Below are 72,089 nucleotides of genomic sequence, written 5' to 3'. Positions count from 1 at the left end.
AGAAATGATGCATTTCATAAATAAAAAATATATATATTTTAGATTTTTTGCATTGTGACATTCTCTTCATGCTATTAAGCACATTTTATTACTATTTCTACTGTATTATAGTTTTAATTGTAGCTTTTAATTTGATATTTTTCATTTTAATTTTAGTAAATTTTTTATATTTTATAATATAGGTTTTTTTTTTTACTTTTTATTAGTGCTGTCAATCAATTCAAAAAATTAACTAATTAATTGCACATTTTTTTCTGAAATTAATGGTGATTATTCCCACATAACACCTAACGCCGTTTTTAAATATAGTTTTATATTGCAATAATTTTACATTTAATCTTCAAATTAATGAAGAAACAAAGACATTATATTTTTAATATTTGTTTAATGGTATCTTTTTTTATGACTGAAGGCGAGTATCACTGATACCAATACTACTGATGTCTCTAGGAAATTGATCTTTTTTCCCTTATATGTAACCACAAACTACATAGAAGCAATTGAAGAGCAAATGCTATGAGCACAGTATAACGGCTGACAGGACAGGAAGATTTGTTTTTCCTGACATATGGCCTGACAACATCTCATCGGATTGCAGTTCACTGTTGATCTACTGAAGCTCCTCGTCACCTGTACCTTTATTTTCCTCGTTTATTTGGCACTTCGCCTGGCGCTGAGGCGAAGTGGAGTGCGCGTCTGAAAAGTCTCCCAGTTGATGTGGTCGTAAAGAAGTTCTGCTTCTGAAAAACTGCAATTCTTGTCAAGAAAAAAGAGACAAGCAGCAGTTGTGAGTGGGGTGGCCAACCCTATCTCCGCTGCTGCATTAACTGCATTGAATATTTTCAACACCGTTAAACGGGACAAATTAATTGTCTGCTTTAACATGCTAATTTAGAAAGCACTAATTTTTATAAATCTATTTAATATGTATTAATGTATGAATATATTTTTAAAATAATGATAATAATTTCTTGATCCAAACTTACATAAAAAGTAGATTTACTGATCAGACTTAATTTTGTTTATGCAAAATATTGCAATTGTTTTCTTTGTATTTTTTGGGAGATTTAGACTACTATCTATTTCCACTGTCTGATTTATTTATTTTTCTTGGTTGTTTATACTCTTTATTTTTATTGGTGGCATATTCCTTTAAAATTTCTAGACTAGAAATAGAAAAACACTGTGAAACGTTTGATGATTCAGAAAGGGCACCATATGGGTTTGTCTAGTTTATTTTGCCGCTGTAGGTGCTCTTGTGGATGTTATGCATTGTATGCTAATTTCTTCTCATTTGTTATCAGTCAGGTCTTCCCTCAAAGCTGTTTGGAGTTGTCTTTTGTAGAGCAGAGCGGCACAGAGAGAAGCTGCTGTCATAATCATGTGCTTACGTGGGAGCCCTCGGCACTGGCTCTGACCCACGACCGCAGCGCATCAGCCAATTGATTGGCTGGATTCACTGTCGTTATCAGATGTTTTTGAAGCCTGTTCAGTGTCTCCTCAGGGCCCTCCAATGATGCCCTTGTGCGTTGTGCCGAGAATGCAATCTGTGGCAAACAGCCCTACGCTCCCAGGGAGGATTAGCAAAGCCTATTTTCTCACGCAGCTTTCTGTTTTAACCGCAGTCTTCAGAGTGGGGAAGATGAAAGATGTATATTTCCTTTATTGCATGAGATATTGCGTGTATTAGGTGGTCTGTGTTTGTTTACCTACATATGGATCCATCTAAAAAGATGTATGACCTTGGGTTGTTGAAGTAATATGATTGGGACCCCAAATCTGAATCTCAGTGCAATTTCCTCCATAAATCTATTTAACCTCCATTTCTGGCAGCACAGATCTCTTCTAGCACTGTGATCTGAGAGGCTTTCTTTTACCCTTCAGCCTCCAGTGGGGTAACACCAGAGTCTTTTCTAGCACACAAACACTTGCTGTGGGGTCCAAGGACACACGGTCAATCTTTACAGTGGCAATGACAGCTTTATAGCCAGAGTTATTGCCTCCTTTATACCACCCACCCCTTTCTAGTGTTCTTTGCATTAACACTGTAATTAACACACCTACCCACATGGCGCCACGTTCACGTTAGCACCTTTGATTTAAAGAGCGAGGTTTCGGAGGTCATGCATCTCGCTCATACTCAGAATCAACCTCCAAGGACCGTTTGCAGCATAGAGGTGAAGCTTTAGGTCGGAAATCTTATTTGAAGCCTCGCCAAGCACGCAAATCTTCAAATACCCGAGGCTGATTTCTCCCCAAGGGACCCGCATATACCTGTGAGATATGATTTATTCAGCATTGCCAATTTCCCCACCTGCCCCGCAGTTATTACAGTTTGCAAAAGCAGATCTCTGACCTATTTCCTTAAACAGGATTTGATCCATTTTATCATAACAGTGCTTTAAGAGCTTTAAAATCCTATCAGGAAGGCCTAACTGTAGCATCTTGGTCAGCATGACACAGAGATCGTCCCATCCGTGCAAGCGTGAACAGACTCTACCTCCACCTCGGCGCCTCTGTGGAGTTCGGAAATAGAAACTCACTCTTCCAGCTGGTTCTCCGCATGGTGATTTAGATTTTAAAGTCTGCTGGAGTTTGGTGGAGAACGCGGGCAGTGTGAAAACGCTCTGGGATTCCACTTCTTCATTTTCATGCTATTTTGAGCCATTATTTGGTAGTAGCCTTTCACTCTAAGGCCATGTACTTTTCTTTGCTCATTTGAGTAGCCTCTCAACTCTGTAAGTGGGGGAATATATCTCTACTCGAGTGGAGGAGGTGTGCCGGTATTGATTTCTCCTATGCACGTCTATAGGGATACTGGCAGATATGATATTGCATATAGATTTCAAAACAGTGACAATCTAAAGGTGAAGTGTTTTATTTCTATGACAGTATCAGGACAAAACAGAAGAGTAACAGTATTGATGGCTGTCAAACAGGTTTTAGACATTGGCTCCACTCCATACTCAACTCACTGGTTGAGCCATTGTTGAAATGGCTTTGTTTTAATGTTTCTGAATGTGACTCGTGTAGGCTTGCTTTGGAGGGTTAGTCTGATGCTAAATGAAGGTTGGCAGTTTTACAAGTATGGGTCAGTGGAAGGTCAAATGCTTTTACAAATGCACTGGAGCACATGGTCCTGACTAGTCCAGTGGTTGCTGCTTTCTCTGGACTGGACTAGGCCTGGGGGAAATCATTTCTGCAAGTTTCATACAACAGTTGCCACAAAGCATTGCAGAAGGAGATTACAAGGTCAGTCCCCATGGAGAAGTGAGCTAAAGGGTAAATCAGCAGCAGTTGATAGATTGCCCAAACCTTATGGGGTTTAAACATGCAACACTTCAGTTACTAGTGAAGATTGTACATGCATTGCTGTTCAAGGGTTTGGAGTAAAAAAATATTTTTTAAAACAAACTTTTTTTTGAAATTTAATTTAAGTATTATTGGCAACTTTAAATAATGCTTATTGTTGACTATTTATTGTAGCATATTGACTATTTTTTTGATGAAAGGCCATATTCTAGATCCCTTAACCTTACCAAGCACCTAAACTAATCTGAATTAACTCATCAAGCACACCATGAGGCGTAAAGGATATTCTAGATCCCTTAACCTTACCAAGCAACTAAACTAATCTTTTGTGATGTATGTTAACTGCTAGTTATTTGTTTGTACATGCACTAACTAAGGATGTTTATTTAGTACTTAAAGGATGTAACATGATTATGGCAGTTTCAGAAGGTCTATCAATTTATGTGTTTACAGGATTTTTTGATATTGTTTTTTTTTTTGTGAAAGAGTGTAGAGTTATCATGGTCATGGGGTGTGATGATGATTGTTTTCTTTTTTTTTTCATTAATAGTGTTTTTTTTTTTTTTTGTTTTTAAAGTGGAGAGCGGCCCGGTTTGTTTTTGGTTTTTACTTTGTTTTCTTATTTTTGTCACTGGATCACCAACTCCATTAAGTCAGCTTGCAGCTGTTGCTACCTGGGGATGGGTAATTGCTCTGCAGGAGTCCACCCTGCCTTTATGCCACATTAGGCAACTTTGCAAGCATTTCGCTACCCCCTCGCCCCTCACCCAAATGAGCGAAGAAGCTCTGCTTCACTCTCCTCCTCCCGGCAGCAGAATACAAACCAGTCTGCCCCATCCCGAGATCAACCTTACATCAAATATTCACACACACACATACGCGTCCAAGCGTGGCTCTCTTCTTTACTCTGACAGCGCTAGATTCATCAGAGAACAATGACCCACATGACGATAATTCAGGTTGGCAGGACACAAGGCTTTGCCCATACGTGTTACCTGCACCGGGATTTACACATGCTTTACATTATTCATTCAGTGCAATTTGCTTTGTATGGGAGATGAATGAATTGAAATGTTCAAGGGTTTGATCGGTTTAGACGCTGTGCATTTTGTTCATCCTCGGGATTGTTTATCCTTGGACTCCTTTGAAACCTGGTTTAGCTCAGTTATCATCTGTTGAGAGACATAATGGTGCTAGGACTGGACCATTTAGATAAGAAAATGTTATGTTTTTATTATTAAAAATACTGTCTTTTAATAATAATTATAATAATAATAATAATTGTGCATAGTAATAGTTATTTATTTACATTTGTCCTATGTAGGGTCTAAACTGCAACCAACAGTTAAATTTCAGTCTAGATCCAAGATGTCCAGTGATGTTACCAATCTCACAAGGTTTTATTTTCCAATCTAGGACCAGGAAGATGTAAAATCGTCTGTCTTCCGAGAGTGATTTCCCCGAATGGATAGAAGAGGCCCTTTGATTTGTGAGACAACTGTGAAATTATTTTCTGAGAAATGAAACTGTCTCCTGGCAGAAAGACTCAGTATCTGACAAAAAGAAAAAAAAAATGGTAAAATCGCTCAGCAATCAGTGATCAAAACCAGACAGAATCAAATTACTACAGATCTCTCCCGCAGTTTCATCCGCCTTCATGGCAGGACAGTGAAGAGGAAAGTATTGGGGGGAAAAAAAAGAAGCCAATGCCACCGAATAAAACCCTCCCTTAGGGGTTGATTATGGAGCATAAAATTGCATAATGTGGTAATTTCTAATACAAACGTGGAGGACAGGCATTCAGGCGCCTGACTTAGAGGCATGAGCTGAAAGTGACCTGTAAGCAAGTGTAATGATACTCCTTAGACTTTAATGCATTCAATACATTTCGCTTGTGGCACAGTTTAAGATAAATGTGTGTGGAAATGAAATTAAGAAATTGCTGGTTCCTTCCCACTCACATGTATTGCAAATTCCTTTTTTTTTTTTTTTTTTTTTTTTTTTTTTTTTTTGGTGATCTGACTTAGGGTATTACACACAAATGTGTTTGTTTCTTTCTTTCTTTGTAGTCTGGACCAAAAAAAAAAAAAAAAAAGTTTATTAACTGGCTCCAAATGAATTTTGTAGGTGTTTGGAAATCCGTAGTTGTTCCTGTGAGTTCAGCGTGTGAAGCATTGTGAGATGATGGACATTACTTTATGAAAAACAATATTAGAGGTAAAATTTCAATTTTTCCATCCTCTCTTTCCTTAATGACATCACAAATGGCTTTGTGATGTTGCTGATGTTATTAAGTTGGCAACCATGTAGATTTACTGCATATGGCCTACAATCAATGCTGCTGGATGTTTTCGAGTGGAAGGGGTGAAGATATTTAGGTAGTGACATCCCTCTATGGCAGATACTGAACTTCATGAATATTAATTAGCTTGCACTGGCATTGATTTGTAATCATTGATGTTGCCTAATTAATATTCATGAGCAATAGAAGTGTTACTGTGCCTTGGAATTGGACACTTTTAATCTTCATTAAGAGCTACAGTAAAATGTCAACAATAGTATACAGATGAGATTCTAAATAACATTTTAATGGTTTAAATCATTAAGTGAAATATACTTAGTCCTAAAGATCCTTTGAAGAAAACAAAGCAATGACATACTGTAACCTCTAACCTGCATTCACCTGAATGTTTATGCATGTTTGAGATTGCATGTGTTCAGCTCAGTATTCAGACAGATCTGACCTCCCGTTACTCAGAGGAAGTGCTTTATTTTGAGGACGGCTATAGACCCCCCTCTGCTCTGACGGCTGAGTCCTGTCACCTTTGATCTGAATGGCTCTCCATTATGCCAGAATCTTCACACAAGTCTGGAGCTTCCCACAGCTGAGCTTCATCGGCCCCTGTGACCTGCTCTAGAGTATCTGTGTCATCTCTCTCTCACTGCCTCATAAGAAGCTTTCATGCAGATCAGTTTTGGCTTACAGATAAAATCTAGGCGTTGATAAAGGAACATATATGGTTACATAAAAAATAAAAGAATAAAAATCTATAAGGGTGAATTTAAAAAGTCAAGAATTTTCGAAGCTTTCAAGAGTCAAGGATTATTTAAAACAGTCAAGAATTGTATAAAATGTATACATTTCCCCCCAAATTAATTTTGTGTAATAAAAACACTAATTTTAGGGTTTAGCTTTTTGCATTGTGACATTATTTTACAACAATCTATCCATCAATTATAATAATAATAATAGAGAGAGAGAGATTTCACTTTTGCTTTTAAATTTTGCAGATTTGTGCAGTATTTCAGTTTTTTTATTATGCCATATTCTAGTTTCTTGCATAAATTAAATATGATTGTACATATAGATTCTTTCATTACAGGAATGAAAATGATCAATTACTGTATATCATTATAAGACACATTTAAGTAGAATTCTAAGTATACACCATGACATTCATACTGATTTTTGCTTGTGCAAATGTATGTGAATTTTATATTAAAAAAGAATTCATTTACTGTACTACAGTAATAATTTTTACTTAATTCAAAGTATTTTTTCTTATTTCAGTTGTAAAAATTTGTCATGAAAATGTCAATTGATAATATAAAAATGTTTATTTTTTTTATTATTTCACATTGAACGATGACCCTGTCATTTCTTTGTAAGAATCACTCTAGATAAACACATGCTAATGTAAATAAGAGCGTAAGAGAGGGACCATGTGTACAGTCATGCCATGATAGCAATATGGAGAAATGTTCTTCTGTCATTCTGTATCACCCGTAATTGACTGGGAGATCTGCTTATAACCCTGACAGAGCTCAGCAGTGGCTGCTGGCAGCATATAATAATGCAGATTTGGCTCTTTCTTCCTCAGTGTCTTTTCTGTCTCACATTAGTTTTGCTAAGAGGCTGCACTGCTCGACAGGGTTTGGCTTTACATTGAACACTGCTGAATTTTAACAGCCGCATATTTTATCGCCACATGAATGCATTATTGACAACCGAAGGCTACATATCGAGCATAATGTGGCAGTGTTTCAGAGAATTTGGATCAATAGCAATTTCCTTGTTGGTTTAATTTCTCTGTTCACAATTGTGTGAGTGGTGTTGTGTGTTTCAGACAGGCAAGGATGTCTGAAGCATCTGTGATTTGCACAGATAATGGTTTGTATGTTTGAATGACAGTTTGTCAGATCTGCGCAATAACGTCAATGTATTTACCAGATGCATCAGTGGGTTAACAGCACCGTGAATTTGAATATTAATAAATGCACTCTGTCCAGCTTCTATACTGATTAAATGTTGACTTCTGACACCCGCTGGAATTGAAATTTCTACACGAGTCTGTGCATGTTTAAATAAAAGGGCCTGATACAAGCCGAATTGGCTTGATTTTTAGCTTGACTCAATGAATAATACCAATGTGCGCTGACCATGTGTTGTGGCATACAGATGAATGGAGATGAAAAACGAAATGCGTTACGCTCTGATGTGGAAGGCAGATCGTCTTGCAACACCTGAGGGCCAAATCAGACCTGGATGATGTGCTTGTACTTCGACCGAGAGCAGCGTTACTCAGACATTGATGTCAGATTGATTCTGAGATATGAAACCGTGTGGCAGCCATTTTGCTTTAGGGTTTTGACTGGCTGTAGAACACATGGATCTTTTGCCTCGGTATAATGTGCATTGAATATGATGAGTTTCTGTGAAAAGAAATAAATGGTTTTTGATAGGTTTTGCCTTTGATCAGCTTCTTTAGCCTTCGTATTACCATATAGTCTCACATGATGAAAAGAGAGAAGTAATGAAAGTTATATCTGGCTAGCGCTTACGGGAGGTAAACCCTCTCAGTTTGACATAACTATGTTTTTGATATCTCCGAAGGCCAAACTTCACCATTCGTATCGTCTGTAAGTGACGATAAAGGATAACAAGATGATTATAAGAGAGAGGACCGTTAGAGACTCAAGGTCTTGGTTGTTGACGCACTTCGTCGCGTTGCCAGGGTGAGAAGACAGATGAAAGGTTTGTCCCTACGTGACGGCGAGTGCCTGGGGAAGATAAGCGCGAGACAACGAGACATTCTCAGCCTGAAGGAACATGAAGGGCATGGAGAGACTTGGGACAGAGGAACATGCAGGTGTACCCCATTCATTAGCACCGCATGGAGCAACATGCACTCTTTTAAAGCCTCGTGGGAGCAAGGGATTGAAAAGAAAGCAGGAAGATCAATATGGTTCGCTTTGTTGAGGCAACTTGTTTGTACAGAAGCAAAGCAAAGATTATGAAAAAACACGAGTGAGTTGCACACCCTACGCAGGGCACCCCCAAAAAATAATATTTGCATTCATAAATAAGAGATTTTTCTTGCCTCCAAAACTTTTACGCTCAGAGAGCAAAAGAAAAAGAATTTCAGATGGGTTTCTTCCAACTTTCAAAGGATGGGTTCCATTGCATTTCTCTTTGAATTATTAGGTCATGCAGAGATATGTTTGTGTTTTTATCAAACTGTTTTATTTGTGCTTACCTGCTGTTTTCTGTCACAAGTGCGCCCAAACAATATCCTGACCCACACCCACTGTTTCTTCAACACCTCTCTGTTGAATAATACTGGGATCTTGGCCAAGATGAGGAGCGACAAAGACGCAAATCTTTAATTTATGAATCGCAAATAATTCATGCATGCAAGCTGTCAAGAGTCCACCTTGAATTATTGTGTTTTGTGTTTGCAGGGGTGTAAATAAACCGCTACACCCATGACTGACGTGCTCCCTTTTTGTCTTTCAAGTAGATGATGTGTTTACCATTGCCTTCATGTGTGCCGTTTGTTCATCGTTGTTCCCCGCAGTTTTTCTTTGTAATCGGTGTACAGCTTTTTGACAGCAGATCTCTTAGGACGGCATAAACAAGCTGGAGCTCAGATGTTTCTTTTGTGTCACTCCTGGGCTCCTTCCAGGTGTGTTATTGTGCTATTGATCCTTGTAGAGTTTCACCACACTCATGCTGTATCCCAAACCACAATGATTTGTAGGACTGCTCACATATAAATGGGTGGAGCCTTATTGGATTTGTTGGTGGTGGAATCACAAGTCTTGACTGAACTGAAAATGGAGGGGGTGTTTAAAGTTTTGAGCTAGTGTTTTGCGGTGTCGGTCAAAAGATCAATATTATATTCATGAAAGAAGATGGTTGTGTTGAGACATAGGTTTAATTTGCTGCTTTCCCTGAGTTTCCCATTCTTTTCGATCCAACCCTTGTCTCAATGTTTGGTAAACTACAGTGATTAGCCTTGTTCTGACATTTTCATAAAGAGACATTCGTCTAATTTGTTTTCTGCCTATGGTCCACTTTGAGATCTACCAAAACGAGCCATCTGCTTCAATCACTGCTTCCACTTCAGTTTTAATTAGGACCTCTTCTTTTGTTATCTTCTGAAACCATGGGGTTACACTTTGTGAAAGCATTTGTTTGATTGTACTCAAGGAGAACGATAGTTACCTTCAAATGTCTGTGCCATTAAACCAGATGTGTAGCTAGCTATAAACGTGTTTTTGAGATCTAACTTGCTCAGCAGATTATCTTCAAACATTTGCTTAGCTTTTCAACAGATACTGAACAGAAAACAGCCTATAGAAAATATTTTACGATGTACCTGTGTTGCATCACAAATTGGGCTCTGACATTTTGGAAACATGAAAATGTGTGAAATGAATATAGTGTAGCTAGAAGAATCTGTGTTGAAGTTTGTGTAGATTACGCTTTCGGTCTTGCCCAAACATGCCATCACCAGCATGTCTTCACAGTGTCTTAGAAATCTCACACTGGTTTTTCACACATTTTGACCATGTTTTCCAACAAAGTGGGATAACTGTGCAAGAATTGTAAGATAAAACTCATGAGCAATTCAAGAGCAATTTCCAGCTGTTAAAATATATTTTGTAGCTGAGTATTAAAGAAAAAATCACTGTAAAACATTCAATGACTTTTCAATATTCAACTAATTTCCTTGACGTTTTTATGCTATAAATCATCATTTTGAGTTTCTAATATTTACAGTGTCCATGACCTTGGAAATCCTGCTTATAAAATATTTCTGTACCAATATGAAAAATCAGCTCCAGAAAGCTATTGTAAATATTAATATTCATCAGTTTTCTCTTTTGATTTCACAGATGAACTTTTCCCAAACTTTGAAAAGCAGAGGAATAACTGATGTCATCTGTTTCCTGGAGACCATCAACTGAAGGTTCAACATTTGCATAGTGGAGGATAAATTTATAATTCTGTTAAACATGCCAATATAGAGCATTGGGCAGGGACTGTAAGCTTAATTGATGTAGTAAAAATGTGCATAAAAGTCTTTATTGCACCTTTAAATCTGTTCCCAACAAAACTCTATGGTGCAGATTGTTCAGTTAGCGGCTCACAGCTTCATTTGGTCTCCTAAAGGGCCCCAGCGCTTCGGAGATGGCCTGACATTCTTGTGTAGCCCACGCCAGAATCAATACAACAAAGGTCATTTGCTATTCCAGTCATAGCCAGCTCCATTCCCACTGAACTGTATTTGATGCATACCAAAGATGCGCACAATGACCGCGCTCCTCTGTCATTATGCAAGCAAAATGGAGCATCTATTCAGCAGAGAATAATGTCATTTAGTCATCTGTCCACTTGAACTCCAGTTTAGGAAAGAAGGGAATAAAGAGGTTGTTTATGTGTGTATAAGTGAATGTCGTCGCTATTTCCAGCACGTAGTCAATAAGTGAATTTTACAATGAACATTCTGTTTCTTTTAGAGGACATGCTGTGTGACATGTTGCAAGCTGGTAAGATATGCCGTGTTTTTGCATGTTTTGTTAGCTAAGAAGTTCGCTACATCACTGTTCCCGCCTAAACTTAGCTCTCTCTCCGTGGGGAGCAGGTGTGTACAAGCGTTGTTTCTCTAAGCTACTCTGACGACTTCTTCCACATGAACAGCCGATTCACTTAGACATGATACTGATGTCAGGCATCGAATGAAAAAGTAAAGCCGACTGGGAAGCAGTGGGAAGGCGAGGCTCTCACCATCTGTGCGAGTGACCTGCCAAACACAGGCTCATCATCATCATCACTCAAAGAGCCTACCGAAGGCACCTGACTACTCATTTGTCCATCTGCCAGTGCTGGACTGCCCTGGTTCTGGCACCATTCGATTGGCCCTCTGAGATGCCCATCATTGCAGCCAATCAACAGTGAAATGGAGAATTGTCACTTGACTTGTTTAGGGTGTGATACTCTGCTGGTAGAGGTCAGGATTCATCTAAGCTGATGGCAGATATGGATATTTAGCATTAGCATAGCTTTTTAAACAGTATCTTCCAATGTTTTCATGGTTATTGCAAAAATACAGCTATTCTCTTCAAGATGCATGCTCTAGGATCTAGATATTGAGTTATTTTTGCACTGAATTAAGTAATGGATCGCTAAATTACTTACATGGTCCATGCCGGGATGTATCATTATCTAGCATGGCTATTGATTACAGGGCTAATTTAGCATGACATATTGCATGAAATATAGCTCAATTCAATTCTGAATACCCTCACTACCTTGTTCAGTTCTGTTTAGGTACAAAGCAGCAACAGCAGCGTCGGGTTGTTTTGCTAACAGCTAGCCTCGATGAATAATTCCCTTAGGCAAGAAAAATAATGTAGTGCTGTTTCAAAATAAGATTTTGATTGATTAGTGGCCATTGCTGCAGGACAGGGTTGATATTCTTTAAAAATCCTCATATTTGGTGCACTGTGAGGAGTATCACAGCCTCATGAAGGGTCTAAGCTCACAGGGTGCAGAGAGGAAAGTCTGCATCCTCATCATCCTTACTTGTTTAATCTGTCACTCTCTTGAATCGCTCCTAAAGAGCACGTTTGACCCCACAGACCAGAGTTTGGAAAATCATAAAAAATGGATACAAAGGCATGGGTGGAGTTGCTGGTATGCAGTTTGATGTGGTGATTTCTGACTGCTTTATCATGATACAAATAAAAGGTATGTTTATCCACGAGAGGGAACTGAGAAGGAATAAGGTTGTATGCCTACACACATGTACTGTCAGAGAGGCAGAGTCAATTATGCCCAAATTTGCCATTTACATTACGATGAAGACGGTATTACTGCCGCATGGTGCAGGGAAAACAAGAAAAGGTATTTTATGCTGTCAACTGAAGTGTGCAAATGAAAATGTCTGCAATAGCTGAAGATGATTGAATCTGATGGCCAGTCAAAGTCCCCATGTGCACCGCCTGATCAAATCCTATTGTTTGCGGTTTGCATTCCTTTGCTGTTTCCCACTCACATGGTAGTTGATTCTGATTTGTAGATGTGAAATGTTTGTTAAATGTTTTCACAAGCACTATGATAGTATCATGGTACAGTGATGGTAATACTATGGTAAATGTTTTCACAAGCACTATGATTGTATGTTGTTAACGGTGCTCATGAATACCCTATTTTATTTTTTTATGAGACCGTAACAAATGATGATACCCTGATTTTTTCAACATGGTAATGTAGTATCATGCTGTTCTTGAAAGTATTTTGGAGTACCATAATATTTTTGATACTTTTCTTTGAAAGTGATTTATCAAAGTACCCTGATATTGCTTGATATTGATATCATTAATGCACCATTGTACCACTACAGTGCATTTTGTAAGGGTATTCAGGAGTATTTTTACTCATTTCTTTCAGTGCTCGTGGACAAAACTGATTTGCTTTAAGTCTGACTTCAAACGAATTGTTATTCTGTCATTGTCTATTTCTGTATAGTTTTTTGCTAGCTTGATGTGCTTTTGTGAACTTTTCCTGTCATTGGCAGCATTCTGTTCTGACGACGGAGCTAATTTCCACTCCCGGCCATCAGTATTTCTATATGGCTCACATAAAGGGCCACATAAATATGGTGCTGGCTTTGTTCTGCTGAGAAAGCACAGTGCCTAGTGACATCACTCCAGATCGCTGGGATTGGTTTTGAAGTGCTTCAGCCCACCATTGGCTTGCGGCTTACTGCTGTGTCGTGTTATTCAAAGCATGTGGATCTTTGTGACTTGAACTCTGGTGGCAAGCCATAGATCTGATGCTAGTTATTGCATCAGCATCATAGAATATGTCTAAGTAGAAAACTAGAAAAAGTAGGCCATGTACTTTTAAAATGGGGTGTTTTATATGACGTGGAGCTGTAAAAGTACATGACAAAGAGATAGTTTCAGAGAGTACGTCGATATGATGTATTGCTGTTGGCGGATGTTGAGATATAATATGGTTTGCGCTCATTTTGAAAAATAACCCTGTGGCGATGTCTTTCGTTTCTGTAGCAGTCAGTTCGAACAAGGAAGATCTGAGAACAGCAGCTCCTGACAGTGTCTCCCCAGAGTGGGAGGCTTTGGCTTTAGAGACGGTCATGTTCCTGATTGATTCCCCTCATTATGGATACACTCACACGCACTCCAGTTGCCCAGCACGTCTCACTTCCATCCTGTTAACCCACGCTGAAGGTTGGGTTGGAGATACTTCTTCTATCTTTGTGGCTAACTGTGGAATGGCATATATTAACATGTTCCTGCAAAGGCTAGAAAGCAGTCAGCTCAGGTCTGATGTTAATGATGGCACTGGCTTAAGCACCAGGATCCATGTGTGATGAACCGGGCTTGCTCTGGTTCTCACTAATGGCCTGAAAGACTTCAGAGAAAGGTGGACAGGTCTCGTTAACACCAATGTTCTTCCAGAGGTGAAGTGCCTGGCAGACAACAGGCCTTTCCCTCAAAGTAATTGGGATTGGCAAACAACTGTGAATCCTGAATCTTGAGGTACTGGTTATTTCATCTAATAGGGCTGTTTTGTAAGGTCAAATAATTACGACGAATAGGTGTTTTAAGAGAATTTGTTTGGCAGCTATTTACACAATTGAAATTCAGAATTGTCTGTGCATGATTTTGAGGTGTCTGGAAGATTAACTTGATGGAACCGACTGATCATTTCGTAATCGCAGATAAACACGTGGCACAGACAGCTGCTAACTACCAGCATGCCTCATCAGAACTGCAAAATAATCTAAATAGATAATTAATGTTGAATGCAATTATCATCAATATGAAATTTTGCATTTTTTGCATTGATCTGCTATAATTTGGGGGATTCCTTTTATTTGGGATGAATGGAAGTAGCTTGAAAGGCAGTGAGAGAGGGAAGAAGAGTAAGGGAGAAATCAACAGAGGATAATGAACATAATTTTATTTTATTTTTTTCTGCTGCGCAGGCAATTGTTATTGTAGTTCTCAAGGAAGCGTGTAATGAACTGAGGGAAAATGGCATTTTTAATCTTCTGGTGCGTCACAAGGAGCAGGGCTTTATGGAATGCATAAGGTGTCAATGCACAAGCTTTAAAATTTCAGATATAAGGCAGCTCTGATGTTGTCACACCTTGCATTAATGTGTTATATTGTTATTTAAGATGAAGATTTGGGTTGTGTTATTATTTTTTAAGATTCATGTCGTTCCAAACACGCAATACCTTTGTTCATCATCGGAACATAAATGAAGATATTTTTGATATAATCCAAGAGATTTCTGACCCTGCATAGACAGCAGTGCAACTACCACGTTCAAGGCCCAGATAGGAAGTAAGGATATGAAATTGATTATTTTAACAATGTCCTTACTATACCGTTCTCATTTTATGGAAACGGCAAAAAAAAAAAAATTACATAAGAAAATTTAATATGATTAAGGGATTTTCTCAAAATGGTTACAAACTTTCTTTTCAGATCAGCTGTGACTTCTACTTTTAATTTCTATGTTTAATGTGACGTTAATTTGGCCATCAACATTGTGGTTTTCATGGACTCTGGGCATTCCATAACCACTATTGTAATTTTATGGATCACAAACTCTTAACACTTGATTTGTTCTTTATATCTCTGATAACCAAGTTATAATGTAATTCAGGGATATGTGGTCCTCGGGGGTAGTAAAAGGGGTTTGGTTTTGCTGTGTTAAACATATAAAACAGAAATTACTACTGTAAAATAAAGATGTTCACCCCCCCCCCCCCCCCCCACCAAAAAAAAAAAAAAAAAAAAAACTATTTTAGTAATGTTGCTCTGTACTTTTGTCTTTTTCATTAGCTTCTATATTTCTGATTAGCATTATTTTATTTCAGTTTTAATTAGTAATTTTAGTACTTAAACATTTTCAGTTAGTTTTCCAGGCAACATTTCTCATTTTCATTTAAGTTGTTTGTTTTTCGCATACAGTAAATAATTGTATTTATTTTATTTCAGATTTATTCCATTCAACAAAAACTATTTGGAGTATAACAGATTCTGTTTTTCTTAAAATGCTTTAGTTGGACAGGAAGATTACTAGTGTTTTTTATCCATTGTATTGGTCATTTTTAGTTTACATCTTGAATGCAGTGCGTTAATACTTTCTCCAATACCAGTGAATTTAAATGGAGAGCTGTTCCCCCCGAGATCTCTCATGGGTCTCACATGGGTCTGCTGTGGGTCATTGAGCCCTGGCTGGTAGATATACTGTACTTGTTCTTGTGGTGCCATCCAGATGCATTTTCCAGCAGCTCCAAAGTGATTAGTCACAGTGCATTTATGACATGTTTGGCGCAAATTGTCAATGAGCAAAGATTGCAGTATTGAATTTAATAGCCAGCTGTATCCAGGTTTTATTGACCTCCACGGTTTGCCCTCTGATTCAGGGGTCAGTACTTTGAAAATGACGCTGGGACACATGCAACAAGTTCAGCATCAGGCATTAGCGGTAAAAGGCAAAATTGAAAAGTATTGGCAAAATTGTTTAACATTGGTGGCCATTTCCATTGGTGTTGCCTGGCAACGCTGCCTTAAAAGCTGCCCTGTGTATCGTCAGTTTGAAAAATTGAATACTGTGGATATTTTCTGTGTATACATTTTAAAATCACAAGGGCCCCATCTACAGTCTCCCTTAATGTGCCGTTACCATTATGTAATCTTAAACAGTATTGGGCTAAATTGGGCCGCCTCCATTTACTTTTGTTCACTCCAAGTATTTGCTGCTTGTGGCTTGTTATAAAAGAATGTAGAAGAAGCTGGCATAACAGTGCCAAAAACACACTAAAATATGTAGATTATTATACAGGACTATCTGGTTATGCATTTTTAGAAACCATAGTGACATTTCAATTAATGCTGTACAAGTTTTTGGCATAAATTTATGACACACTATTTTCATTTTAAAATTTGCCCTCATAAAAGTAAAAATTGTCCCTGAAAATCAATTCAGTGGGGGCGAATATCATTCCTTAATAAAGAATTTAATTTCTGACACTGGCTGTGACCCTTTTTCTGTCCAGCTAGACATGTGAGGAATCTCTTTTATTGTCCATCTCTGTGTGCAGACATGAGTGTGAATAGCTCATTAGCCCATCTATTGATTGGGCTTCTCAGCTGCCTCAGTGAAATTCTTTTTCGCAAAGACACAGGCTAAAAGGCAAAGCAATCAATCAATGATCAGGAAAGCAATGATCCATGCCGGAATCTGAGTGCCAACTGGCTAAAAGGCTCCCTAAGGAATCTGATGTTGTCCTCATTTTCACTCCGAGGTCTTAGAAACAGAGGACTGTTAATGAGCCATAACAGGACTGAATGTTTTTGGTACTATAAATTTTACTGAGGTGAAACTTGAAAGCTTGTCAAAATGAATTAACAGGTAAATGGCATTTGAAAAATACTGAGATCGTATTTGTAAGCATTTTACGGTGCATCCAAAGAACTACTGTGTTTTTGATGATCGCTTATCTGTGAGTAAAACATTTTGATAACCTCATGACAAATGCATCTTGGGGCTGTGGTGCTCTGATGGGCAAGAAACATATCTGTCTTGACATTTTGTCTCGTCAGGAAATGCATTCAGTGTGGTCACCACTCAGAATTTAAGACTGCCTGGTTAAATGCAATATTGTCTTTCAAGAAAAAAGAAAAAAAAAAGTGGACCTAAACTCCATTTTGTGTAATATGTAAATAAATTGCATAATAGTTTTTATTTCAGAATTTTACTCTAAATACAAGATATTTCAGTATGAACAGTGTAGTATAATTTTGTCTACATTTTCATTTTGCCCCTGCATGATTACAGGGAACTAGTTAGCACTACATTGCACATTGTTTTATGTTTATTTTAATGGGGGTTGTGGCACAGCCACATTTTGCAGGCCAGATCACATCAGAGTGAGCTCACAGAGATTATAAGTGCTATAATTATCCAAATCCCTGGGTGCTTATGAAAGAAATTTAAATGATTGTTGTCATTTCGCTTTTTTTATTGCAACAGTGGCCTGTAACCGGAAAGGCCCAAGTACAAATGTAGTTTTTAATAGGGCAATAACTCAGATGTCCAGCTGGGTTTGGCACCTAAACAAACAGAACTATGGGACGTTTAATTTCTTCTTAGTGAGACTACCTAAGCGAAAAAAGACTGTTGTTAGGAATTTTCCTGCGATATGTTTTCAGGCATTATGAAATTGAATTTGTCTTAGACAGTGTAGGTAGCTTGTTCAACAAAAATCTGTTTAGTGAAATAGAGGAGATATCATTGTTAGGCCCCTAAAGCTTTTAAAATCTCTCCCACTCCTTTCTTAATAAAAGTTATTCCTCTAGAAATGGTTTAAAACACAGACAGATGAATTCTAATATCATGTTTGATGGCCTTGGAGTTCTTTTATCTGTATGAGGTGCAGGGAAATATATTTGAGGATTCATCACATTTAATTTTGTTTTGTCCTCTTTAAGAATTCAGTTGTGAAATCTTGCTGATTCCATTCCTTCAGGATGAATCCGGTTTAAAACAGATATAATATAGCTGCCACTGCATAATTAGTGGTTGAGTTTTTACTTTTGTACCAATGCTTTCTATCTGTTGCAGGCTTATCTGGTTTATCATACTTCTGCTACAACGTAATTTTTCTTTTGATGCAGTACAGGTACATGGTGACCTTGTCTGTATCTGCAGAAGCACCTCAACCTGCAATATGACTGAAAAGGGAGGGCAAAGGCTTGTGGACTTCAGCCTGCCTAAACAGTGCCAGCATAGAATTTGAGTTATTATTTAGCTCTCCTTGTGTTTGACTGATAGCCGGCCTCTAAAAGGCCTGTCTGCACTGCTGAAAGCCTCACTGATGTACGAGCACGCCTGTCTGACAAATCCTCTGTGTCAGTCAGTGGCTGACGAGCATTCGTCATGTTTGTAATTTTTTGGGTTGTGAGTCTGTGCTGGATCTTAAATGGAGCAAACACAATATGATTCTTTGCAGCTGATTCAGTTGTCTTGACTTGAACCAGGCTGTCCCCTCTTTATGCCGCTGGAAGAATAGTTATCCAGGAAATAAAAATGTTGTCATTTGCCAACCCTGTTGTTTCAGTCACATTTGACATACTTTTGTGAAACACAAGAAGTTTAGCAGAATGTCTAAGCTATTATTTTCCAAACAACATTTTATTTATGGTTCTTTTTTTTCTGTTATTTGTAGAGTTTATTGCTCATTTGCACTGCCACATGTTCCATGTTGACTTGTTTTTGTAGGCTTGACAGTGTCTATTCCTATTCACTTATATTGTACAGATAAGAGCACCTTGGAGATTATGCTAATCTTCTTTTGTGTTCTGCAGAAGAAAAAGTCCTATAAATTTGGAAAACCATGACAACATGAGAACATTAAATTCTGGATGAACTATTCCTTCAAGATGCGTTTGTTAATCATGGTAAGGATTTTTCCCCAGAACTTAGATCAGTAAACATACTGATTCCAACATGAGAAGAAAAAAAAAATGCTGACATTTATTTAGTTTTTACATTACCTTAAGCAAATTGGTCTCATTGACTAATGTGCTTAGAGTAGAACAGACAGCACAGTCAATATAAAAATCGCTTTTTCACACTCAAAGCAAGGACGCAATCCTTTTAAACCATGTTTATGCTAAAAATACTCTTATAGTATTTGCACAAATTTGCATGTGAGGCTGGAATCATGGCTCTGTTCTCCAGGGATCTCTCAGGAAACCATTAGAAGTAACATTCAAAAGTTTTTTTTTTTTTTTTACTTTCTTTCTTTTTTTCTGGTCTAAGATTCAGGAGTAGGCACTTACCCTGTCATGATAAACCTTTTGCAATTTATGTCTGAGAGATGCTATTAAAGTGTCTGCATTCAACAACATCCAGTCCTGATAGTAATGTAATCAAATATAATATATATTTATGTATATAGATTCCTTAAGATGTACATTTGTGTTTTATTCAGCAAATGAGTAGTCTCGTTGCTTAAGTTGTATCTTTCATACTGTAAGTAATTCACACTTGTTTACTGCCTGGCTACTGCACAGAAGATACCTGTTACATTTCTGGACAGAATATATAACAATTTTAGGCATGAAAAGACAGATCTGCTTTTAAATAGAAAAATGACATATTTCATCAAAAGTTCACATCATAATCACCGTAATCTTCTATTCTACTAGATTTCCTTCTCAACAAACAGTCGGGTCCCTAACACGCCTATGTGGTTGTCGTACAGCACAGACGGTATTGCTTGGGACCACAAGGACTGTTCCACTACTCTTTACACATTTAACAGTCAGGTATGAGAAAACACCTTCCTGACGTCTTAATATCATCTGTTTTCAGTGAATGGCCTAGAAATTTCACACCGCATATTTTAGCAGCAAGTCTCTATCTCTCGCTATAGTTATCAGTGATCCATTGCCAGTTGCCACATCTGACAGCTTGTGATGAGGGGCTATAGAGCTAGTTATAGATTTTTAGACATCCCTTCCATTTGAATTTGATGTCTGTTTCAAGGCAAAAAGATAAATAGCAAGTTGGAAAAGCAAGTTTTCCACTCTTGCCTTGTCAATTTGCTTGTAGTTTTTGTGGTCCTCTGAAGGTGCAGCTTAAAATGCATTGTCCAACACATTTATGACTGTGGCTTTCACCTCAACAGCAGCTGGCATCCCTTTCCCAGAAATCCAGAGCCTTGTAAAGGGAGACCGCTGGCTGGTCTCAGACATCAGAGCCACTGTGGAAGGGTATCGCTTCAGTTCTCCATAAATGCAGTGGTTCCTCATAAAGACATAAATCAGAAAGCAAGCCACTGAGATCACAATGAAAAGCATACCAAAAGCAGCAATCAGCACCAAGTCCCACCTCTCGGAGTCCTTTACGGCTTGTTCTAATCCTTTAGTTAGGACATTGACACATCTGGTGTCATGTGTATGATGGATGCTGTGAATGTCCACACACACTTTGTACTCTGTAGCAGGGCTGAGATGTGTGAGATTATATACAGTAACGTCAGATGTTACCCTAGCTGTGAATGCCACCGTTGGATGGTTTGCAGTGGGCACTGTATACCACTTAATGTTTGGTGCCAGGCTACCATGAGAGGCATTCCAGGATATCAAAACAGAGTTGGTCTGTACAGATTCGATGCTGACCTTCAGTGAGTCATTGACAGGTTGTGGGAAGTATCCATTTACCTCCACTGAGACAGATTTCAGGTCTGCCCCAACAAGATTGTGTGCCACACATGTGTACAATCCAGCCTCGCTCTCAGTGATATCATAAATATCAAGTGTGCCTTCGGGGTGCATGTAGAATCTTGCAGAAACAGCATTTGGGATGACCCTTCTCCCTGACGGAGTCACCCAGTAAATGTCTGGCTCAGGTTCAGCAAAGGCACGGCAGTGAAGAGACACAGATCTCCCACTTTCCACATTGACTTGTGTGGGGAGGCTTTCTGAAGAGATGAGAGGCAGACAGATCTCCATCATCTCTCTGAAGTGAACCTGCCGCACATGCTGACCTTCATACTCTGGAGGTTCCACACAGAACAGGGAATCAGGCTCCATGAAGCGAATGTTTGTTTTGTTCATGTTCATCCACCGTACAACACAGTCACAGCGGATAGGGTTAGAGTGCATGCTAACCTCCCGGAGATTAGGGAGGGACTCCACTGTTATCCTGTGGAGGGCACTTAAAGCATTCCCATTTAACATTAGAGTTTCCAGCCTCGGCAGCCTATAGAAAGCATTTGGATGTATGTAGGAAAGTTTGGGGTTGTTGGTGGCTTCGATTTTGGTCAGTTCTGGGAGGTTGTTGAGGGCAAAACTATCAATGGACACCAACTCAGGCATGCTGTTAATGCCCAGCTCCTTAAGATGGAGCATGTCCACAAAGTCACCCCTCTGAATTCGCCCAATGGGGTTCTTATTAAGATCCAAAAACTTGAGGCTCTTCAGATGCCTGAGAGCACCATGAGGTACCTTAGGGAATGTATTATCATAGAATGAGATACTCTCCAGATTGTCAAGGCCCAGAAGTGAGTCGTCTGGTATCTGTGACAGGTTCATTCTAGTAAGAACCAGGCTGCGAAGGTTTCTCAGAGGCTTGAAGCTCATATCCTGAATAGAGAGGACAGGATTTTCCCCAATCATTAGAATTTCCAAATTTGGTAAGGGCTCAAACCATTCACTTTTTATACTCTGAAGCCGGTTGGAGTTGAGGTGAAGTCTCAGCAAGCTCTGAAGGCCACGGAAAGCCTCGGGAGAAATGAAGGAGATGAGGTTGTGATTTAGATAGAGCTCCTGAAGGTTGGTCAGTTGAGAAAGGCTGTTGTCTGGTAGGGCACATATCCAGTTTTCCTCCATGTGTAGGGTTAAGAGTTGAGGAAGGTGACCAATATTGACATCACTTATTGATGACAGGTTGTTTTGGGAGAGATCAATCTCAGTGATGTTTGCCAGGTAATCCAAAGGGTGCTCAATCTTAGCAATGTTGTTGGTCTGCAGTAAAACGACTTGTGTATCAGATGGCAATCTCATGGGCAGGTCAAAAAGTCCGAGGTCATTACAGTCAACAGTGGGAGCCTCCATATATACAGAGTTAGGGGAAAACCAGGGTCTAATCTCACATACGCAAAGTTTGGGACAACTGACTTTCTCTTCTGCAGCAAGAACCAAGGTAGTCACTGCAAGACCCACTAGCAAATAATCCGCAAATGATATGTCCTTCATATTGGCACAGTTCCCACCAGTAAGTAGTTGGTCCTTAAAGATTTTGTGGCAAAAGCACTTCACTTCAAAAATAATCAACCATTTGTGGTGATCACTTGAATCCAACAAAGGGCCTTCCCTAGGCCCTGACTGATGTGCTGTCAACAGATGCGATGTCCCGTTGCCAAGTCTCCCGTAATTCAGATTGAAGGTGGTGTATGAAATTTTACTGGTTGGGCAGATAAAGGTAAAAAGGTCACCATTAAACCTCAGGTAGCGGCGGGTTTCAGCTAGGCAGAAGCAAGGCCGTTTATTTCATTTAATACTACAGATGATGCCATCATCAGCCTAATCCACTTCTACCTGAAGAAAATAAGAAAAAAGAGATAAAAAAATTAGCATATAATTACCGGAAAAATGCAAGGGCATCACTAAGGCAAGACAGAGGCATGCTGACATTTACAAAAGCCACATTAAAGCACTCTGATGTCTGCTGACATTTTATTTAGCAATACCTTGCATGCTAAGCCTTTGACATATGGATATGGGTGTCCTTCACCTTGGATATTATTTTGGAATTCTGAAGCTGAAGTTCACTAAAATGTGTGAATTATGAAGCTTAGTGTGTTTGACATGTAGGCATTAATATTGCTGCTTATTTTTTAAAAAGGGTAGATTCCCCCGATGCAACTCACCATGATGAAATGTTCTAGCCATGTACAATGTGAAAAATAACACAATTGGGCTATAAAAAACATATACTATGGCCGTGAATACTAGATATTTTAAGTGCAAATGGCACATTAGGTCTCAACATTACTTTTAAACACCAATTTGTTATTTTTCCACTGTTAATAGCAACTCTTTGTTGTACTATACAGAATAGAGCTGAAGATCTTTGCCCGGTCGGGTTCAGGCTTAATTTATATCATTCCAGGCTCAGGCCGGGCTCGGGCTTGCGTGGTAAATGAGCGGTCATGTGATGCATTTCGATTAACGCAAGAAAGATCCGAAAATGGATGCTGAGGAGATGAAATGGGGGCTTGCCTCTGTCAATTACGTTTTGGATGCACCAGCAACTAAAGCAAAGTCTGAGGTGTGGAAAAGTTTTGACCATGTGCATAATGAGAATAATGAGCCAGTGGGTTATGTTGCTGGACACACCATCAGTGATTGCTGAAGCCATCTACAGTGGATTCAATAATTTTACCACAGACAGTCTTCAGTAAGCTTCACAGACGGAGAAACCCAGAGTTCATCCCTCAGGGCTCTGTGGAGGTGAGAGTGTGTTTTTTTGTTGTGTAATTGAGGGGGCGAAATGTGTGATTTTTCCAAGGCAACAAGATTCTTCATTAATCCAAGAACACTCAGAAAAAACTTCAAACAGGGACCCTTATGATGAATAATATTTGCAGCAACAGAATCTGTTTGAAGTACATGATATATAGGGCCTTCCCCAGATCAGGTGATTTCTGTCTGGTGGGGGGTTACTGCACTTGATCTGTTGTCTCTCTATCACCGAAGTGTACTTGTGTTGTAAACAGAGACGCTAGGAACTACACTGAATTGTCCCATAGACAACGACCGTCAAATTGTTAATAAGCCTAGCAGGTAACGAAGGCTTTTGAATTTGGGTGTTTATTATACCTCATAGATGTGCAGCTACTCTCACGGTGGTTGGAAAATGGCTGCTTGACAATACCTGTGTCAGCCATAAATACTGGAAAATGCATCTAGTTTTCCTGACTGACACGAATGGCCTATTTTCCTGACGTGTTAAATGGAGCACTGCTCCTACAGCACCTGCATGTTCTCTCTAGTAGTGCAGGTTCACTACTAATGCTGTGCGTAGGCATGCTTGTCTGTTGACAGCATAGCGTTAATGTGCAATAAATTAAACTGCAGTTTGTTTTTCTCCTCATGTTTCTAGTCTCTTCTTTTAAATTGTAATATTTCAGGATCCCTGATTTTCCCAGATATTAGAGTATCAAGATATTAAAATTAGTACTTCGTATTTAATAAATGTTTAGAATTTAGGAAGCATTTAGGAGAACTGTTCTGGCGACCCACGTGAAATATGTTTTATCCTTCTTTCTAATTTCTATTGTAGAGGAATGTTTTTTTTTTCATTTTGCCCTTTTAGACAAGGTTATGCTTTTGATGCAGGGCCAGAGTTTCCGTGTTCAGTGATTTCACATCATGAACAGGACCATTTAACAATGCACAATAAAGGCATAGTTCAATGAGGCATGAATAATTTGGCACTGCTATGAGTGTGTTAAATCAAGGTTTCCATAGTCAACAGCATCATCTGCAGCTGTTAGATTTCTGTACATTATTTCAGAATGTAATTATTTAGCTACATTTTGAAAAAGGAATTGAAATTGTGTAGCAGTGGCATCATTATTTCATACATGTTGTGAAGTGAGAAGAAATCAAAGACCTTTTTAGTCATTTTAAGACTACAAAATCAATACACTATCCTCCAGAAATAACCATGTTAGAGCCCTAGTTTCTGCGAAGGTAAATAATGTCTTTTTTTGTGTGTAATGACTGGCTCATGATCGTGTTCTGGAGGCTGTTTCTGTTAAGAGTATCTACAAAAAACACTCCCAGGAGAGGGAGTTGTACACTAATACAACTAAACCTGTATTAACCTCCACTGACTCTGTAACAGCAATAAAGGTATGGCGCACCCATTATAATCTCCAGTCAAAGACAAATGAAGGAAATTAGGCTTAACCCAGTTAAATTCAGGTGAGAACGTACAAACATAAGAACTTGGAACAACACCATGGCTCATAGAGCTTAAGTGGCAATACCTTGCATAGTGTGCCACGCTTTCAGAGACAGAGAGAAATGCAACTAATACCAGAGAAAATGGAATTTCAAGATGGATGCCTCTAATCACTGTCCTGATGTACTGCAGAGTCAGTCAATGAAATTGGAGAGAAGAAGAGTCAGAGAATCATTCCCCGGCATTATTTGCCAGCCTGATATCACAGAGCTAGCATCATCATGATAGGGCTTGTAAAATATAGTGGCATGTTTGAATAAATGTGTCCAGTGGGCAGAAGCCCTACTGACCCTGGGAAGTAACTCAGGCTGTATGGTGGCAGCCCGGCTCCTGTGTTTGCTTTGGGCTGAGTTGTTTGAGATAGGCTGTAAATCTTGGGCTGGGGACTGATTACTGAGCTTGAGGTCCTCTTAAACCCCAAGTTAGTGCCTCTGCAGATTGGAAAATAGCTGTAGCAACTCAATGTAAACTGCACTGGGGATAATAACATGTTTTGTGTTTTTAAATAGGGATACATATACATTAATGCTTCATTCTTCAAGAATCGGCTAAAAACACATCTCTTCCATCTTTATTTGACCTTTTAGACTTGCACTCTATTGTACTAACACTTGCTTCTCTAATCTTTTTTGTATTCTAAATATGTTATCTTTTTATTTATTATACAATTAACAAAAGCAAAAAAGGCCTCAAACACTAACTTGCGCTGTTCTTATTCTATTCTGTTTTCTTTTTATTATATGATTTAAAAAAAAAAAACTTGCTACGTGTACTGCATTAAGCTGAGACTTGTTATAGTACTTGCATATCATTGCTCTTTTTTTTATTTTGATTGCTTCCATTGTCCTCATTTGTAAGTTGCTTTGGATAAAAGCATCTCCTAAATGTCTAATATTAGCAAATACAATAATTGATCATCAGTCATCAATTGATTTGATGATGTTTTATTCCTTACAGGTCTCAAGCCACCACTTCCTAGCCACTCCATCTCCAGGTAATTTTAAGTTAATTGTTACAAGTACAAAAAAAAAAATTGGGGGGTTAGAACATGAAAGTAACATTTAACTGACCAGCAAGCTCACATGGGTATTTGAAATATATATGATGCCAGGTGTAGCTGTAGGCTTTCTTTTCCAGTTAAACTTCTGTCAAACAGATCGCATGTACAGAAAGTAGGGCAGAGGTGGAATTGCTTCCTGTAAAAATAGCCTTTTGTATTATAGAAATGATTCAGAGGAAATATTGTTCAAATGGTCTTGAGAATTTTTCTCGCTCATTCATACAAATGTCTACAGAAGACATCCCTGCTCTTACACCCATGCTCTCTCTCCTCTTTGTGTTTCACTTAAGCTCTTATTTTTCCCCTCCTCTCTTCACATGCTCTGTGTAAGCTGTTCTCTCAGCCCTGGAGAAGACGCAAAGGGCCTAGGTGCCAGCCAGTTTGCATAGGCCTCTCAGTGGGTGGCATAGTCTGTTTTGCTGCTCCTCCCCCTGCCCTGTACTTCATTGATTTGCCATTACACTATTTTCAAGGTAAGGGAAGAGTCCATTAAACAGGCTTTGCTTTGCAATGTGTGTGCATAATGAAGTTTCCAGTGCAATGCTCAAGGAACGTTTCCCTTTGCACCTGCTCTCATGTGCTCGCAAAATCAACACCGAGTCGACGGTTAATGCAGAATCAATGTTCCAAATTAACCGATGGACCCCACAGGTTTAAGCTTTTCCAATGCTGTCGTTTGTTTCCCTCAATGAATTCAAGTGTACATGAACAATTCTGGTATTTTGTAACTGATTGTTTGATGCTGATTTGCTCTTTCAGGAAAATCTAGTTTATGCTGATATAAATTATCTTGAACGGCAATTCCTGAAGGAAATATAAGTGCTTGCAAGGCAGAAAAAAATCAGTGGTGATGTACTAGACAAGTACAGGTTTTTAAGATTTGGTTCTGTGCAAATGAAATGCCAGATCAGAGCCACTTTTGCTGTTGTCATGACACTCAGCGTGCATCTTATTTTATTTATTATTTATTTTCTCTCGGCTGTGGATGGAACCTCGCACCCAACGCAACACTGTCCTTGCCATGTGACACCATGTCCTAACTAGATGCGAAACCTTTTCCATGTTAACTGGAGTTTCTGTCCTAACTAGCCGTGACGGCGACACTCGAAATTTCTAATTTAGAAACGGTTTCTATTTCCGCGACGTTGCGGCTGGAACAACAACATACAAACTATATGACAGAGGATAATCTCAGGTGATTATATGCTTTACTCAAAGTTAAATGTGTCTTATATGCGTTTAAATATCAAATTGCATGACCTTACAGCCATACTGAAAGCAACAATAGATAGTTTACCTCAGATCTTGAAAATAAATTAAAGCAAAGATGACTGTTAAAATTTTTGTGTCATTGTGGACATATTGGTGTATTCAATGAATAGTATGTTATCAGTCATTCAGTATGTACATTTAATGATGTATCCATTTCATTGTGAGAGCAGTGTGCTTTCAGAGAGAGCCCGCCCACACATGCTTCTGATTGGCTGTGATATTTGACTGATTCTGTCACTTCACGTGTGGTGTGGACACCCTAATTGCTTGTCGCTGGAATCTTGTCGTGTCGCGTGTAGTTAGGACACAGGGGGAGAGTGGCTTTAAACTCTTGAATAGATCTAAGGACAAAAATACCAATCGCAAGTCACTACTCAAATAGTTGCAAGGTGGAAGAGCAAATCACAATTTGTTTTGCAAATATTATTATGGATTTTGAATGGTAAACATCAATTACCTTTTTTCCAATTTTAATATTAGGCTAAATTTGTGGGGATGAAAGTGAAAAGGGGTATATCAATACAGTTCTACCATGCAAGCACTAATTAAATATATATAAAATATATATGCTTATAAGCGAAACGCATGCTATTCGAAGGTTTAAAGATTTAAATGCACATTCTTGCAAAATTTGCAAACCAGTAGGCCAACTATGCACAGTTAGTTACTAAATTACCCATCAAGGATCAATAAAGTATCTCTTTATCTCTCATTCCTATTATTGACCCCTTTCTAAGCTAGAATGCCTTCTAAGCAAGGCATTACTGCTCATATAGCTAGAGATAAACTGATTATCTGGGTGCAAATGTGGTTTGGATTTAAAAACACATTGACATGAATTAGAATGCAGAATGTTTAGATGCCAGTACAATCATTTTTATATCAGATGTACATTTCTTTTATAATGTTATAACTCCAATTGTACATTCTCTTTGAGTTTTAAGAGAGTTTTCCAGAATTTTCCCTTAAGGTTCTGAATATGCTGTATGAAAATTCTGACTCATATCGATATAACCACATTGCTCATCCAGAGACATGTAACGTTGCTATTTGCTCTAACATGCATAACCCAGCCTGGGGAAAAGATACCATGCACAATGGGCAGAATAATTGCATCACTAAACTACACTATATATGAAAAATCTAATTATAAAAAAAAAAAAAAATCTAATCTCCAAGCGTACAAATACAGCATTTATCTCTAATTGGGCCTGATTGATTGAAAGCATGTTCCCAACAGCAAGTGTCAGTCGATCTATTGGTGAAGCAGTGCATGGTTTATTGTGTTCTAAATATCTCTAACTTGACTGTTTAGACATAATGAGATCCCAGTTCTCACAGTATGTGCTCTATACTGCACCGGATGCCTCTACTACAGGTATCAGTCTAATCTAAGAACAGATGGAGAGCACAGCAGTGCTTCTCAGATGGTTCTGCTCTGTTTACTCGTGAAAACACAAATAGCATATGCTGCTATCATATTCTCTTATTAAAGTCTATATTTTGAAACCGAACTAGTCAAAGCTTTTGCAACAGTGAGAGAAAATGGAGTGTGGCGACCTTTTCAACAGATGGAGATTGGGGAGAAATCATTAAAAAGCCAGTTTACTCTGCCTTAGATCTTTTTTTCCATATTTGTATTAGACATGGCAGTTACAACAATACAAAATATATTATATTAACATTTTCATTAATGCATTTGGCACAGGCATTATCCAAAGTGACCCTCGGTCCAATCAAGGTATGCTTTCAATGGGAATTGAACCCATGATATTAGTGTGGCTAGCATTATGCTCTGCCAGAACATGAAAGCATTTTAATCTTTCATTTGTTTGATGAAGTGTTAAGCTAATGAAATGCTACACTTCTTATTTTTCAACACTCATGTTGTGATGTTTTGTTTCGAAGCCCACACCACTTTGCACTGACAATGCAGGCTTGCATAAATTGGATTTCAAACCGCACATCCACCATTGATTTGTGCTTCAAACTGTTTAGTATGACACAACGATCAGAGAAAGCAATTTCCCAGCACCTCGTCATACAAAGCGCTACTAAAATCAGTTAAACACTCCAGTGTGCTCACAGAAGCCGCGTCTGAGAGATCCTTCATATTAAGGGTTTTACTTATTGTCTGTTAATTAGTGCAGCCATCAAGTGGCCCATGTGATTACATTTGTGATTAAGAATTGCCTGCTCAGGTCTTTAGACCTCTTAGGAGTTTGGAGAGTTTGGCATGAAAGAGACTCCAAGGACACAAACTGGTTGGAGTGTATTGTCTACCATTAAGCCACAAACATTTTCGCTTTGTAACAAGTCAGTGGCCTGCCATCAGCGAGGGACAACTGGTAATGGCTGTCCCAGGCCCTGTGGTGGTCCCACTAAGGTCCTCTAAGGGAAAGCCCAATCCTTCCATATTTTTCTTTCAGGCCCAATGACCTTTGCCCCTGAAACCCAGTGATCTAATTGGTATCTGCTTGCTAGTAGAGGATCATATATGGATATTTATGTGATGCACTTTTTTTGTTCTTTTTTTTTTTTTTTTTTTTTTACATAATTCTTCTTTAATATTTTTCATTTTAATTTTAATAATTTAATTTGCACAACCCCAAAAATGTGTTAAAAAATGCATGCATGCAAACACATAAATGCTATTTGCAATCTGTAAGACAACCTCTGACTTGTGTTTTAGAAAGTGCAGTGCCAGTCTGCAATGATTCCTCACCGCCTCCATCTACAAAGAGACGTGGGAAGACAAATTCGCTGGTTGTGTGATTAACAGCTGGGGTAAAAAAAAAAAAAAATGTCATCTGCATAGGAGGTGTTGTGCAGTGGACGGTATAAATTAGACTGAAGCAATGCGTGCAGATCAGACGAATGGATCAGAATCACAATGCCTCCATTCAAAGTGATATACATTCATTTAACAATACTTACTGTACAGTGAATGCTCAAGGCGACTGCATTTGAAATTCATGTGCTATAGGGGTGCTGTAGAACATCTTGGACGGCAACAGGGTGATTTAAGGGACATTGAGAACAGCCAGATGCAAGACTGCCTGTGGCTATTCGTCCAGGACGTGCCTTGTGTCCAAAAAAATACGCATGCCAAACTGGAGCACAGATTTCTCAGCAACAGGAATTCTGTGCTCCAGGTTGGCATGGCTATTTATTCGAATACCTACGTGCTTGTTATCCATTTCCCTCCATTTCTGCTCCTTCACGGTCGTTTTGCAGTGAACTAATCACTCTGACGCATATTCTCTCAACTTGAATGTGGATGCTCATTAAGTAAAAACCAACTAAGATTATTATTAATGAACCAAATAGATGAGGTGGATCGGAAAATGTTCAAACTTACCGTTTCAACGTAAGTCATTCCGGTCAATAAAACGACATGTATTCCGTTCATCTATAGCGCAGTGCTCCAGAGAGCGGAAAGCCGCGCCACGCAAATGAAAATAAGCGTGCGTGGTCTTCTTTTAGCGCAGATGGGAAATAGCAGCGGCACGCGCTCCTAACGTTAAGATTTTGCCGTGCGAATGAGGCAAAATCCACCAGGTGATAGCCGTCTGGAAGTTTTCTAGAGTCCCTCGCACTGACAACCTCCTCCTTCCTCCGCGTTCAGAGGCGCATCTGCAGCCGCTCGTTCGGTTGTCACATTGACATGCCGCTGTCTGCCCAGCAGTCATTAATATCGGAACAGCCCCCGAATCTCCAGAGATCAACCAATAGCGGCGGGGCGGAGAGAAACTCTCGCAGCTGATTGGTTAAACTGCCGCGTCTGTCAGACAAGAACAGTTAGAGGAGAGGCGGAAGAAAATGTTGAAATTAATTTCTGATTGCGTCGTATTTTGGGGTTGTTGTATTTTTCAGACATTTTGTTTACAAGTGACTGAGAGAAGACCGTATGGACCGTATGGAAGACCGTCGTGTGTTTATATTAGTTTCTAAAGTAATATAACCTCGAGTTTAAAACATAATATAGGGGCAAACAAGTGATAGTTGTCACACTTGGACACTGTCTCCAGTCAATATTTCTCAGGAGGGTTTTTTTTTTTTTTTCCCAATTTCAGTTCATTTCAAGAGTTTCTCAGTCTTGACTTATAAAATCAGTGCATATTGTTTATGGCTTTTGATGTTACAATGAAAACTTAATTGAAACCATGTAGGATAGGCTTTTTATCTGAAATTACACTGTAATTTTTAGAGATAATTAAAGATAATTTAAATGAATCATTCATGAAACCGCAAATATACACTTAACAACATACAATCGTTTTGTCAAAAAAAATTGTACAGTTATTTTGCTTTTTAAAATAATTGTATAGTTTTTAAACATTTAAAAGATGTGAAAACTTAGGGAATCACAATGATGTTGGTAGACAGTGCTCTTACTTGGTATTACATAAGTTATAACTGTTGTGTTTTTTATATTTTTGTATCATTGCAGACAAGGTGTAGCAATTTCATTTAAGGACCAGAACTGCCCAACAACCAGAATTTTGAGACGAAAAAAAAAAATCAGGAAGCTGAAGGTACGCTTTGCATGTATCCAGTTCTTTTGGTTCTTGTTTCAGAATACGTCCTTTTTGCTGTGACCCTGTTTTTAGGGATGAATTCACTGTGAAGGTGCTTTCCTGAAACGGGCCTGTCTTGCTTTACAGCCCATGCACAGGTCCTTCACAGCTCACCCTCGGGACTGCACACACCTTGAGAAAACAGGGATATAACTCATAATAAAACTCCCAATAGGGTCGGACACTGAACCATTTTTTTTTCTGTTCTGGCATCAGGAGACTGGTCTGCCAAAGAAAAAATGTGCATGTGCTATAAAAGCATAAATCTGGGTTTTGGTTGATGTCAGCAAGTACCAGGTTTTTCATCAGTCCATGCCCCCATTTATGAAAAATTTAGAGGAATATTAGGAATTTGTGAGGCGGTTTCGTCGTGGCATTTCGCTGCATCTGTTTTCTGACAGACAAGGCCTTAGAGGGCAGTTCAGTTTATTGACTCTGTCCCACAGTTATAAATATTTTTACAAGAAACTTAGAAAAGATGGTCTTACAGCCTCTGACAAAGACATAGAACCTGTAAAGTTTTCTGAAGAGCCTTTAACAAAAGTAATTTTAAATCTAAAGCGTACTGATTCTGAAACCACCATTTATTTTTAGTTTTCTGAAGAGCCTTTAACAAAAGTAATTTTAAATCTAAAGCGTACTGATTCTGAAAAGTTGTTTATTTAAATTGTTTCAAAAATGTGTAAAGTTTTTTGAAGAGTTTTTGATAATATTTTTTTTTTTAATTGTATTATTGCTTATTTTTTGATAATATTTATTTTTTTTTATGTTGTAATGATTCTGAAACCACCATTATGGCCAATACTTGCACAAAACTGATCGCACGGCTTGTGGGCGTCTGATGACTAGTCTTCCGGTAAGTAGAAGTCCTATGAAAAGAATTTTTTTTTTACCTTTTTTCTTTTTATACTTTGTCTTAAGATGATCATAAGTTGTCAACAGAAGTCCTAAGAAACCTTTTTTTTTTTATATAACTCGATCTCAATTTGTTAATGTTAGCGATGGCTAACCGTAGCTCGTTTGATATTTTATAATTTGTTTTGTTGTTTTCTATTTGTTGATTTGTTGCCTCTTTTTTTTTCTTTTGTCTAGAGGTGGCAATAGCCAAAAATACATTTTATGGGTCAAAATTATTGATTGTTCCATGAAGATATTTTGTAAATTTCCTACTGTAAATAAATAAATAAAAACGTAATTTTTGATTAGTAATATGCATTGCTAACTTCGTTTGGACAACTTTAAAGGCAATTTTCTCAATATTTAGATTTTTAGATGTTTTAGATTCCAGATTTTCAAATAGTTGTATCTCAGTCGAATATTGTGCTATCCTCACAAATCATACGCCTATGCATTGCTAATTTTATTCAGCTTTCAGAGTCGCTGTATAAATCTCACATTTTTTAAAAATTGACCCTTATGACTGATATTTTGTGGTCCAGGGTCATTTTTGATTAGTAATATGCATTGCTACTTATATAAAGGCAATTTTCTCAATATATATATATATTTAGATTCCAGATTTTATATATCTATATATATTGTGCTATCCTATCATATATTATAGATGAGGTATAAATCTCAATTATGATAAATTGACCCTTATATTTATGGTCCAGGGTATATATATATATATATATATATATATATATATATATATATATATATATATATATATATATATATATATATAGCACTGAATCATGGATGAGCAAATTTTACTTTGACCGAGGACTTGCCCAAGCTGAAACACCTTTTCCAAAACAGTGTCCTGAGAGGGCTTTGTCATAGACACTATCGTGACCTTGAACATGTGGTCAGTTTTATTGCCAGACAAAGGATGTTTAACAGATGCAGATAGTTCACCTAAAAATTTTGCTGAAATATTTTTCACACTCTGGCCATTCAAGATGGGAACATATCTGGAGAAATGTAGAATTACATCACTTTTTCACTAATGGATCCTCTGCAGTGAATGTGTGCCATCAGAATGAGAGACCAAACAGCTGATAAAAACGTCACAATAATCTATTCTTGTGAAGAGTAAAGCTGTGTGTTTATAAGAAATAAATCCTTAATTAAGACATTTTAACTTTAAGCTGTCACTTCTGGTTCATATTCCATTATAATTCTTTCTCCAGTAAAGAAGTCCATCCCCTGTTGTTCTCTTACATCAAAATCCACTGACATATTGCATATTTCTCTCCTGATTCAGGCAAGACAGGCTTTTTTGGAAAAATAAATATTATGGATAGAGGACCTATTTTAGCTAGAAACAGCAGTTTGAAGTTGAAAATTTTTTAATGATGGATTTTTCATACAAACATGCAGCTTTTTGCTTCACAAGATGTTAACTGATGGACTGGAGTCATGTGCATTACTTGTGGATTATTGTGATGTTTCTATCAGCTGTTTGGACTCTCATTCTGACGGCACCCATTTGCTGCAGAGGACCCATTGGTTCTGTTCTGACTTGTGACTGAACAGAGAAATGGCAAGTGACACTATTTTTTTTTTTTCTCATTAGAAAATTACGTAATGATGCAAAACCTCTTAGGGCTTCTGTATTATTCTGATTTTTGTAATTTGTATAGAACTTTTTATAGCCGTTTTCTAAAATAAAAATTGATAAAAGCAATGCCCCATTCATAGATAATAGCTGTGACATGAGCCACAGACATAAACAGTCTAATTTCTCAATATCCACTGCATCAGCACATTGCTTTTCAGTTTGGTGGAGTTGGAGAAAAGCTGGACAAGTGATGCTCCGTAAAGTAATGTGAGAGTGAGATGCCTGCAAAGACGCATGAGTTGCCTGGGAATACGCCTCTCAAACTGTAGCAGTTCTTGTGGTATGGGGCTGTCTGTGCCTGCAGTGCAGCTAACAGGCTTCCCAGGTGGGGGGTTGTTTAGTTAAGACTGATGTAGAGACATCCTGCCACCAGCCAACCACACACAACATCTCACTCTCCTCATTAGGCCTCCACACTCCCATGATGCTCAAGTTACTTTGCCAAGTTAAAAAATAGCTCATTTTCGCTTCCAATATGCAACAGAATCAGTGACTGTGTTCTTTCTTGCTTGCTTGCTTTCTTTGTCTTACTTCCTTTCTTTCAGGAGCCAGGTGCACTGCGAAATTTATTTCACCTATTAAAGGCTGCATAATTTGTAAGTAAAAGAGTGAGAAAGGGTAGATTTATTAGCCAGTGATTAGAAGCTTGTGTCAGCACACTGGCTAGCCCTGCAGTTTAGTTTATGTATCTCCAATCAGGCGTTCAACGCTCTTTAAACGTCCTTGTTAAGAGCGCAAACGTCCTGAGAGGCAGCCTATCATACACATCCAGCTTTCCTCTGTTAAAGTCAATATTATTAGTATTCTCACCAGCACCTGTGTAACACCATCTCTTCAAGCTTTGCTCTGAATGCCACAAAAGTTGACTGGATAAAAGGATAGATTTCTTTTTTGTTCCATACAAAAAAGCAGAGCGAGACTGCAGTTTTAGCCGCGGGATGTTCAAGGGCCTCTCTGAGGAGTTCTGTTGTCTCCCCTGGTTGTTCTGATTGAGTTCCCAGTAAAAGTGTCGAGGTTAACCTCGCTTATCTCCACCGATCATAAGGTGAGGCTCCAGGAGAGAGCAGTCCCATATCCTGGAGCTTCGATGTTGGGAAAAGGTTGGTATACATAAGAAAATGAGACAGAATAGAGAAGAAGAGGCTTCTTGTTGCAGGTGGCACCCTGGTTTTGTGGAAATGGACAAGTGCGGTGACTGAGCTTGAGTTTCAGATCTCATTGCATACAAGCTCAATAACAGATTTATGACTGACTTTGGCTGTCCATTGTTGAAAACCATTTTAATGTCTGTCTGTATGTGTGTGTGTGTGTGTGTGTGTGTGTGTGTGTGTGTGTGTGTGTGTGTGTGCATTTCTGTGCAACAGAGGCAGAATGATTTTGAAATTGAATCCTGGGATTTCCACACAAGCCCGTAGCTAGAAATTCTAGGGCCCTTACTTCTTATTCAACCATTTGTAAGGCTGAGATACAGTACTGCTTGATGGGACGGTGCATGTTGAATTGTGCTTTGATAAATTGCCCTGTGCAGCTTATGCACGGACGACCTCAGTTCAAATCCAATATTTCAATAGAATATTACTCAGTATTTCTCTCATCACAGTTCTCTTTTGTCGATACCTTTATCTCTTGATGTTTCTCATATATCTAGTCTTTGATTAGTTCCTTTATTTCTGCTTTTTACTGTTAGCTCTGTCCTTTCAATTTTCTTATATTTAAACTCATTTTGTACTGTATGTATTATCTCTCTTTTCTAGCTGAATACTGGTTTTAGTAAAGTAGGTATAGATTCTATATAACTCAAATGTAATCTTTATTATTTAAATTATATTTAATACATTTAAAATTAATTAAAATATCTCTTCTTATAATTTTTTTACCATATTTTGACAAAATACATTTAAAAATCAAAATAAATAAGGTATGTCACCACAGGTATTTATTTATTTATAAAGTTTATTAAAAAGTTGTCATGGCCGAAACGTTGTGTGACTTAGTTTTGAACGAATCAGTTAAGTGATTCATTCAGTGACTCACTTATTAAAAAATTGTCATAGTATCAAAGCTACATCAGATCCGTTGTGTGTCTTAGTTTACTAACAAATCAGTTGTCTTATTCTGCATGACTGTATATATAATATAATTCATATATATATGTGTGTGTGTGTGTGTGTGTGTGTGTGTGTGTGTGTGTGTGTGTGTGTGTGTGTGTGTGTGTGTGTGTGTGTGCTCTTAATCTTACCCCATACCTAAACTTAACAATTCAATTATTATTAATAAACAGCAAATTGAGTTTACTGAGGCAAAAGTCATAGTTAATAGTTAGATAATAGTGAGAATTGGTCCCCAAACTAAAGTGTGACCAAAACATTTCTCACCCCTGCAAAAAGGTGTGTGAATTTGTTATCAAAAATAATGTAAAAAATGCCAAATAATTTCTTTTTTTTTATTTTGACTTGCTGATTTTATCTTGTACATTTGACACATTTGATACATGCAGTATCTTATCTATAAATCCTTCTGAAGCCATGAGTTTAGAATTCAGTGCAGGCAGAACAATTGCAGCTATTATACTGTATGTTTTAGACTCTCCAGCCGTATGTCAGTTTGCTCAATAGATGCATGAAAATGAGGGCATGCATTGTGTATAACACTCAGGCCAGATGTTGAAATCCTGCAGATCAATGCTCTATCTATTCCCTTTGATGTGCTGGAAACAGCAACTATTATATTATTTTTTTCAATGGGAGAAAAACAGCTGTAAAGGCCGTTTCTGAAGTGCACAAAAATGGCAACGACCTTCAGATTTGTTTATTACACTTCAGCACCAATTGTGCTGGAAAAATGTCACTCATACTGTCCATTTATGACAAAAAAATTGTTCAAGCTTACTAAAAAAAAAAAAAAAGAGGAATAAGAAAAACAGTGATATGGAACGTGTGGGAACAACCCAAAGTTTTTGCATGAATGTCATTGTGAAGTGAAAATCTTTATGACGTTGGAACTATAAGAACAAATGAACACAGAGATGTGGCAGCATTGTGCCGCCATCTGAAATCTCCCTTGTTACTCTTTTGTTTCATTATATTCCTTTGTGCCACCACAGTGAATGACTGGTGCCGATTATGCAAATGAGCCAGAGGAAAGAAGCATGGGTAATTATCACAGTTGTGGATAGGCTTTGGGGAAAATGCTCCCTCTGCATTAGAGACGCTATAAGAAAAAAAAAATGTTCAGAGCTTTGCAACAGTAACAGCTTTGGAGTAGCTACCAGAAGATGTATGTGGTATTTCAATATACTGCTTTGGTAGATTTCCAGCCATATCCTCTGTAATAAATAATATAAAACACTCTTTTTAATTTGAGCTTAAAATGCACATTTTGTGATACTCTTGTTGCCATGTTTTATTTCTAAATTAAAATCTGTTATTTAATTGTAACAATAGTTTGTATTTTTCTTTCTCCACGCAGATAGTGTGAAACTGTAATTGCATCTCTGGAAATAACAACTGAGTGAACTGAATCACCTTTAAGGGATGGAAAATATTACAGGTATCTTAAAATGGCAGCACTATAACATCAATAAAACAACTATTTTACAAAGTTTAGTGCCTCAGCTGAAACTTTGAGATCTAGTCTGGGTGCTAACAGATTGACCTATATCTTTGTTTGTGTCACTGGAGGATGTCTGTTTATGGAGGAAAACCTCTCTCATACTGTGATACTAGTGTTAGAACAAACCAACCTGAAAATGTAGAAACAGAGGGCCAAACCGCTGTGACTGGGTTAACAGTGAGCCAGCGCAGATCTCCCTTCCATTTAGAAAATGTAGTGCCTCAGTGTGTAAGTCAGTTTGTCTCCTGGACCTACTGTGAGCAAACTACCGTAATGCGGGTCAATAGGCGGAGAAGCTACTCTGGTGCTAAATTGGAACCTCTTGAAATTGGCTTCTGCCCCTGTATTTAGCCCTGACTCTACTGCGGGGCAAACGCTGCACACCTAACTGAACTACGGAAATTGAATGCTTTTTTTTTTTTTTTTTTTCTCAGAGTAAAGTTTGGTTTAAAAATATCCCCCATTGTTCGTGGAAAACAATAGCCGCAGATTTGCGCCGGGTGACAGGAGAAGATGGTCTAGAGATTTCCGAAAAGCACATATGCGGGTCTCTGCGGAGAACATGCTCACATAAATCATGTCCTGAAAAGCAGCTCCCTCGGGAAAATAAAAGTGCATTTGTCGGGGCAGTCAGCAGAGTTCATAGCTCACGGCAGGCGGCCAGAGTCTTGTGCTGCAGCTCTTGCGTCTGATCGCATATCAAATGGGATTATGACATTATGCGCGTTCCTCAGCCCTGCATTTTTAATTGAATTACATGCTCCTCTTAATGCAATAATCTCCCAAAGATCCACAGCATAATGTTCAAATCAATGATAATAAAATTAGGAGGTTTCTTTTTGTGAGTTTTGTGGGAGCGACTCGAGATCTCAGACGTCGGATTGCGCCAGAGATGGCGATGCTTGCATAACACCATGTGTGAGATGACACCCACGCTCGGGTGAAACACGTTCCAGAGATTGATCTGAATCATTGGGGCTGTTAAAACGGTGATCCTCCCGCGTCTGTCCATGTGACACTGTGGTGACTGGTTTTCAGAGAGGGGCCCGCGCCATAGGGAACCTTTTACATGCTGACAGCCAAATAAAAGGCTTGGCCGAGGCTCTTTGCCCATTAACGTCATCCCTGAAAGCAGATTGTGTTGCCACGCAATTATACTGCACTGATTCTCAAACAGCGGGTTTAGTTATCATTAATCCATCAGCTCAGAGATGGAGCCTGGCTGGACAGGCACATTAACGCCAGCCATAGTGAAGGGAATTGACTTTCTTTTGGCTGCACAGGCTATTATTTATATGCATTTTTCATTTATTTGTACAGAATTTGCATCGTTGCACACACATGTTATTTTTTTCTTTTTATTGTGCGAGGATAGAAGGATGCGTGAGTTACAATTTACACTGAATGCAAATTATGTTTAAAATGACATTGCAGAGGGCTAAAATGTTTTTACACAGTAGAGGAGACCGGGGCAAGTTGTCACAAGGGCTTCGAGCTAAATTACACAAATTTCATGTTTGTTTCATATACCTTGACTGCGGTAATTTTTGTGAATTCTATGCAAACTAAATTCCAATATTATGATATTTTATATCAGTGTCACATTTTGTAGTAGTAAATGTCAGATGGGGGCAGGTTGTAACATATGCTTTATGTTGGCCTTAATAATGGTTTGATAGTTTTATATGTTTGCTTTTCCATTTTTCCACCATTTTGTATTTCATAATTATTTGCCTGTTTAAAATAAACTAAAAAAAAAAATTCATTAAATAGACTGTAATTGGATGTTTAGTGGCAGGTTCCATTTGTAGCAATGTGTGTTGAATGAACTGCATTTTTTATTTATTTATTTATTTCCTGGATAATATTATTGGACATGTGCAATGGATTTTTATAACCAAGACTTTTAGATGTACTGTATGTCTGTAAACATGGACTTTTAAAGATAAACCTACCATCTGTGAAAAGTGTGACAGCTAGCCCCAGTCTTCCCTTTACATTAAATGCATCTAGAAGTTCCCATTTAATTCATAAATAGCAAATATAAACTCTTATTTTCATTCAAATAAAGTCTATTTCCTATTTGAGTTTGGCAAATTCAGTGAGTAAATTGCTTTTAGTTTTACATTTACAAGTCATTTCAAAGCTGATTGGCATCATTTTTTGTCCTCTAGTGAATCATTGGTAAATAACCTACAGAATAATATAGAATATATTTCCAATCATCAATGCAGACTCCAGCGAGCTGAATCACTGTCTGCCACCTCCATGAGCAGCTGTCCGCAGTAATGGAAACTTATCAGTGACTGGTTGGAGATGATTTTCGCAGGCACCAACTTCATTGACAGCTACTCGAGCGTCAAGAAAACGGCAGTCAACATGTGACACCCGCAGAAAACAACCTAACGCTCACAGCTGGTACAGACGTTAACGTGACGTCAACTACTGTAGGGAAGCTAACAAGTTGACATTAGATGTTGTGTAGCACAATATTGTGTAGCACACAAATGTTGAGTGAAATAACGCAAATAACATGAGTTTTGAAATTGTCCTGGACAACGATTAATCGCATCCAGAAATATCCAGTAATATATGTGTGCGAACTGTGTATATTTATTATGCATATATATACACACACACATGCATGTATATATTTAAAAAAATATGTTTATATATTAAATACAGTGCTGGGTAAAGTTTCTGCGTACATAATATATGTGTCTGTACTGTGTATATATAAATACGCACAAGGGCATGCATATATTTAAGAAAAATACTTTATGTTTATATATTAAATATAATTACATAGAATATAAAATATAAGTACATGTAAATATTTTCTAAATATATACTGTATGTGTGCACAGTACACACACATATATTATATAAACAAAAACTTTTGTTTTGGATGCGATTAATCATGATTAATCGTTGCCCAGCACTAAATATATGTATATATAATATAAATTATATGAATATAATTATATACTGTATATATATATATATATATATATATATATATATATAAATTTGTATGTATATGACACTGATTGTGTTTGTGTGTGTGTGTGTGTGTGAGTGTGTGTGTATATTTTCAAAATATACACTGTGTGTGTGTGTGTCTATATATATGCATAATAAATATACACAGTACACACACTTTTATTTTTGATGCAATTAATCATTGCCCAGCACTATTTTAAAATAGCTGAAGAGTTGAAATCGAGTTATCAGCATTTTCAAACCATTTCAAACCAGTGTGACTTTTTTATTTATTTATTTATTTATTTTGTCGCTGAGAAAAAAAAAATGTGCACCAATGCTTAATTTATAATAAGACTAGGCATCTTTATGAAGAAAAGCAGGGTAAATTTTAATTGCATGTTGTCTTTAAGGCACCTTCTGTGCTGTTTATGTAAAATTATGAAACTCTGCTATTAAGAAAACATAAAAAGAGCATTTCCAGCAGGGGGATTTTATCTCTGTGGACTTTTAGCAGCCCACTTTTAGTTTGATTGTGCACCATAATTGTGTTTTTCCTGAATCAGTAAGTGACAGGAACGATTTTTAGCGTAGAAACAAAAAAAGCTGCTCTGCAACTAAAGATGAATACAAAACATGTGGCAAGTTTTGCCATTTAATTAAATCAGCCCTTAACAAGTTCCATAACATCCATTAAAACTGTTTTTCAGTCTAGGGAGAACAATGTGGGAATCTGTGGGAAACAGTGATGGCGGAACGTGCTCTTTTCATCCGGTCTGACTGTACAAATGGACCTCATTGTCTATGGAGAAATTCGATTTTCTGCCATGCGCTAGCTCTACATAAACTCCTCTCTGGGGTCTGATGCCACCATGCTCAGGCTTATCAACAGCACTCAGGGTGTGAGATTGAGTTCTGGCGCATATTAAACCATGGGGAGACCAGGGATGAGAATCAGAAATACAGCATAATCCCTCTAGAGATCCTCCTCTCACATCTGCCTTCATCTGGTACCGGCTCGATCCTCGGTCAGAAAAAAACCCTAAAAACTCATCCCGATGAGCGCAGTCTTTTGAGTGTGTAATTTGCTCCTTTATCTTCTGTTCAGAGCCGGCCCCTAAAATGAAGTCATTATCATCGTTCCTAGCAAAGCTCAAGCATGGTAGGAGAAGCCGTCCTTCGTGGATCCCTAAAGAGGCTGGATAAAGGAGCTTCGCTATCGGCTCTTCGGAGTGAGATGGCTAAAACCACACATGAGCTCAATACACCTCCCTGCTGCACACCTGTTGTTGCTAGGCATGGTGGAGAAAAAGCGATGCCTTCACATGCTCATAGTGCTGTTATTAAAGAGGAGATTGTGTTCGAAATGGCACACAACATACTACGCTTACTGTTTTTGCAGTATATAATCAGGACTGTTGCTAAATTATTATTTTTAGGGTTTCCCCACATCCAAAATACCAGTTCATCCATTAAGTACTGTATATGACAAAGCATACTGCCATTAATACTGTATCCCACAATGCACTGTGTTTGATCAGATTTTTCGTTTAGTAACATCAGCCACAATCAGTCAACTTTCTTGGCTCATTATGTGATCAGATTGCCCAAAGTTATGATGTATTATTATATTATATTATATTATATTATATTATATTATATTATATTATATTATATTAATTATATTATAATACTAAAATGCAAAAGTTTGTTCTTACTCAGTATTTTTGTCTTATTTTCCAGTTCAAATTTTGTAACTTTCTTAAATCAAAATAAATTTACTAGACAAGCAAAATAAATTCAGATAGGTCTTGTTTTCTGAGAAATGCACCAAAATTAAGTGAGTTTTTGCTTGAAATAAGAAAAAAAAATCTGCAAGTGGGGAGAAAAAAATTAACTTGTTTTATCTTTGAATTAAATTTTATTCTCTGACTCCATTTAGCAGATATTTGTCCTTGTAATATATAAAGTAATTTTTCTTCTCAAGTAAATGTCTCTCGATTTAAGAATGGTTAGATATTTGCACTGGAAAACAACAAAAATACTGCGAAAGAAAATAACTAATTATTATTATATTATTATTATATTATTTGTGAGATTTTTTATTATTATTATATTAATACAATAACAACTAATTAATAAACAAAACAAACAAACTAACAAACAAACATTTATATATATATATTATGTCATGCCATACTATATATATATATATATATGTCATGCCATTCTATTTATATATTTATATATATATATATATATATATATATATATATATATATATATGCTTTATATATGTGTGTATGTGTGTGTGTGCTTTGTCATATACATATATACAGATGAAAAACAAAATAAATATTAAATAATAAATATTAAAAGCAGAAAACAAGTTTTCCTCTTTTCCTGTATTTACATTTTGTTTGTGCCACTCAGATGTAAATATATATATAAATCATTGCTATCTGTGTCCAGCATTACTTTACAATGGCAGGTCTGGCAGCATGGTAGAAAGATAAGTGATAAATTTGTCCACATAGCCTGTTTTCTTCCTACAGAGAAGAAACACATTGTGGTTACATAGTTCGTCAACCGCAGTGTAAGATGCTCTACACAGAGACAGCATGAAGTAATGCCTCATTTACCACGACCCAAGAAAGTCATATGATATGTATCAGCTGTGATCTACAACAAGGGATATGCACATGTGCTGTCATGTGTGAATGAGACCGCGTGAGATTATTTTTTAATAAACCGATGATGAAGATGATGATGCAGTGGAATCCCGTGGGGCTTTACCTCATTTCAAAGATAAAAACATCATTGTAAATAAGACTTTTTCAGGCAGAAGTCTGGTGTGGGTGAGTCAGAATAGACAGCCGTGAGGATGGAGATGGAGACTGAATGTTGCACTGGAGGGAGAGAAGAAAAGAGGGCTAGCCCAGCAAGCAGTGAAACACAGAGCGTAGCACATTAAGTATCATGCTGATGAGACGTCGCTGGGTTGCTTGTGGATTTGAGGTCGGCAGCAGGGGGTCCACATTTACCCATGCTCCCTTGGTGATGAGCATAGCTGGAGATGTGTGATTTTCATGGTTGGGCAAAATTTAACATTTGGCTCACTTTGAACTGATGAGCTGAAATTTTTATTACATTTACCAACTGGAATTTTAATTGTTTTAAAATTTATTTTCTTATATTAACTCACCATTCATTTTATTAGGTGCACCTGTTCAACTACTCATGACGCAAACATCTAATCAGCCAATCACATGACAGGAACTGAGGCATGTAGACATAGTTTAGACCAGGGATCTCCAACCCTGCTCCTGGAGAGCTACCTATCCTGCAGACTTTAGTTCCAACCCTGCTCCAACACACCTGTCTGTAATTATCAAGTAGCCCTGAGCACCTTGATTAGCTGCTTCAGGTGTGTTTGATTGGGGTTGGAGCTAAAATCTGCAGGACAGTAGCTCTCCAGGAGCAGGGTTGGAGACCCTTGGTCCAAACCAAACATCAGAATGGGGAAGAAAGGTGATTTAAGTGATTTTGAACATGGCGTGCTTGCTGGTGCCAGATGGACTGATTTGAGTATTTCAGAAACTGCTGATCTACTGGGATTTCCATGCACAGCCATCTCTAGGATTTACAGAGAGTGGTCCAAAAAAGAGAAAATATCCAGTTAGCGGCAGTTCTGTGGGCGAAAATGCCTTGTTGATGCCAGAGGTCGGATGAGAATGACCAGACTGGCTCGAGCTGATAGAAACGCAACAGTAACTCAAATAACCACCTGTACAACCGAGGTATGCAGAACTCTCTGAACTGGGCTACAGAAGCAGAAGAGCAGATTTGGTGCCACTGGCAATAGAAGATTGGAACAGGGTCACCTGGTCTGATGAGTCTGTGTTTCTGTTGCTACATTCAGATGGCAGGGTCAGAATTTTGCCAATGGACATGATTATCAAGAAAAGTAACCATTTCGCATTATAGGCCAATTACTTGAGCTATTCTCATTTTGAGTGTGCAGCACAAGACATCACCTCTGATGTTCCTCTGGTGTGTACCGCAGCTGCGCCACTAATATGGCGTGCAAATTTTCAAATGAACTCGAGTACAGTGGGCATCTGGCCCAGATTCACGCTGGGATACTTATCCTGTCAGGAATGGAGAAAGAAAATCATTGTTTTCAGATGGGATGATAATTCAATCTGTTTTTCTTTTCCTCCATTCCCAATCGCTGCATCCGTGAATTGAGCTTTTGTCCAATCTCCGGCACATAAAGTCATCCCAGAGGCGAGTACGGCCCACAGAAACGTGTTCTCTTTGAAATGTCATTGCTTTTTAACAGCTAAATAACAGTGCTATTGCAATAGCATGTTATTGCTGTTCTGCTAGTTGGATTTTTTTTATAGAATATGTTGCATTACAATAGCTAATGGTTTTGTTTATGGCTGTATGTTGCATGGTCTCCGCCGAGGAGAAAGAATAGACCCCCCGGATACACGCAGGAAGTAGTCATAGCAGTAATTATGTTTAGGATTGAATGTGAATTACATTTCTGCATAGCTCACATCCACAACACACTGACTATTAACGGTCAATGAAAACGCACATATGCATAAACAGAACAACCAGTTCCACTAATAGAAAGCCACTCGGGAGATGTTACACTTTCATTTCTGCAATATTGCTTTCTTCTGTGTTGTTTTCCTGCATTGTTTTACTGAAGCCTGAAATATTCAGTTCATTTGTCTCGCTGGCCCTCTAAATGAAGATTAATGTCATGCTGGGCATCTAATGAGCACCATAACGCTGTTCCCATACCGCTGCAGCGACAGAATGTTAAAATTCACAATTATTGGCTTCGATTTCAGCAATTAAGCTCTGAACTTAACATTTCAGCAGATAAATTAGTAATTATAAAGGGATGGAGCTCAATTACATAAACATAATCGACATTAATGTATGCTTTTGTGAGAACACAGACTATGTGAAATATTGAAGATGTCAAGCTTCAGTTTTCCCTCGTTTTTGATATTGACATTTTATGAAGACTAACCATCACACTTTAAAGTAAATGTCACATTTCATTTCTTGACTAAAACAGGCACTTGAATGCAACATTTCATCCCAAATGTAAATTTTTTCATAATATCTTGGGGACTTTTAGTGCTCAGTCTCACAAAGCTCATTTTTTTAAAAAGCTCATCCATCTATATATACAGTACAGTGAAGTTTCTAAATTTGCAGAGAGAGGACCGTCTGAAGCATGAGTTTTGCATTGGTCTGGGTTTTGTGCCAAATCACAGATCTGATAGCAAGTGCCAGTGGTTGGCAAACAGTTTGATTTGAGGTGACTTTGTTGCTTAATGCTATTCCTGGTGATGGGTTATACTAAAATGCAGTACATTTTTGTTTTCCCATCATATCTGTCTGAAAGTATTAAACAAGATATGAAACTTTTTTGTTTTGGGGTACCGTTTGCAATAAGGTTAAATACATTAGTTAACATGAACTAACAATGAAAAATACTTCTAAAGGATTTATTTATCTTAGTTAATGTTAGTTTTAACATTTTCTAATACATTATTAAAATCTAAATTTGTATCTTTTAATACTATTTAATAAACGAGTTAATGGACACTTGCATGTTTATAAACTAACATTAACAAAAATTAATAAATACTGTTAGAAAAAATGGTATTTCTTATTATTAGTTCACCTTTAACTTTAATTTTAGCATTAACAAATTTTAACTAGTGGGACCTTATTATAAAGTGTTACTTTTTTCAGTACAATTGGCATTAATCCTACTAATGCATTAACCAACCACAGTTCAGTGCATTAGGTATGCAATGCAATAATCAAACATAATTGTGTTCCTTGTTAAAGCTTGTGTTCCCCAGTTGTGTTTTGTCACAATAGTAAGTGAACATAGGAGTTGATAGATAGATAGATAGATAGATAGATAGATAGATAGATAGATAGATAGATAGATAGATAGATCTGTCTCCTCCTGTTCATCCAACAACAATCGCAGGAGTCCCAGGTGCTGACAACGAGATGAATTTCCCCGTCTTGTTAAAGTACAGATAATGAGATTTGGACACAATCGCAATGCAAATCTAACATGTTTGCATAGCAATTACTGCTTTTGTGGATTTAATGATCTTAAAGATTAGGTTAATTATACACTGTCATATGTAATGCATATCTGTGTAGGTTGCAGGGAAGAATGTGCAGTCGTGTCGCTGGCGCCCGTTCTGCGAGCGCGTCTTTGATGCCAACTGTAATATTAATGCGAATCTGTGCAGCTGCTGCAACATCATTATTAACTGTCTCGTCACATTTGGAGTTTGTTTATTATCCTCTTAATGCTGATGTGTCGCGATAGAGATGCTGCGCTGGTGCTAGACCATTAGCCGCGCGGTAATAAACTCTCTCCAGCTCTTAGGTCGGAGTGTTCATGCTAGTTGAGGGAAGTGAAATTAAACATTTAAGAAAGGCTGTCAGTGCTAATGGGAATATGTTCCTGCGTGTGTGTTTTTGTGTTTCAGAGAAAGGGCTTGTGGGAGCAGCGTTTTTTATTTACTACTCGTGTGCTCTGACAGGTTAAGTGATTAAATCCATGCCTCATGCTGAGGGACAGCATATCCCTACAGAGAATCTTTCAGACAACTTAGGCCTACATTTCTCTGGGCTGAGGACAGCTCACTTACTGGGTCCCCACGGTGGAACACATCAATGGCAATCAGCAAACCTGTCTGCGCTTAAACCTTGACAATAAGCACTTGTCCTGATCCAAACAATCCCAACTGCTCACCAGGAACAGCTGGACTTTCAGATATAGTAAGAGTATTAAAGTCCCTTTGCTGGCATTTATGGGGATCTTTCATGCACCGTGAAGGAGAAGACTGCCGTGTCTGTTGCTTAAAGGAACTGCTGGGATGTTTGCTCTACAGTTACTGTTTCTGAATCAGAATCTGATGAGGAAGGTTTTGAGTGCTTAACTGTTTAATTTCACACAAATAGTCTTGTGTGTGTGGCCAGACTTTTGAATCTTAGCAACTTAAATGTTGCTAATATTTCATTTTAGTACTGTAGAAGTGTTTACAATGCTTGGATTGCTTTCTCCATAGGACTGACATGTGACCAACCGCACATTTGGGATGGGAGAAAGCTGAAATCTCTCTAAAATACACTGGTGGACTGATTCAAGATGACAGTGTAGAACATTCAGGTCGTGGAGGTAAAAAAAAAAAAAAAAATACATAAATAAAAATCCCATTTATTTTATGCATAAAAAAACATATTTTAGCATTGTGTAAACATTTCAAGACATGTGGCCTACCATGATTTCAACTTAAAAAAAAAAAAAGATTTTGAAACATAATTTCAGATGTTTCAGTTTCAACTTCAGATTTTTTGTTGGAATTTTGAATAATAGTTACAAAGGTAAAAATCCCATTCGTTTTGTCGATAGATAACCTTTTCAACAATTTTATTTTGCAATGTAACTCTGAAGCAGTGTCAAAATAAATGTGTGTGTGTGTGTGTGTGTGTGTGTGTGTGTGTTGTGTGTGTGTGTGTGTGTGTGTATATATATATTCAATATTGTTCGCCATTAATTAAAAATAAATAAATAAAATATGAATATAAAAATATAGATGGGAAACTTTAAGCTTGCTGCCTTGGAAAATAACTGAAATAAGCTGAAGTACTAAAATTGCTAAAATTAAAATGGCAAGAAAATAAATTAAAGCTTAGCAAAAATGACAGCACATAAAACCACATATCAAAATCCATATCAAAAAAGTTCACAAAAAAAACTAAAGCTTAAGATAAAATTAAAAGCCTGAAAATATAAAAAATAAAAGATCATTAAAAATCTAAATTAATATCATAGTATAAAAATAATACTAAAATAACACTGACTATAATAAAATAACACTACAATGAATTTGCAATAAACATATACAGTATGGTGTTTTATGCTTAAAATCAATGAACTGCAATAGGTTTTATGTTGTGTCTGTGTTTCTTATTCTACTGAGATATTCGTAAAACACTTTACTGGATTTGTAGAAACATACAGTTTTTACCCCAATTCTTAAAACAGTTTTGCATTGATTGAATTGTCTTTGTCAAACCTCTTACTGAAGAATGTTTCAAAAAGGAAGATGGAGGAAATTAAAGGATTTTCAGCTTTCTTTCAGAATCACGGCTGTTCAAATTGTGCAGTCACTGTTTAGCTCTCGGTTGCAGCCGGCAAATCAGATTCTAACTTCCTATTTCAGTATATTGTTTTTCAGAATGCATAATCTGAGAATGTGAACGTCTCGTTTTCCAATGTGACTACGATAAATATAGTACTGGTACTGACTGTGGCCAAGAGATACAAATCATTCCAGAGTATCTGATGAGTTCTCATTAGAATTATTTCTTATGCGGTTGCTCTGATGTCGTTTGTGCCATATAAGGTCAAGCCTTAGTGAATTTTTGAACTCTTTGCTCGTCAATAGCAAAAAAAAAAAGGTTCAAACCCACTCAAAAACACCACTGAACTTTCAAAACACCACGGGACTCTCCAGGGACATGGAACACATTTTACACAGTCTGCATTTTAAAAAGCTTCAATCTAATGAGGAAGGAATTAATTCAGCTGGGATTTTTAATTCTGCCAGGCCACGATTAATCCCATCAGTAAACAAAGCAGAGGTCATCTTGTTTTGGAGAACTCCAATTAGACCCTAATCAGCACTAATCAGACAAGCTGCTCGCCAGAATCTCGGCACCTCGTTTTTGCCTTCCAGAGAGCTTTGGCTCTTCTCTTCCTCCTCTTTGCTGTTGTGTATTCCCTGCCCTTAGCACTGAGTGTGGCCTCTGCTCTGTGATTTCGTGTTCAAGGAGTTAGAAGGAGAAAGAGGGCTAATTACTAACACTGCAGTGTATAGGCACTCACTAAATAAATAAAGATTAAAGGAGAAGGTGTTCACAGACCAGAGAGGCTTTAGTCCCAGCTTCATTAGCAGCAAACTTTCCCACACCAGCAGAATAGATAGTCACGCTTTCCCTAGACTTGCATTGGATGGTTTATTTAAAGGCCCAGCTCCCCATTTGAAATATTTCACACGCTGCAATCATCTGGTAAAGTACTTTATCAGATTAGAGTAATGTGTTATGCAAGACCATACCAGACTAGCATTTGAAAGAAGGAATAAAATAAAATAAAATAAAATAAAATATCAATAAAAAAAAAATGTTCAGGAGCTTTTTCATAACTAATACATTCATGTATAGTATGCCTACACAGAAATTGACTTTCAAAAACAAATGATCCCTTACAGGAGTAAAAACTGTGTCATCTAGCCCCATTCGGAGTGAAAAATAGTGACAGCTTTTGAGCATAATCTCACATATATATGTAAGATGTTGACTACTTCAGCAGAACTGTCTGGTAGAGTGTGAATGTGTTTGTCACAGCTATTTACCATGTAGGGGAAACCGGGGGCAAATGTAAAATCACACTATTCTACAAATCTCCTGCCATTCTTTGGTATACAAAACAATTTAATATACAAAAAAAAATTAATTTTAAGAAATAATTTGGAATAATTTTTGCCTTTAGATGGTGGAAATATATATATGGGTGTGTTTTAAATATTTAATTGTATTTTATACATATATGTGTGGGTGGGTGTTATTGTTATTATGTGTTGTACTATTATATTATACATAATTTATAACTATATCTTTAATTTAGTACTAATTACATAAATGTAGGTGTGTTTTAAATGTTATGTTCTATACGTGTGTGTGTGTGTTATTATTATGTGTAGTATTATTATCTTATATAATAATTTATAATTATATATATTTTTAAATTTCGTAATATTTACATAAATGTGGGCGAGTTTTAAATGTTATATTTTATACATATACGTGTGTGTGTTATTATTATTATTATTTTTATACGTGTGTGTGTGTGTTTGTTTTTGTTTTTTTTTTTATTATTTTGTTTGTGTTTGTTTGTGTGTGTGTTATTATATTATATGGTTTGTTTATGGACATTTATTATAATATTATGTACTTTTTTATATTTATGTACATTTTCTCAAAGGATTCTGAGCATGTGCTGTGACCACTTGTGTTTTTGATTTAGTGGTTTCTGTTACAAGATTCCTCGGCCTCCATTACTAAAACAACAAAAAAGACATTGCTTTAGGAATCTCTAAAAAAAAATTGCTGAACCTGTGGGGCTGATCAATAATCCAGATCTACTTTATTTATGCTTTGATGTGTTCATCATTCATTTCAACTTTACATCAGCTCTGTAAAATTACAGGGTGGTTGCAAGGAGCACTCAAAGTTATTGCCTCCAATAATTGCACCAATGTGGATTCATTAATTTAACCAGACAACGCGGTTTGCTCCCGCATACAAACAGAGAGCACAGGAATGTTTTCTCCCAAACAGACAAGAGGACAATGCGTCAATGTTTATGTACCGTCAGCGATGTTGGCAAACTCTGCCTTTCATTGCTATGCAGTTAAACCTGGCACGGTTTTTGTGAGCACCTCAGCATAAAGGCTGATTTGCGCTCGAGGGGGTTTGGCAGTTTTTGGCAGGCCATTGTGTGAAACATTTGGTGGGCAGTCACTTTTGAAGGGGTAAGCTTGATGGGACAACTTCTCGTTTGTTTTATTTTAATTTTTTTGTGGAGCAAGCAAAACTTCCTCATCTTATTCGCTCTTTAATTTCACTCTTTTGATAGAAAAGACACAGTACAAGCCCCAAAATGCTTTAAGGACTGAACAGGATAAGACTGTTGCCCCCTCACGGCTAACTATGGATCTAATTATCATCTACTTTAGCTATTTGAGGAGCTGCTGCTGTGGAATTTGCATTCGGTCCTTGGGGAGACTAATGCTCAGATAGGGAACAGGAGAATTTGTACATCCTCCCGTAATTAAAACATGATTTAATGTAGAACAAGGAGGTTTATAATACCTGGAGAAAGCTATCTGTTAGCATTCCCATTCATCTCTATGGCAGTCGCTCCACTTGCACTGGATTCCACAGAAATGCACAGTCTTTTCTCATGGTAGCTCATTTTTGCTGCCAGGATGTTTTGAGCCATAAATGCCATGTGACTAAAGGTCTTTGTGCCTTCAGATGGTGTGTTTATGATATTTGATCAGCAGTGATGATCAACTCAGCCATGCTAACTATTTACACATTTTGCAAGCGCTTTTGTCCAAAGCGACTTTGGATAACATTTTAGGTTTCTCCAGGAATCAAACCCATGACCTTGGTGTTGCTAGTGTTGTACTCTACTGTTTAATATATTGTACAAGAAAGTGTTGCTTTAATGCTTTTGTCATTTAGTGACTCTTGAGGAAGTGTCACCAACTACTGGCCTGGCATGCATAATACAGCATTTTTAGTCATTTTCGCAGATAGTTTTTGACAATATTGACATCTGTACACAAAAAATTTCAAAAACACAAAAGAAAAACATTTTAATATATTATTGTTGTCTAAACAGGCTTTTTATCCACCAAAGCATATTTTTCCAGTTTTTGCTGTTTTATTGGCCAATGACAGTGGAGGAAGGGCAGGACAAATATCAACAACCATCATTCTGCTTGTACAGCTATGGTAAGAAATTAAATATTGTTGGTTTTTGAGTATTTTTGTCTGTACCAGATGACATCTCCAGATTACAACCATCTTAATATGGAAAATAATGTTTTGGGGGAGCATTTTGTTCACCACAGGTCTAGCTAAATGCTGCATCTCAACCGCTGGCCATTTTCACTAGCTTACTAAAAATATGTTCCTAAAGGTACATGGTATTTTGTGACTGCCCTGCAAATATTAAACGTAATACCTACTTGAACATGAAACTGAGAAAAGTGGCTTCAATATTTATTTGATTTTGATTGATTTTTCATCAGTTTTCACTCTCCGTTTTGAATTGTTTTGTGCCTTGCTTCTGAATTCATCTGCATTCCAATTGAGTTATTATATTGAGAGTTTTTCTAGTCATCTGGACTAGAATAACTTCACTCTAACTAGACATTCTACAATGACCTAGATAACTTAAAAATCTTTTTAAAAACCATTTTTATCAAGTCTCACTTTAAGGCACCAGCGTGTTACACAGTTACATAAATTATTCATTAGCTTTACAATATTAATGTATTTGCCATTTTCTTGCTTTTAAGATCCTGGGTAAAAGATTCTGGGGTGGTTTGATGAATATTTATTTCATAAGCAGTCCAAAAGTATGTTTTCTGATGTGTGTAAAGGGATGTTTCAATCTTTTGAACAGGTGTGTGAGCACACACTGGTTTTGCACAAACATTCATCCATCATATTTTATTTTATTATTATTATTATTATTCATAGAAAATGTGTATTTGAAAATCTGTTATACCCTTGACCTTGGCGCACAGATGATATTATTTCTTGGCAAAGGCATCAGGTGAAGTGATTTAAACTTTGCATGCAACTAAGCATCTGCGGTTTCCCTCAACATTGTAAAAGCCGATTTGGAATCACAAATATTTAATATCTAATGCGCAGATTAAATCAAGCTTATGCCACATGTGACTCAGTGGAAAACACAGAGCCATGATTCAGCCTGACAGCATTACAGGAAAGCCAATGCGAATGGAATGGTAACTTATAAAATCCTTTTTATCGTTATTCACCACAGCCCTTCAATTTATCATCATTCGGAGCGAAACACATGAGTGATTCCCTGGTGCAAATGGCCTTCCTTCCATGAGGTGTAAAATAGATTGAAATGGAAATCGTCTGGGTGACATGGATCAATTTTGAAATCTGCTGTTCTGATGGTGGCTGAGAGGAAGGTGAGGAGGAAGAGGGTGCTTTTGTTATCTTCCATCTGAGGAAAGGCAGAAAACAACACAAAAAAAGAGAGAGAAAAAATTTGTGTTCTCTGCAGTGTGACAAAGGAGGGTGTCGTGGATTGACAGTTTATTTTAGAGGCCATTGACTTTACATACAGCAGGAAAATGAAATATAGAGCTTTTAGTGAAGATCCTGGAGGGCCGTTGCTCAGAATCACCTTATCTTGGCCTGTATAATGTCAGACAGGAGACTCGGGTGTTTTTTCTCAAACGGTGGTGATTAACTTCACTGTTGTGACAGGGCGGATGGATGGGTTTACATACCGTAGTTTAAATGCAACCAAGGACTTTAGTTCCCGCTTTACTCACAGCTAAGTTGCTTCTGCTCTTTGCTTGAGGGTAATAGGAAGTTCAAAATATCCTGCCACTTTTACAAGCTGTTTCAAACTCCTGAAACAAACTCCAAATGAACTTCACTTTGGCCTGATTTTATTCTATTTAAATCAACCTTTTCTACACTTTGATAGTAGGCCTGACATTGGAATCATGCATTTTGTTCTTTCTCCTCTAAATGGTCTAAAGAGGTCAGGAGACAAGCGTTTTGTGTTTCAAACTCCAAACAAACATGGAATGAATGACTTCACACCAGTTTGTTCTTTGATTTTACCTGAAGTGCATCAGGGCCTTTACAGTTTGGTTTGGGAGGTGTGGAGAACATCTGATGATCTAAAAACAAATCTTTAATTTAGTTTTTAGTATCTTATTATAAGACAGACTATAAATATTCCATTTAAATCTTCAATCTTCTCCTTTTTGACAGTAGGCTTGACCTTGGTATTTGGCATTTTGTTCTTTCGTCTTCTAAATGGTCAAGTGGTTGAGCATTTAGTACTACTGCAACATGAAATGGTTGGTTTAAATCTGCATTTTTCTACACTTTGATAATAGGCTTGACTTTGGAATTTGCCGGGGGTTTTTTTCTTTCTCTTTTAAATGGACAAGTTGTTGAGAGTTTAGTGCAATTGCAGCATCAGACTAGAGAAATGTAGACTCTGAAGTCATAATCCAAAATGGGCCTACATAAAAATAGATTTCCAGTTTGTTTAATTACCTGCAGCCCTAAAAAGGTTCATGTTCCCCATTAGTTCTGGTGGAATCAATTGTTTCTCACATGGCCAGCGGTGTTTAAGTAGCGCAGAGCTAATCAGGGCTTTGCTGTTCCACTGAGTCAGCAGAGCCACCTCCGTCAAGTTTTTCTCTGTTGATATAAACCTCTGCTGAATCCAGCTTCAACTTTCATTAGTCGTTGTCCTTATTTCCTTAGCTCTGACAGATGGCATTGTGGGATATCGGTTTTTATGGCAGGTCATCTTTCATATCCCATTTCCTTCGCCATTTGAAGGGAAGTTCACAGTCTAGTCAGATTCATTTTGTGTTTGAATATTGATTTTCTTCTTCTTTCTCCTTCCGAAGAAAGCCTCTTAATGTCCTTTCTCTTGGCAGTAATTTTGACACTCCGCTGCTTGTCTGCTTGATTAAAAGTGGTCCTGAAAAGGAAAAAAAGAAATGACATTATATAAAATAATTTCAGATCCAAGATAGCTGTGTCACATTGGGCAATAAATCCATCTCGGAGAGGAACTTATTACCTGGCTACTGGATGCTACGGACAGACTTACAACTGCTGCATTTAATTTAGTGCAATTGTATTCTCATAAGTGTGTGTCCCTTTGAAATGTTAGATGTCTTATAAGCCCTGCGTGTGTCCGTGCGTGAGAGTCCTGATGGAGGATCAAAGATATTGTCTCATATTGTCAGTCAGTGTGACCAGGGACACGTATTCCCACATGATCTCTCCAGAAATAGCACATACGCTCATACTGCAGAGGGCATCTAAGGGTGCATTTGTAAAAACCTAATTTCATTTCTAGGGTTCAGTACTTGCTTTGCTATTCTACTTGCTGGAAATCATATATACATATACAATATATTATACATATATTTATCTTACATTTATTATTTATACTTGTTTCTTACATTTTTAAATATATCTACTAAAATGCAGATATTAGGAAAAAAAATATATATATATATATGTGTGTGTGTGTGTGTGTGTGTGTGTGTGTGTGTGTGTGTGTGTGTGTGTGTGTGTGTGTGTGTGTGTGTGTGTGTGTGTGTGTGTGTGTATTTTTAAAACAATTGATTCCAGTTTTTGGTATTTTATTTGTAATTTATTTCCACCATTCTTATTAAATTCAGAAATTATTCCGAATGGCATAAAATATTTCCCCAGAACATTAGCATTGCCAGTTTGTTGTGCGGCACTGTTTATAAATAAAACAAATAAAAAAAATAAAAAAACATCAGCGGAATTAGAAAAGAACAAGAAAAAAAATCGTCCAGTTAGAACAATATACCCCAAGTCCCATTGGACTGTCCTCAGTACCTTTCAAGGCTGAATGAGTCCAGAAGACTCTCGGCGGACAGCATAGGAATAAGAGAGCTGGACATCTATGGGATCAGCCTAACGGTGCGTGAAAGCAGAGGGTCTCAGCGGCTCTGTATCCCGGCCAAAGGAGCGATGTTGATCAGAAAGGCACTGGAAACGGGTGAGAAAGTTGCCAGACCGTCTGCCAAGAGCCCCAGCCTGGGATCAGGGCCTTCACGTTGCTGGGTGGAACAGCAGGCTATTTGTTGGCAAAACAAGCCCTTTTCACAGCCTGTCGTAGATACGTGGCAGTACATGGGACGCCGGCAGCTGCTAAATAAGGTCATGGCAGGGACGTTCTCTTTTTTTTTCAAACACAGAGCCAGACAGGACAGTGTACGGGAGTTAGTTTCTAATGCTGAAACTCCTGAGCTGTGCAAACAGCAAGCGGACGGCTTGACAGAATGTCAGGAACGGGAGCCGAGGGAAAGGATGTCATGCCTGGGCTGTCGGGGAGATTAAGCAGCCGACGAGGCGAGTTTTGGGTATTTACTGTGACAGAAGGGAATCTGGGAAAAGAACAGCCTGGAGGAAGCTCTTCCGAGACCCTCTTTGCACCCGCAGATCCACGAGACGCAGCACTGAGCTTGAAACGTGACCCAGGCGTTAGCCCACACTGCTGGCCCGGGGTAAAGCGATTAGCGGGTTCAGTGTAATTGATGCGGGTGTCTAAATCTATTTATCAAGGTCGACTAATGACTGAGTAAACAGTTTCATTTTAGACTACTATGCAAATTTCAATGATATGTGGTGTAGTGGTTGCAACTGTAGGCTAGTAACTAGACGGTTTGGGCCTGGTTTTGTAGAAATGTAGTAACCACCACTGAGATTAAGGCAGCATGTCCTTTTCAGTATTCATAAAAGTAACTGATCAATATGATTGATTTTTTATGCATTTAGCATAACCAAATGATTTTCAATGCATTTAAAGTTGCACATTTACACTACCATTCAAAAAGTTTGGGGTCAGTACAATTTTAAGTCTGTTTTGCTCACCAAAATTGCATTTACACTATTTGATCAAGAAAAAAAGTAATCATTTAATTTATTATTTTTGAAATATTGTTATATTTATTTGTTTATATTTATTTTCCCTATTTTTACATGATTATTTTAAATCTACATTAATCATTGCAAGTATTATTTTTGCATTTTCTCACATTTTTATATTTATTATTACATTTCTACATTTATTTTATTTTTAATTGTTATTTTTTATATATACAGTATTTGCTTATAATTTTTACATTTATTTTAAATCTACATATATCATTACATTTTTATATTAATTTCCTTTATATTTTTACAAAATAATATTGATTTTTATTATTACAAATATTTTATAAAACAATTAATATTTGTTTTAGTATATATATATTATTTTATTTTTATATTAATATATATATATATATATATATATATATATATATAAAAACAATTCATATTTGTTTTAGTATATATATATATAATTTTTTTTTTATGTATTTAGAAAGCATAGTGTGGAGTTTTCGATCCATCCATCTACCCACTCAATCCACCCACTTTAAAATAGCCATGTTTTATTTTAATATATTTAAAAAATCTATTTCGTTCTTGTGATGTAATGCTGAATTTTCAGCATCATTACTCCAGTCTTCAGGCTCATATGATCCCTCAGAAACCATTCTAATGTGCTGATTTTGTTTCTTTTTATTTTGAATGCTGAAAACTTTTGTGCTGCTTAATATTTTTGTGGAACCTTTTCAAGATTCTTTAATGAATAGAAAAAAATCTGTGTTAATTTGAAACAGCAATCCTTAGTAATGTCTTCACTGTCACTTTCGATCTATTTAATGCATCCTTAATGAATAAATGTATTCTTTCTTTAAAATAAATAAGTAAATAAATTGGCCTGACCCCAAATATGTGACCCTGGACCACAGAATTTCCTACCGTAAATATATCAAAACATAATTTTTGATTAGTAATATGTACTGCTAAGAACTTCATTTGGACAACTTTAAAGGTGATTTTCTCAATATTTAGATTTTTTTTGCTCCCTCAGATTCCAGATTTTCAAATAGTTGTATCTCTTGTATCCAAATATTGTCCTATCCTGACAAACCATACATCAATGGAAAGCTTATTCATTCAGCTTTCAGATGATACTGTATATGAATCTCAATTTCAAGAAATTGACCCTTATGACTGGTTTTGTGGTCCAGGGTCACATATGTGGTTACTCTCTTGAAATAAGCTTATAACAGTTTCTGGGTAATTTCTCCTAAAAATTGTCACTTTTGAAATCAACATATTTGATTTAAGCATGAAAATTTGGATAATCATTCATTCTTTAAATCGCCAGTTTGTCATTTTGATCTAAATGTTGCATCTATTATGTGTCATTTTCAAAGACAATTTTTCCTATCTGCCATTTCCACAGTTTTGCAAAATAACAAGCACTTTAGTAAAAATCAGTGAGTAATATTTCATCATTAATCATTCTGAATGGCGCCGGATCCGCCTTCCCCATTCTAACTCTGTCCATCACACGCCAATCACGGAGATTGTCTTCTCATTCTCCCTGTTTTAAAACCACTATATAATCACATACTGAAGAATCTGTCATCTCGGCAAAACTGAGGGTAATATTTATTATTCGGATGTTCTAAAGAGGGTAAATATATTCAGTTAGCATTGTGTTCAAAGGTTTCTTTTTCATGCCTGGGAATAAGACACTAGGTTTGTTTGGCTCATTTATTTTGGAGTGCATCTTTACATTAGTATTGCTCATAGATCCCGCGTCTGCGCCAAGGTCAGTCTTTGACTAGGACTCCAGTCTTTCTGTGTTCAGAGGCGCTGGGGATTCAGCAAAGGCTAATTGTTGACTGAGTGGGCAGTTTATGAAGCGTTTACATAACGGAATGTCAATAAGCATGCGGGCAATGTGCGAGTAATGTTGATGATGTTGTGTGTGTTTTTTAATTGGCTCCTCCACTGAAGTGTTTTTGGAGAGACTGCCAAACCTAAAATAATCACACAAAAAATATATAAATAAAACAATAAAACATTTTAGGAAAAAAAAAAACTATTGGGGTAAAAAATCAGAGGCATAGGTGAATAGAGCGGTTGTGTTTGTAGTTTGGGTTTTTGAGTATAAAGTATAGAAGTGCATTTGCCGTTGCTAAGACAGACAGACAGACAGATAGATAGATGGATGGATGGATGGATGGATGGATGGATGGATAGATAGATAGACTTATTATTCATTATTAAATATAGTTTAACAATTATCATCATATAAGATGTTCATTTAGTCATGTGTTATGAACAACCTATTTTATTACTACTTATATTTTATATTTTATTTTATTTTATTATATTTTAGTCTATTTTTACAAATATAATTTTTTACATTGTATAATGAAATTTTATACATATTCTACATTATTTGTACTATAATGAAATTTATTTAGTACATTTTACGTTTTTATATACTTACGTACTTATTACTGATTATGCATTAATGAATATAATTTATAAATTATGATCATATAATAATGTTTATTTATGTTTTAAATAGCCTATTTTATTATTAATTAAAAGAATTATAATATATGTCTATTTTTATATATAATTTATGCTTTATTTTATTATATTATAATTAATACATGTTATGAAATTATACTTTTTTATTAATTATACTTTTTATATTATTTTAAATATATTTATTTAGTACATTCTTCACAGTTTTATATATTGAAGTACTTTCATTAATGCATAATTAGTAATTATGTATGAATTATGCAAATTAGTTGTCAGACGTGTATTTAAATACAGATAACAGACAATAATTTGCTCATATATGCTAAACCCTTTTTGGCATATCAAAAGAATATAAAAACCTGGGGGTTTATATAAAATATTGCATTAAATTTCATCATAAAAGCTTATAATATCTGAAATTGTATTTGGTTCGGTATACGTGTACTTGTCATGTTTTTGAGTTATGTGTTTTTGATGTGGTCGTGCTATAATATTGTCACAGCATTGCTCATCTCTACTCCTCAGAACAGCACAGTGCCACAACAGGCTTTGTTGAGCATCCCACAGCAGAAGATAAGGAAAATCAAAGTGCGAGGAGGAAGATGACTGATCACAAGACATATATTTTCAACAGCGGGCAGCTAATAAGTGAGTGACGCACCTTGTGACTGCGCTACGCTCACACTTCAGGTGAAATGACTCATGTGTCAGCTTCAGTTAGCTTTCTTTGGGCACATTGTAGTGGTAAAGTATTCAAATTATTTAATTTTTCCATGCAACTAAACTTTCCTGTCCTTTAACTGATGTGCAAAATTATTGAACCTGGGAAAGTAGAGTATACTTCATGTGTAATAGAAAATGAAAACAATGCACAAGTCTGACCTAACCTCGCTGAATTGAAAGCCATAATTCAATACCCTGCTAATGCTATGTTTCTTCTCGTTTGTTTCCTGTGCTAGTGCATTTATCCACTGGAATATAAAAGCATATCAATGCACAGTTGGAGATCTGCTGCTTTGGGTGTGTATTTGATTGAGATTTGTGGCACGGCGCTCGCTGCCAAGTAATAACCTTACTGTTTTTGCCGCTGCATTAATCTGACAGTGTGTGGTTTCCATCATGCTAATCAGAGAAAAGGACTTCCCTTCCATCTTCAGTTACTTAAAGGTTTTCTTACTAAACATATACATATGTTTTATTCATTGTTTACAGTGCATTGCATGTCATGTTTGTGTGCGGCTCATTTTCTATTGGAAGTGAACACCTAGAAAAAGTGTCCAACTTTGTGGCAGGAGGCAGCTGTTATCACAGTAAGATGTTATTGCATTGTTTTAATCTGTAGCCTAACTAACTTAATTTTGTCTGGTAAGCTCAGGTGGGCTTTTAGAAATGATGTGGGCTCAGGATATCAGTATCGCACTGTTCTTGGAAGCGCAGACTGATCCAAATTAGCTGTAAAGATGCTTTTCCTTTAGAACGGTTTACCCCAGACGCTCACCTCTGACTCACAGGGAAGACACAGAAACTGTATTTTTGTCTCTCTCGGCCATGGTAACTGCTTGTCTGTTGAGTTGGTGAACAGGAAATGATGTCATTGAGGATGCCAAACAGTGACAATCTGAGTGTTAGAATTACTTTTTTTTTAGTTTATGTTGGTTTATACAGTCACAAATGTTCATATGCAGTCCCTAAAAGAATGGTTCAGAAATAAAGATTTGGATCCTTTGTAGTGAATGGGTGCCGTCAGAATGAGAGTCCAAACAGCTGATAAAAACATCACAATAATCCACAAGTAATCCATACCACTCCAGTCCATCAATTAATGTCTTGTGAAGTGAGAAAACTTTGTAAAAAACAAACCCATCAATAATGTGTTTTTAACTTCAAACCATTACTCCTCTATCCAAAATATTGCCTTCTCCAGTGAAAAAGTTATCTCGAAACAAACTTTTTTTTGTCTTTGAATTAAACTTATGCACAGATAAAGCACAGTTTACAAGCAAAAACAGTCCAAATGCATTCTAAACATATATGTTGGTGAATTTTGATGTGAGAGGCAATGGAACGCGGAATGGACTTTTTTACTGGAGGAAGTGTTATTATGGATTATGGACTTGTATTTTGGCCAGAAGTGACATTTTAAAGTTAAAAATGTCTGAAGTGGTGTGGATTACTTGTGGATTATTGTGATGTTTTTATCAGCTGTTTGGACTCTCATTCTGGCAGCACCCATTCACTGCAGAGGATCCATTGGTCTGTTTTAATGAAGAAACAAACTCACATCTTGGATGACTTGAAAAAATTTTAATTTGTGGGTGAACTATTCCTTAAAGCAAGGATTCCATTTGAGAAGCCCTGTTTTGACCCATCCTACATTAAGTGACAGTAGAGTGCAGTGATATTTTAATATTCTTCTTCATGTGCTGTAGTACCACTTTTTATGATTGATTGACTTTGAGTGATGTGCACGAGAAAGAGAGATCACATCAGTGGAATAAGGAATAAGAGTGTCCATATACTCCACACTCAATGCATTATTCAGACTGTGACGGAAGTGACAGTTGTCTCTTTTCTCTGAACAAGGCAAGCTGTGGTGTTTGTCGAGATTTACATTGCTCAGGTAATTAAAACATAATGTGTTACTTCTGATTAAAACATGACTTCACTTTGCTGGGTACAAGAGTAAATGCAGTCAGAGCATCATAAAAACGTTTACAAAATTTGCATTTACAGTAATTAATCACAAAATTAAGAGTGACTAAATGCATTTCATATATATGCCTGATCAAGGATGTATTCAAAATGTAATGCACTGAAGCCGCAGCGAATTGTAAGCATGAATATGATGATTAAGTTTTATATTCAAATGTATTTAACAGTCTTGAATTACTGATTAATGTATAAAATTGTTTTGAACAGACGTCTGACATTGAGTTTTAAATTTTGACATGTAAACATGTCCCACTCTGTTTATGCTATGGATATGAATTATACTTCAAATCATGCTCCTGTTTGACAGTTTTTGTCCTTGCAAACACTAAACCAGGCAAAAACAAAAAAAAAAAGCCTGTAAACTTACAGTTAAAGAACAACCCGAACCATAACTTTTTAAAATTTGATTGTAGACTTGTACAACCTACTAGAAAAGGCTTGCGAATTGCTAAAGTCACCCAAAACACCCAGTCCTCTATCCATAATATAGCTTTCTCTAGTCAAAAAGTTGTTTCACCTGAATTAGGAGAGAAATATGCAAAGATCAAACACTGTTAACAAGCAAAAAACAAACTCCAAAACAAATAAATTGGTGGATTTTGATGCAAGAGGAGAACAGGGGATGGACTTTTTCTCTGGAGGAAGCATTACTATGGATTATGGACTCATATGTTGGCTGAAAGCAGAGGTTTAAATTTAAAACACCTTATTGATGGATTTATTTTTTAACTTTTCAAGACACAAGACACCTTGTTTAAGATTAAATACTGATATGTGTATAATGTTGGAATAGCAACAATCATTCAATTCAATTCAGGCTAAATACAATAGCTGTCATACTACATAAACCTACTGTATATAATCATAAATTATAAAGCAGGCTGCATATGGGGTGCATTAACAATGAAAAAAAACCCAGCTACGATAACCTCAAGTGAAAAATGAAATGGTTTTCTTGAGTATTCTGCCAAGATCCTAATTGAACGGCAGGTCCTTTTGAACTAAAATGTGTGTTTAGCCTTGAGTTTCTCAGTTTGGTGCGTGGCTTTCATCAGAAGCGCTCGTAGGTGTTCTCTATTGACTGCGGTGAACAATCGAGGAGGAAAAACGCAGCGGTGCTGTCATGTAACACAGGTTTATGAAACATAGATGTGATGACTTTGAAAGCGGGGCTCTCTGAAAAGGCTTCTCTTGTCCGTGATTCATTCTAAGGGGGCTGCTCCGGGGGCCACTCTCTTAATCTCCTTGCAAAACAATGTTAAGTGTTAAAGGACAAAATGTGGTGGTGGGAACGATTTCTGGCCATTCATTCTGGGTTCAACTGCCTTTAAATGCCATTTAGAAGTCTTGTTGTGCATTTCGTGAAAGGTCGACATTGCTCATCGGGCAGAGAAAGCGTGCCCTCCCATGAGATGTCGTCCCGGGGGACTGACGGTTACTGCAGTGCTTCAGTGACACAAATTTCTTCACTGGCACAGCACACTGGAACGTGTCTCCTGTTTTGATAAATGAGGCCTGCTAACACTCTGTGATTCAACAGTGTAAGTCATTTTCACAATGCAAGTAATTGCCTCTTTTGTGCCTTTTGCCGTGAAATTATGACGGCAAATGTTGTTAGCGTTGGCCCTCTAAAATGTACACAAATTTAGGTGATGCTGGGAGGTTAGCGGGGTGTCGTTTTTATTCCCCAAAGGATTGGAGAGGGCATCCACCTCACTGGATGTTCAGTCCTAGCCAGAAATACATGTAAGATGTTGATTTTGCTCTGTTTGTTCCTATAAAAGAAAATAAATCGATATATTTATAAATAATATTACAGGTACATAATATCAGCACATAATAAAATTTAAAAATAATTGTTTTATGTTATATGGTGTGTATTTTATATATATAACATGCAGTGTGTCTTTTGGCATACTTTGCACAGATAAGTGAATGTCTATTTAATTTTAACATTTTAATTTAATGTCATTAATATTTATTTATTTTATAATTAATTGATATTTTTTATTTGAATTTATTTCTTGCCCTTATAATCCTAAAAGTCTTTCTGCATTCTTTGCAAAGATAAGCAAATGCATATTTAATTTTAAAGTTAAATGTAATTTTATGTTTATTTTATTTTTAGGCAGTAAAATCTTGTATCATGATTCTTCTTCTCACCGTATTGCATCAATACTTAAGTTATTACTATATTTTATATTTTTTTGAGGACATTTTTATAAGCAAATGCCTATTTAAAGTTATATTTACTTTCATTTTTAAAATGTTATTATTTTATCCTTTTATTTATTTTTTCCCCAGTATGAACATACATTATTATTCTTTTTCTCACTATATTGCATTAATACTTCAAGTCCTCCTACATTTTTTCTTGGTATCCTTTGCACAGATAATTAAATGTAAATTTTTATTTTAGTTTATTTTATTGCCAGTATCATCATATATCATAATTATTCTTCTCACGATACACTTTGCACATTTGCCGCAGTTGCAATCGCAATCCATTTATGATACTGTCATGCAGTAATTACGTTACTGTTATAGTTGGCGATTCCCAGCCCTAATGCTAACACTTTTACTCTTGTTTGTGTCTATTTTAGGTTTTGCTTGTGGACAGATGTAAGTATCCAGGTGTCCTGTTCTAGCACAGACGTCCCATTTGACTCCCCAATAGAGCACTTAGACTCGAAAAGCCTTGATTCATCTTGATAACTCCTGACATGCTCGGCGTCTGCAGACCTTTCTGCTTTTACAACAAAATGCAGATCCTCCACTTGCAATGTCACCAGTGATAGATGAACAGGTAAAAATGGTATTATTGGCAGACCAACGATGACAGTGGTATATTTAAAAACATCTCTGGAGAAATATAAAAGTACACTTGCTCCCAAGGACGTCTCAGAGCAGGGAAGAGGGAGGGAGGGTAAGAACTGAGCAGAGAGGATAGAAATTGTGGGCAAGCCGTACGTGGAAGACAGAGAGGCTGTAAATTTAACCGAAGTGAAGCATATTGGGCAGCGCCGTAGTCAGCCATCATTCCAGAGATTGCATCCTTCTCTCTTCTCATTGCGGCAAAGCACACAGTTCATTGCCATCTGCACGAATCTCTCACATTGCCACTTTGCAGGAGATTGGGTGAGCTCATAAACAACCGGGCGCCATGATATCTCAAGGGTAGATGACGGGAATTGGAATTGTGCCTCCTTGCTAAAATAAATGGGCTAATAACATTGCTATACCAATGTTTACTCACGCTTTCAGAAGTTAAAGTGATTTGATCCTGCAAATGATAACTGCAGCGTGAATTACGAACTGAAAACTTTGTATTAAATGACTGTAGGAAACTAAATTCACATTAACTAAAAAAGTCAGTCGTATAAAAAATATTTTATGGTATGACCCTCATATCTGGAGCTTAAGTAAAAAGACAGATTTTTAAATTAATAGATTACACCATTAGGCTACTTTACTAGAGAACTAACATAATCTATAAAGGTGCTAAATGAATTTACTTGCACATATTTGAGAATCGAGAAATTTCATGATATATTTTGAATGAAAATAAAAAAAATTATGAAACCCATGCTGAAAAAAAATAGTAGACATTATTGGATGTTTTGTGGTTTTACTGGTTATAATGGGACTTGTATTGGTTTTACTGGAAACTGTAATGGACCCTGTTGGTCTCTACTGGTAATTTGTTGCCTTCTGGTGGCTTGTTAAAACCAATAAATCCTAATGGAATATGTCCCAAAACACAATACAGAAAACCATTTTAATGGTTAAAAGTTAATGGTTTGTAATGTTTGTAATGTTATTTGTTGTGGAAACCATTACAATTTTCTGTGATGGCTTTATTGTTTTTGTTTTGTTTTTTTCAATAGGTACACAAGCCTATATCAGTTTGTGGCTGCTGTGTGTCACATGACAAGCTTGAGAGCCCCCCTTCACTCGTGCCCCCTCAAAAATGTTGCCTCTGACACTACAATACAAAAGTATTTGTCAAATAAATGAAACATGATGAAACATTCATTTTAGTTGAAACTGTTATTGATTACTTCTAGAATTGCAGCAATACATGACATGGTAAAAAATGACTGAATGAATAATAGGCTACTTAAAGTAGGTTAAGATGAATTTTAAAATTGTGACCCCTAAAAGCACAATTGGCCACTGTCTGGCCTAGACAGTAAAGGGCCTTTTTTTTAGACTCCCAAAGGCTAAAAATCTAGTTTTGGTAGAATGTTTCCCCTACTTTTTGGTAAATAATCATGATATTTCGTTTGGTAGCAGTGCAATGGAAGGAAATTGTAAAAACACAGTTTCAGAATCCAAATGATAAATGCAGTGTGAATTACGAAACTGAAAACTTTGTTCTAAATGACTGTAGTAAAGGAGGCTATTTTCCAGACTCCCAGAACATACAAAGCCAGTTTCTGGTGGAATGTTTCACCTATATTTTGGTAAATAATCATAACATTTTGATTGGTGGTGGTGCAATGGAAAGAAATTGTGGCCAGGCATGTAAAAATACAGCTTTAGAAACCAAGAAGCAGCTGTTTTATTGAATGTCATGCCCCTTATTAATATTCATGTCTAAGATGTTCCCACCCACTTTTCAGATCATCCTTATGCCCTTGGTAGCAAGACATGCAAATGTATTATTATTCACATGTATGCAATTTGTGAGTAAGCCATCTTAAAGTAATAGTTAATCATAAAAAATGAAATTCATGTCATCATTCACTCATGTCGTTCCAAACCAAAGGCTTGAGTTTATTCTGTGGAACATAAAAGAAGGTATTTTGAAGGGTATTTTAGCCCATATAATGAAAGTCAAAGGGGACCAAAACAACATCAAACCTCAGGGATATTCTTTGCATGGACAAAAATGAAATTAAAATATCTTCTTTTGTGTTCTTTTGTGTTAAAAAGAGAAGTGTTGACAGTTTTGCGACTTTATCGCTAGATTTTATCGTTGAGAACTTTCTGTTGCTTCTAACCTTTTCTCTAAATGACATTTTACATGTAAATACAGCTAAAATTACAGCACAGCCATTGTCTTTATCTTATGCGTATGGTGGTTTTGTGAGACAGCACCTCGATTATAAATCAGTAGATATTCATCCCAATGCCTGACAACAGAAATAAATAAGAAAACAGTTTTATCAGAAATTTGGCTGTATGTGAGAGTAGAAGAATAGCAAATATAAAGGACTGACACTAGACAGAATGCAAATACGACATAATTATGTCATTAATATGCTAATTAGCATAATGAACTCATCTAATGAAAACAAGTGGCATTTTGAGCTATCTTTAGGAACTTTCCATTAAAAGTAGGAAACAGTGAAAGAAAGCCATGTTTTCTAAATTTTGCATGTCCCATTAAAGGTTATAGTTACTTTTTTTTTTTCATAGTATTTATTTCCATACTGTGAAAGTCAATGGCTACCGTCAGCTCTCTGGCTAATAACATTCTTCAATATATCTACTTTTGTGTTCAACCCGAAAAATAAATGATGTAAAAAGTAAATGAAGACAATTTTCATTTTTGGCTGAACTGTCCCTTAAAGTTCCTTGAGATAATCTGTTCATTATGCATGCTTGCAAAGTTACTTGACATGGGTTCCAGCCTCTTTATCAACACATAATTACCATGGTGTGAAATTTTACTGGTCGCCCACTCTGAATCCATCATACCTAGCTTAGCATTTTCAATAAGTGTTTGCTACTTGCCTCACTTTAGCCTTTCAAATGGCTCTGCTCTTGAGAGATGTTAATCGCACACGTCTCTCCAGTCAGCCGTTATCGGGGTGGGGCGTTAACGTTGATCTCCATTCAAGCGGCTTGGAAAACCTGGTGTGCCCTACAATTATGAAGTGCCAAGTATGGCATGTTTACGTCTTCCTGGAGAAGATGATTTAAAGTGGGTGTCACTGATTTACAAGAGAAAAAGCTGACCAATTAGTGTACTGTACCGAGCTGTAATGATAAGCTGTGTAATGTGACTTCATTTCCTGCCTGTGAGTGAGTGTCGCGTGACGGCGAGTAGATGCTCATTATAACCAGAAGAATCCTTTATTGCTGCTCATCTCACCAGTGCTTCAAACAATGTGAACAGTCAATTTGTTTGGAGGAGGTCATTTGGGCCAGACGTTGCTGCAGGCTTGTGTTCATTTCCAGATTCGAGGCCTATGATAGTCACGCCTGTCCTCTTTTTTTCTGATCTGTTCACCCAGCATTGTGATTCAGGGCAGAGGTGAAATGGCTGCTGGGATTGTGTGTGACAGATGCTTTGGGGACATTCAGGTAGGTAAATAGGTTGTTGATGTTTGTCCTTCAGAAGCAGCTTCTTTATCACAGATATAACTATTCAGTGCAATGCTAAAGGAGAGACACTGTACATCAGAGAAGTAGGTAGTAACAGTTATTTTAATGTGCAGTGCATTTTAAATAGTTTATTTTGGGTGAAGTAGAGTTAGAGGGGAATCTGAGGCCGTTTGAATGCAAACTTTATTGTTGGTCTGTTTTTATCTTGTACTTTTAGATCCGAAGCTGATATTTGTTCATCATGAGTGAGTACTAGTGGCAGGCTGTTTAACACTTTTTACTAGATAACAAATTTGTAAAATAAGCAAACTAATAAACATTTACAAAATAAAATTAATCTATTAAAAAAAAAAATAATCACATCGATTCAAATCGAAAACTTTTTAATGTTTTTACATTTATTAATTGATTTTTGGGTATTTCAAAAATGTAAAAATCAGATCAATCAGAGTAAACAACTTTGTGGATTGTATTTCATAAATATATTCATTTTATTTTGAGAACGTAAATTAGATTTTGCATTAATGAATCAGATTTTGCTAATATATTTATATTTTAAATGTGAAGTGCATGAACTAATGTTATTTTAATATTGTTTAACTTTTATATATTTATTGGTTTATTATTTATTGATATATTGATATTATTCATTAATATTTCACATTAGATTTATGTTAAATTTCAGCAATTTTGCTTCTCTTTTTTAATTTACCTTTAATTAGTACTCAAAACTAAACTTATTTTAAGTTTTTCCTTAACATTTAACATTTTTTTAAGTTTAAATACATTCATATATTATTTTGAGAAAGTGAATTAGATAACACATTTACAAATCAGATTTACAGTATTAATATTTTAAATGTGAAATTCATAATCCAGTGTTATTTTAATATTGTTTCTATATTATTAAAGTATTTATTATTTCATATTTGATAAATCTATTAATAAATATGATTTATTAATATTTAAAATCAGCTTTTATTTAGTGTTCCTTTATTTGTATTTCCGTTTTAGTCATTTTAGTATTTAAATTTTCTTAAATTTAAGGTTTTCCTCTAAAATTTTGTATTTTAAACAGTAAATGGGAAATATCAATAGTGTTAGTTAACAGTAACAACACTGACCCGGACCCCAGACCACCAGTTTGAAGTGAATTCGGTTGAGTTTGTAAAAATTGCTTTCAAGCTCTGACAACAAAACTTGGATGTCCACCATAAGTTCTAGTATGAAATACACAAACTTCAATTCAGTATCAATTGGACATATTGGGAAAGTTTTCTGTGGTGGCTCTCAAACACCAGCTAAAATTATATACGGCTGTACGAGAGCTTATCTTTTCTTTTTCACACGACTGGCCGTTCTATTTGTTTGTTCCTCTTTCCTCTCAGCGTCCATGTTTGAGTGAGTATCGGCACTGAGGGACAGGCTGGATCCATGTCTCCGCTCACCAACCTGCAGCCTTGAGTAATGGAGGCCATCTGCTTCCAAAGAGCTCCGTCAGCAAAAAGGAGTCAGCTGAAAAGATTTCAATTATCAATATACCATTTAATACATCGCCCGCAGGCCAAACAGTCTGGCGTTCAGACAGCGTGAGATGGAGGATGTTATTCCTCAGCTACATGGGTGGATTCTGCAACGCGGCAAATCAGGGTTCAGAGCTGACTCGCATCTATCACGCCGTGGATAAATGACCATGTCTGAGGAGAAGCAAACATCTCTGCGCCTTAGCAGACCGGTTAGTGCAACTCTGTTTACACACACAACAAACCCAGCAGTTTTTGATCACGACAAGGTGGTACACGGTTGATACAGAGGCTTGAAATTAAACAAGTTTGATATGTAAAGTAAAACCAGTTAGAGGCTCTATAATGGTGCGCTGAACATTTTTGATGTTTTCATACCTTTCTAAACAGAGCTCTTCTAAACACCTGCTGAGATGAACACAAGCTCTGCAGAGAATTATAAATATGCTCTTTTAGATTACATTTGCATTTGGAGTACTAAGAGATGTCTGATGATGTAGATTCACTTTTTCCTTCCCCTGGCTTTCTGAATGAGAAAGCAACCTAATTACACAAATGACGGAAGACGACAGAGCCATTTAGAGAGTGTTAGTGCTCAATGAGACACAATGACATTCTGGGAACGGTGTCACTATGTCCAAAGATTGCAGCCACCAGTCATTTTTCTATACACATCAAACATGAAAATACAGCATAACAAGTCCATCAGAAATCAAAGCTAATCAGAAACATTTTCTTTCTTTTTTTTTGGCAGTATATGTTGAGTATTAATGCTTCTTTCAATAGCATTAAATAATATTGTGCAGAAACATGCATTGCACTATAAAATTCCAAAGACGTGAAATGAAATATTTCCAGTTTGATTTGTCTGTATGTATATATTGTATTTATATATATGCTGTTTTGAAATAATAATGTGGATAAGTTTTGTGTATAAAAGCTGTGATAATATATTTTTGAAATTTTAAAAATACAACTAACACTAGCTTTTCTAATCTTTTTATATTCTATCTATTTGTTTTCTTTTTATTTATTATACAATTAACAAAAGCAAATAAGGCCTCTAACACTAGCTTGCTCTATTCTTTTTCTATTCTATCTTTTTTCTTTTTATTTATTATATATAATTTAAAAAAACTGAGACTTGTTATAGCACTCGTATATCATTGCTCTTTTGTTGATTTTGATTGCTTCCATTGTCCTCATTTGTAAATTGCTTTGGATAAAAGCGTCTGCTAAATGACTAAATGTAAATGTAAAATTATGATAATACTTGGTTACAGTGACACTAATAGTTCTCATTTCTGCCAGGAATGCAAAAACAAATGGGAGTTAATGATATTGTGATCAGAATAACAACACT

General features: G+C 36.8%; 1 protein-coding gene and 2 long non-coding RNA genes across 5 annotated transcripts; 2 read left to right on the top strand and 1 right to left on the bottom strand.

Annotated features, from left to right (window-relative positions):
* Positions 1-19,157: 19,157 nt before the first annotated feature.
* LOC109048964 (leucine-rich repeat neuronal protein 3-like) lies at positions 19,158-31,190 on the bottom strand. 2 transcript variants are annotated; one of them, XM_019066625.2, is made up of 2 exons: positions 30,883-31,190; positions 19,158-22,755 (listed from the first exon to the last, which is right to left on the bottom strand). In XM_019066625.2, the coding sequence occupies exon 2, from the start codon at positions 22,411-22,413 to the stop codon at positions 20,293-20,295; it is 2,121 nt and encodes a 706-aa protein (XP_018922170.1). In that variant the 5' UTR covers positions 22,414-22,755; positions 30,883-31,190; the 3' UTR covers positions 19,158-20,292. The 2 variants fall into 2 exon arrangements, with proteins under 2 accessions (XP_018922170.1, XP_042578598.1); XM_042722664.1 differs by having other exon boundaries at positions 19,158-22,751.
* LOC122137136 lies at positions 26,022-32,680 on the top strand. Its single transcript, XR_006154636.1, has 3 exons — positions 26,022-26,183; positions 26,581-26,722; positions 31,975-32,680. It is a non-coding gene; the product is annotated as an uncharacterized LOC122137136 (long non-coding RNA).
* Positions 32,681-56,593: 23,913 nt separating this feature from the next.
* LOC109085525 lies at positions 56,594-69,474 on the top strand. 2 transcript variants are annotated; one of them, XR_006154634.1, is made up of 4 exons: positions 56,594-57,259; positions 60,681-60,803; positions 65,471-65,673; positions 69,113-69,474. It is a non-coding gene; the product is annotated as an uncharacterized LOC109085525 (long non-coding RNA). The 2 variants fall into 2 exon arrangements; XR_006154633.1 differs by lacking the exon at positions 69,113-69,474 and adding an exon at positions 66,755-67,734.
* The last annotated feature ends 2,615 nt before the right edge of the window (positions 69,475-72,089 follow it).

The sequence above is a fragment of the Cyprinus carpio genome, chromosome B4 (genome assembly GCF_018340385.1).
Source record: "Cyprinus carpio isolate SPL01 chromosome B4, ASM1834038v1, whole genome shotgun sequence".
Lineage (NCBI taxonomy): Eukaryota > Metazoa > Chordata > Actinopteri > Cypriniformes > Cyprinidae > Cyprinus > Cyprinus carpio.
Note: the sequence above shows the minus strand (reverse complement) of the source record. Positions and strands in the feature narration are given on the sequence as shown.

Coding starts and splice junctions, on each gene's coding strand:
- LOC109048964 (XM_019066625.2), bottom strand. CDS start 22,413: ATGAAGGACATATCATTTGCGGATTATTTGCTAGTGGGTCTTGCAGTG.